This window comes from Nansenia antarctica, assembly GCF_963989245.1.
Source record: "Nansenia antarctica genome assembly, chromosome: 7".
Lineage (NCBI taxonomy): Eukaryota > Metazoa > Chordata > Actinopteri > Argentiniformes > Microstomatidae > Nansenia > Nansenia antarctica.
In genome coordinates this window covers 47,488,149-47,560,237 of record NC_137677.1, presented here as the reverse complement: position 1 = coordinate 47,560,237, position 72,089 = coordinate 47,488,149, and the positions used below count along the sequence as shown (strand labels likewise).

The 72,089-nt window shown below is 43.2% G+C and overlaps 4 protein-coding genes and 1 pseudogene across 5 annotated transcripts; 2 read left to right on the top strand and 3 right to left on the bottom strand.

Annotated features, from left to right (window-relative positions):
* Positions 1 to 3,890: 3,890 nt before the first annotated feature.
* On the bottom strand, positions 3,891 to 7,813 carry LOC308162688 (E3 ubiquitin-protein ligase TRIM39-like; annotated as a pseudogene). The gene is made up of 4 exons: positions 7,034 to 7,813; positions 6,427 to 6,430; positions 5,338 to 6,183; positions 3,891 to 4,689 (listed from the first exon to the last, which is right to left on the bottom strand). The product of its transcript is annotated as an E3 ubiquitin-protein ligase TRIM39-like (transcript).
* A 15,061-nt stretch (positions 7,814 to 22,874) lies between these two features.
* gtf2f2b (general transcription factor IIF, polypeptide 2b) lies at positions 22,875 to 48,128 on the top strand (the record flags this gene model as incomplete). The annotated part of the gene is made up of 8 exons (XM_080536830.1): positions 22,875 to 22,940; positions 23,163 to 23,236; positions 23,909 to 23,927; positions 24,479 to 24,623; positions 37,650 to 37,731; positions 38,151 to 38,250; positions 38,437 to 38,580; positions 47,994 to 48,128. 8 exons carry the CDS (start codon positions 22,875 to 22,877, stop codon positions 48,126 to 48,128), a joined length of 765 nt encoding a protein of 254 aa, XP_080392956.1.
* On the bottom strand, positions 31,709 to 32,488 carry kctd4 (potassium channel tetramerization domain containing 4; the record flags this gene model as incomplete). The annotated part of the gene is made up of 1 exon (XM_080535669.1): positions 31,709 to 32,488. Exon 1 carries the CDS (start codon positions 32,483 to 32,485, stop codon positions 31,709 to 31,711), a length of 777 nt encoding a protein of 258 aa, XP_080391795.1. The 5' UTR covers positions 32,486 to 32,488.
* A 2,385-nt stretch (positions 48,129 to 50,513) lies between the features above and the next one.
* Positions 50,514 to 53,333, bottom strand: LOC308162327 (translationally-controlled tumor protein homolog). Its single transcript, XM_080536484.1, has 6 exons — positions 53,218 to 53,333; positions 52,400 to 52,473; positions 51,950 to 52,134; positions 51,746 to 51,851; positions 51,394 to 51,510; positions 50,514 to 51,083 (listed from the first exon to the last, which is right to left on the bottom strand). Exons 1-6 carry the CDS (start codon positions 53,243 to 53,245, stop codon positions 51,081 to 51,083), a joined length of 513 nt encoding a protein of 170 aa, XP_080392610.1. The 5' UTR covers positions 53,246 to 53,333; the 3' UTR covers positions 50,514 to 51,080.
* On the top strand, positions 53,311 to 57,684 carry LOC308162686 (ADP-ribosylation factor-like protein 6; the record flags this gene model as incomplete). Its single annotated transcript, XM_080536829.1, has 7 exons — positions 53,311 to 53,406; positions 54,890 to 54,951; positions 55,127 to 55,195; positions 55,507 to 55,601; positions 55,878 to 56,007; positions 57,413 to 57,468; positions 57,668 to 57,684. 7 exons carry the CDS (start codon positions 53,311 to 53,313, stop codon positions 57,682 to 57,684), a joined length of 525 nt encoding a protein of 174 aa, XP_080392955.1.
* Between the last annotated feature and the right edge of the window lie 14,405 nt (positions 57,685 to 72,089).

Below are 72,089 nucleotides of genomic sequence, written 5' to 3'. Positions count from 1 at the left end.
TAGAGCTAGGCAGATATCTCAATTTGGCCAAAATATGACTTTTATTCTATGAGGCGATATGTTTCTTTACTTTATCTGCATACTGTATGTTTTATTCCCTTACCTATCAGTCTGATCAGACTCAGCGCTGCATTCCTTGTCTTATATCTGAAGCTTCAAGGCAGGGTCCAAGACTAGTGAATACCCATTTGTTATAAGTTATTTGTTCTGAGTGGAGCAGTCCCACTCATATTTTTCCATCAGTTGAGCCTAAGTTGTAAACTTCCTGGCCAAGTTTACAACATGTAAAACAGATGAAAATCTCAATGTGATTGTTCTGGTTTAATAAAGGATAATTAAATAAATAAAACAATGAATTACAGTTGTCAATTACTTTTGGTAATAGTTCCATGCTCTAAAAATACTTAAATTTTTCTGTTACTGTGTTCTAATTTTCCCCCACAAATTACAAAACGTAAAAGCCATTGGGCCAATTGTTGCCAACTTTGACTAGGGGGTTGGTCACAGGTTAAAGATCACACCTGAAAATCATCTCAATTGCTAAAAAGATTTCACCTGTTAAAGCTGACCAGCATGTGAGATCAATGTATTCCTGGCTTCTGCCAACATTTTACATGTAATATTCGCCCCCTAGTGGGACATTTGAGCAGAGTAAGCATTTGACAATGAATTTGAGTTAATTATTGAGTCCAATAATTCCTCTTTATACCTCCAGTATGTAGTTATTAGCTTTACAATAGTGCTAAATTGCCATGATAAATAATGGAATGAGATGATGATGATGAATAATGTTCATTGAAAAGTGCTGAATTAGTTATTTTCTCAAATCTGGTGTAGGACCCTGACCTTTCCATGCCTATTTCACATTTGGTTTGTTTACAAGAATATTCACACGTTTGGTGCTATTAGAAACATTGGGTGGCCAGCGGGGGCAGCAGCACACATCTTGTGGAATCAATGCCAGAAGTCTGTGCCTGAAAAAATGCCTGAAAATATTACACACACTCGCAACAGCAAGCCACCATTCTATGGGCATGTGGGGTTCTTTGACTTTAACATCAAATGAAATTGTGAGCATATTCTTCCATCGCTTTCCCCAAGCTCTATATTTAGAAGTAAGGCTACAACAAGACGTGTTCACCTAACCCCTCAAATTTGAATCATGAGCTTTTTTCAAAATGACAGGAAACGCTAACAAAACTCTGCAGTCAGTCACTCAAAACACAACATGGTCATTATTCCAAATGTTATGCTGGTGTCTTGTGAAATATGCAGTGATACTATACCATAGCTTAGACCCCGGGGCATTGATCTATCTGATATTATACCATAGCTTAGACTCTTAGCTTAGCTTAGCATTGATCTATCTTGTTGAGTAAAATTTTACGTGATAATTATTCACAGATAAAAAGATACTGTACTCTGTCTTATTACATTTTGTCAATATCCTTGATTGGGACAGATTTATTTTATTTGTTAAACCTTTATTTAACTAGGCAAACATGTAAGAACAAATTATTATTTGCAAATGCAGCCTGACCAAAAAGCAATGGCTCTTTGGGGGGGGGGGGGGGAGCTAGAAATAAAACAAGGTTAAGTAATTTACAACAATAAAACACTGGCAAACACAGATGCATTAAAATACTAACAGTCAGAGAGAGTGGAGAGAGACGGAGGAGGTAGGGGTGAGGAAGAGCGGAGGTGAGGGATAGCGGGGGTAGTGGAGCAGGGGTATTTAAAATGAGGCGGATGAAGTATTTAAAATGAGATGGCGGGGGGAGGGGCTCTTGATGCAGTCACCGGCTATGTGGACGTCCTGTGAATGAGAGAAAGACTCTGAAAGGGGGAGATGGGTAAAGTTAGTGCAAATAACAAAATAGTTATTGTAATGTAGTGTATAAGTGCTTAAAGGGGGCAATGCAGGGCAAGACATGTGAGTGTGAGTGAGTGAGTGTGTGTGCGTGTGCGTGTGTATATAAATGTGGGAGTGGTCCTTCAGTGAGACATGAGGTCCTGTAGGTGCTGTTCCAGGAGGCTGAAGAGCTCAGGGAGCAGGAACTCCTGACAGATGTACCAGTCCATGTCCTGGCCAAACATGTCATCAAAGAGCTGCATCAGGCCATCCTGGGACAAGAGATTCCAAATCACTTCTAGTAATGGATATCATAAAAATATACAAAGTCCAGGGTTCCCACACCTTCTGAAACATCAGATTCAAGCACCTTTTCAAGACTCAATTTATGGAGCTATTTTAGTGCCAGCAGAAATTGAATTGTATTTGACAGATTGAATTGAATATGAGCAGAAATTTAATTGTATTTGACAGATCTGAATTGTATTTGACAGATTGAATTGTATTCAATTCAGTTTTCATTATTTTAATTCAGTTTTCAAATTCAGTTTCTCAAAATACAATTCAGTTTTAGAGGCACTCATCCGGGGACTCTGGGCTAGGTAGAATAATAGAGCACCGATTCTAACTCCCATCCGAATTCATAAGAGCAACGCATCCGGGTACTTTGCTCTCCCGTCATGTCCTTTTGGGTGATAGAAGTGTAGAGGTTTGACGGTCAATGGAAATTTCTGGTCTTGCCCACATTGCCTATTTCATAACTTTTTTCATATAACGACGTCGATCATTGATCGGAAACCACACTATATAATAGTTTGCCTAACTGGCCATCGGATTTGGGCATCTAATATCTAAAAAGCACTACTGTTTTCTTATTTTATCGGATTAAAGTAGCAAAGACCAGAAATTCCCATTGACCGCCAGTCAAACTACACTTCTATCACCCAAAAAGGGGCATGATCATTCTGATGACAGGGAGATGACGCGCAATTGCTCTTAGAATCGGTGCTCTATTATTCTACCTAGCCCAGAGTCCCCGGATGAGTGCCTCTAAAACTGAATTGTATTTTGAGAAAAAACGAATTGTATTTAGAGAAACTGAATTTGAAAACTGAATTAAAATAATGAAAACTGAATTGAATACAATTCAATCTGTCAAATACAATTCAGATCTGTCAAATACAATTCAATTTGTGCTCATATTCAATTAAATCTTGTCAAATACAATTCAATTTCTGCTGGCACTAAAATAGCTCCATACTTTCAAGACTCAATTCCCTCAAATTCAAGGACCCAACACGGCCAGTAGGCTGAACCAGTCGACTGAACCAGTAGACAAACTTATAACATTAAGTACAGAAGATGTGTATCATATTACAATCACAGTCACCTTTATTAAACTGTTCAATCATATCCGATTCCCTTTGCAAGCCATTAAATCAATAACATGATTATCAAACGTACATTCTGTTAAATGTAATTACGTCACACACATGCAGAGACTGAAGGACAACTTATGTTTTTGTTTTAATAAGCCAGACAGACAGTCTGCTACCTCACCACCACCGTCCTAAAGCTCTGGGACCTGGACTAGACTGATTACGGTATTAATGTGATCAATGGATCTGATCGATCCAAGTGAATTTAATTGTCTGAACATCCTCAATGTCCCTCTGTACACACACCCAGTATTCATTACACTCAAAATCCTCCAAATACTTATACATACAACTAGCTAATAATGAAAATACAGTATGTTGAGAGCATCTGATTTATAATAATGTGAACACCCTGAGAAGTCAAACAGTCTCATGTACAGTATATAGTCATATTATCTTCTTATGAGGCTGGAGAGGCTGGGCTGTATCTGACATTGCTGCTGCATTTTCACATCTAGCAGACACACTGAGAGCACAAACGATATGATCACAAACCATAGCCAGATCAGAAATTGCTCTGTGTGGGGAAATATACCATAATCATTCCTAATGAGTGACAACAGATAAAGATGAATCTAAATGCTTATTTTACTGCTTGGTCAGTCAGCGTGATTGACAGGAGAGATGATTAGAGGGGCAGAAGTTTCACCACCCGTATTCAGGCCAGGGCAGAAGTATGGATAGAGTTTCTCAGTGAAGGTGCAGCCAGTGAAAGAGTAGATCAGAGACCTGGCCTCCACATCATAAAAGGAGACCTGGCCCTCCTCGTAATCCACAAACACCCCCACCTTCTGGGGCTTCTCTCTCAGGGACAGGGGGACCCAGGGGTCATCGAGTGCCTCACACTCATTTCCATTCCTCAACACTACAGTCCAGTATCCTTTCTTAGGGCTCAGTGTGATCTTCCCCTTCCTGTTGATGGACTCTCTGGCCACTCCTACATCCCACCTAGTCTTCTCCTTCACCTCCACTTCAAAGTAAAACCTCCCAGAGGAGAATCCCTCCTTTCCTAAAACACAGGCACACAGTGAAAACCTTTCTGCGTTATCAGGGACATTCTTACTTGTGTCTCCTAATCTAACTTGTTTCCTATCCTCAGACAGAATGAGATGTGCTGTATCAGGGTCCAGGGTTCAGAGTCACGTCCACTGCATACTGCTCAATCATCTTCAGCTCAACATCGCACAACTTCTCCACTTCACTCATAAGTGTCTCCTCCAGCTGAGACACAGCTCTCCTCACAGTCCCCACATAGAGATCACTGTGGACGCTGACCTCAGACCAGTCCTTGGTGTGTGGAGGGGTGGACAGGGAAAGGCAGCTCTGGAGGAGGTGGAGGTGGTCCTCAGTGTGTGAGAGCTGCTCCAGCTCAGTGCTTCTCCTCAGTAGCTCAGTGATTTCGTGAATACGTTGTACATGCTGAACTGTCTATAAACCAAACCACGTCAACGTAGTGATTTATACAATTTCAACTTGAGTCAATTTGACCGTGGAAACGATCGTAGCTCGACGTCGGGTACAAGGTGATCAAAGGCACGCTGGAACTGGGCCTAGTCCTAAAACACAGCAAAGAACAACAACAATGTTAGAACGATAGGCAAACAGTTTGACATGTTCTTTCACTCACAATTAAACTAACAAAGCTTACCTTGTTGTTAGCCTGCACCAGGCCAGCCAAGAGGACCTTCCCTGCCACATACAGGTAGTTTCTGCCACTGAGCAGGGCCTTAGAAGGGGGAAGTCAATTGATGAGACACCACCTTTCACTGGGGGCACAGAACAAGAAGAACATGGACAGGAATGATGATCCACTCACTGTGAATGCCTGTTGCAGGGATGCCAGCTTGAAGACAATGTCAGTGGGTGGCGGGGTAGCTAGTGGCTGTGGGAGGGAGAGGTAGGATGGTGTTAATGATGGGAGGGAGAGGTAGGATGGTGTTAATGATGGGAGTTTTTTCCAGACTGACCTGTGACCTCTACTCAGCAGTAAGAGCACCACGTGAAGAACTGGCTTGTAGTTGACAAACTCGGGCACTCTGGGCAGATTTCCTGCTCCAGCTCTTTAATCAGCCCTTCAGCCCGCCTCTCTGCTGCTTTCTGCTTCTCCTCGATCACGTCAAGGAGCTCAGCCTGGCTTCTCTTCATGGAGTCCACCAGAGCAGTGAAGACCTGTACGCTGTCTGCTTTCTCTCTCTCTGCAACTTTCTGACTAAGATCTACTGAGTGTTTGATCTCTGAAACCTTCTGCAGTCGCTCCTGGATCATCTGCTGAACATCTGCCTCTGTCTTCCCCAGCTGAGCCTTCCTCTCTCCATACTCCTCCTCTATGGGGACGGTGTCATGGGTCTTGTGGTCTGTCTCAGTGCAGAACTGACACGCACACGTCTGGTCACTCCTACAGAACAGCTCCAGGAGTCTGTCGTGCTTCTTACACATCCTGTCTTCCAGGTTCTCCACAGGGTCGATCAGCTTGTGTCTCTTTAAGGCTGCGACTCTCTGATGAGGCTCCAGGTGAGTCTCACAGTAAGAGGTCTGACACACCAGGCAGGACTTCAGAGCCTTGACCTTCGTCCCAGTGCAGATGTCACAGGACACTTCTCTAGGTTTGACAGGTGTGTCTGGGGCTGGGCTGCTGGCTGCCTTCACTTCAACTGACTTCCTAAACTGAGCGGCCATCTCAGAGATGAAAGTATTGACAAAGAGATCTGGTCTCTTATCAAATGGTTTTTTACACATTGGACACTGACACAGGTCATTGCTGTCCCAGTACTTTCTGATACAGGCCATGCAGAAGTTGTCCACATTGAATAGAGACTGGGTCAGTGAACACATCCAGACAGACAGAACACAGGAACTGCTCCTCAGACAGGAGACTGCTGGAGGAAGCCATATCTAGAGAGACCAGAGGTGACACCATAAAGCATTTCCTGGAATCAATCAGATCTCGATAGGGACTGTCTTAGAGATTATACAGGGATCAAGAATGATATAATTATAATATTTTGTATCACATAGAAAATAGTCCTTCAACCAAATCAATACGTTTTACATGCTGAACTGTCTATAAACCAAACTGGTAGAGAGAGTGAACACAATAGTTTATCTTGACTTGTCATTGTAAGTCTCTCAACTCACCTGTCTGTGAGAGTGGGGACGCTGTCTCTGTCCTTTATACTGTATGTGTGATAGATGCCTGTTTGAGGACGATATCTAACAAGTTTGAGAGAGTCTGCTCTCGTTCCCGACACACTTTACGTCTCTACACAGTTTAGTTTGATTTCAGCAAACTGACGTTGAGATTCTCCTCCCCTCCCAGTACAGCTCTCCTCCCTGGAACAGAGTTAACCCTTTACAGGCTGGTCTGTATCTAACATGTGGTTTTACAGACACGCTCTTCTTAACTATCATTTCCAATCATCATATTGTTTCCAGTCAGTATAAACTGTAATCAGAATAATATTTGTGATCAGGGGCCTCATTTATAGAAAGCACTTTGGATCAAATGTTTATCTTACCCATGTCGTACGTAGAAAACCACGTCAACGTAGTGATTTATACAATTTCAACTTGAGTCAATTTGACCGTGGAAACGATCGTAGCTCGACGTCGGGTACAAGGTGATCAAAGGCACGCTGGAACTGGGCCTAGTCCTAAAACACAGCAAAGAACAACAACAATGTTAGAACGATAGGCAAACAGTTTGACATGTTCTTTCACTCACAATTAAACTAACAAAGCTTACCTTGTTGTTAGCCTGCACCAGGCCAGCCAAGAGGACCTTCCCTGCCACATACAGGTAGTTTCTGCCACTGAGCAGGGCCTTAGAAGGAACTTTCTGACTAAGATCTACTGAGTGTTTGATCTCTGAAACCTTCTGCAGTCGCTCCTGGATCATCTGCTGAACATCTGCCTCCGTCTTCCCCAGTTGAGCCTTCCTCTCTCCATACTCCTCCTCTATGGGGACTGTGTCATGCGTCTTGTGGTCTGTCTCAGTGCAGAACTGACACACACACGTCTGGTCACTCCTACAGAACAGCTCCAGGAGTCTGTCGTGCTTCTTACACATCCTGTCTTCCAGGTTCTCCACAGGGTCGATCAGCTTGTGTCTCTTTAAGGCTGCGACTCTCTGATGAGGCTCCAGGTGAGTCTCACAGTAAGAGGTCTGACACACCAGGCAGGACTTCAGAGCCTTGACCTTCGTCCCAGTGCAGATGTCATAGGACACTTCTCTAGGTTTGACAGGTGTGTCTGGGGCTGGGCTGCTGGCTGCCTTCACTTCAACTGACTTCCTAAACTGAGCGGCCATCTCAGAGATGAAAGTATTGACAAAGAGATCTGGTCTCTTATCAAATGCTTTTTTACACATTGGACACTGGCACAGGTCATTGCTGTCCCAGTACTTTCTGATACAGGCCATGCAGAAGTTGTGTCCACATTGAATAGAGACTGGGTCAGTGAACACATCCAGACAGACAGAACACAGGAACTGCTCCTCAGACAGGAGACTGCTGGAGGAAGCCATATCTAGAGAGACCAGAGGTGACACCATAAAGCATTTCCTGGAATCAATCAGATCTCGATAGGGACTGTCTTAGAGATTATACAGGGATCAAGAATGATATAATTATAATATTTTGATCACATAGAAAATAGTTCTTCAACCAAATCAATACGTTTTACATGCTGAACTGTCTATAAACCAAACTGGTAGAGAGAGTGAACACAATAGTTTATCTTGACTTGTCATTGTAAGTCTCTCAACTCACCTGTCTGTGATTCTGTGAGTGGGGACGCTGTCTCTGTCCTTTATACTGTATGTGTGATAGATGCCTGTTTGAGGACGATATCTAACAAGTTTGAGAGAGTCTGCTCTCGTTCACGACACACTTTACGTCTCTACACAGTTTAGTTTGATTTCAGCAAAATGACGTTGAGATGCTCCTCCCCTCCCAGTACAGCTCTCCTTCCTGGAACAGAGTTAACCCTTTACAGGCTGGTCTGTATCTAACATGTGGTTTTACAGACACGCTCTTCTTAACTATCATTTCCAATCATCATATTGTTTCCAGTCAGTATAAACTGTAATCAGAATAATATTTGTGATCAGGGGCCTCATTTATAGAAAGTACTTTGGATCAAATGTTTATCTTAACCATGTCGTACGGAGAAAACCACGTCAACGTAGTGATTTATACAATTTCAACTTGAGTCAATTTGACCGTGGAAACGATCGTAGCTCGACGTCGGGTACAAGGTGATCAAAGGCACGCTGGAACTGGGCCTAGTCCTAAAACACAGCAAAGAACAACAACAATGTTAGAACGATAGGCAAACAGTTTGACATGTTCTTTCACTCACAATTAAACTAACAAAGCTTACCTTGTTGTTAGCCTGCACCAGGCCAGCCAAGAGGACCTTCCCTGCCACATACAGGTAGTTTCTGCCACTGAGCAGGGCCTTAGAAGGAACTTTCTGACTAAGATCTACTGAGTGTTTGATCTCTGAAACCTTCTGCAGTCGCTCCTGGATCATCTGCTGAACATCTGCCTCTGTCTTCCCCAGTTGAGCCTTCCTCTCTCCATACTCCTCTATGGGGACGGTGTCATGGGTCTTGTGGTCTGTCTCAGTGCAGAACTGACACACACACACGTCTGGTCACTCCTACAGAACAGCTCCAGGAGTCTGTCGTGCTTCTTACACATCCTGTCTTCCAGGTTCTCCACAGGGTCGATCAGCTTGTGTCTCTTTAAGGCTGCGACTCTCTGATGAGGCTCCAGGTGAGTCTCACAGTAAGAGGTCTGACACACCAGGCAGGACTTCAGAGCCTTGACCTTCGTCCCAGTGCAGATGTCACAGGACACTTCTCTAGGTTTGACAGGTGTGTCTGGGGCTGGGCTGCTGGCTGCCTTCACTTCAACTGACTTCCTAAACTGAGCGGCCATCTCAGAGATGAAAGTATTGACAAAGAGATCTGGTCTCTTATCAAATGCTTTTTTACACATTGGACACTGACACAGGTCATTGCTGTCCCAGTACTTTCTGATACAGGCCATGCAGAAGTTGTGTCCACATTGAATAGAGACTGGGTCAGTGAACACATCCAGACAGACAGAACACAGGAACTGCTCCTCAGACAGGAGACTGCTGGAGGAAGCCATATCTAGAGAGACCAGAGGTGACACCATAAAGCATTTTCTGGAATCAATCAGATCTCGATAGGGACTGTCTTAGAGATTATACAGGGATCAAGAATGATATAATTATAACATTTTGTATCACATAGAAAATAGTCCTTCAACCAAATCAATACGTTTTACATGCTGAACTGTCTATAAACCAAACTGGTAGAGAGAGTGAACACAATAGTTTATCTTGACTTGTCATTGTAAGTCTCTCAACTCACCTGTCTGTGATTCTGTGAGAGTGGGGACGCTGTCTCTGTCCTTTATACTGTATGTGTGATAGATGCCTGTTTGAGGACGATATCTAACAAGTTTGAGAGAGTCTGCTCTCGTTCACGACACACTTTACGTCTCTACACAGTTTAGTTTGATTTCAGCAAACTGACGTTGAGATGCTCCTCCCCTCCCAGTACAGCTCTCCTCCCTGGAACAGAGTTAACCCTTTACAGGCTGGTCTGTATCTAACATGTGGTTTTACAGACACGCTCTTCTTAACTATCATTTCCAATCATCATATTGTTTCCAGTCAGTATAAACTGTAATCAGAATAATATTTGTGATCAGGGGCCTCATTTATAGAAAGTACTTTGGATCAAATGTTTATCTTACCCATGTCGTACGTAGAAAACCACGTCAACGTAGTGATTTATACAATTTCAACTTGAGTCAATTTGACCGTGGAAACGATCGTAGCTCGACGTCGGGTACAAGGTGATCAAAGGCACGCTGGAACTGGGCCTAGTCCTAAAACACAGCAAAGAACAACAACAATGTTAGAACAATAGGCAAACAGTTTGACATGTTCTTTCACTCACAATTAAACTAACAAAGCTTACCTTGTTGTTAGCCTGCACCAGGCCAGCCAAGAGGACCTTCCCTGCCACATACAGGTAGTTTCTGCCACTGAGCAGGGCCTTAGAAGGGGGAAGTCAATTGATGAGACTGCCTACCCAGCCAATGACCTCACTGCACGTTACTGCCTTGCACACTGCTGTTCTTTTCTTTCTACTGTCATCCACAACATATATATAGAACATATATAATAGTCTTTGAATCCAAATGTAACAGTTCTTGGTGTCGCTCCCAGCCTCCCTTCATCATTGATAGTTTCGTCCGTTGGTCTCCCGCCTCTACTGGTTTGCTGCGCGCACGCAGGGTTGTAACACCATGGTTTGAGGCAATAGGGTGGTGGTTCACCAGCACTCCTAAAAGAGATGCAATACATAGCAGTCACATAGGCCTATCCTATAGAGCAGTGTTTCTCAACCCTCTCCTCGGGGCGCCCCAGCCGCTCCACATATTTGATCTGATCCACCACCAGCTCACCTGATTCAACTAATCAAGTACAAACCATAATTGCTTTGTACTTGATTAGTGGAATCAGGTGAGCTGGTGGTGGAACAGATCAAATATGTGGTGCGGCTGGGGCTCCCCGAGGAGAGGGTTGAGAAACACTGCTATAGAGGACAATACTGTAAAAAGATCATTGGCAAAGCTTACTAAACAATCATTGGCATGATAATATGTAAAGAATATTATGTTTGAAGTCTCAGACAGATTCCACTATATACGTAGTATATCCACATGACATGCCTGAAGTTGGCTTGGTCCAGATCCAAAAGAGAGTATTTTGGACATTTTCCACTCTGGTCACCCTCAAACAGCCTCCGTTCAATGCCTGCAACCATGTCTGTCAAAGCAAAGAATCAAGAATCAAAGAACCATTGACGGTAACTTCTACCTATTTTCAATTTGGTACACATATGGAATGTGTACCTGTGAGGAATTCCTTCCGGAGTGCCCCTGTATCGATGCCTGCCTCTCCTATGAGCCGGATCTTCAGCTGGTTGGTAGGGCCTGACTTCTTTTGGCGCTTCCATTGAATAAGACTGCGCTCCACCAACTCGAATCTTGACACCTTGATGAGAAATTCTTCCTCTTTGTTGACAGCAGCAGAGATGGTTTGAAGGACATCACCAACGCTGAAGGAGAAATTTTAATTAAAGGAAAACTGTGTACAGTATGTTGTGTGTTTATTAATGTCGGTAGTGTGTGTTATGTCTTGCTTCTAATAACTGTATTATTTCACATAATAGGTACAGTACACAAGAGTGACAAACACCAGCCTTTTAATAAAAACCACTTGAAAAACCTATTAAAATGTGTGGGACTACTTTTTTCATTTTTCTAAATAACAAATCACCCAAAAAAGTAAGAGAAGAAGACATACACACCTAGAAATGCTCATGCTGTCATTTGAAATTGGAGGACAAAAGTCTTCATTGCTGCAATGACAAAGCGAATATGAAATTGAGAGTAGTGTTAAAAGCCACTATACATCACATACAGCATCATACATGATGACATATAGCAGCCCGGACAAATAGCAGTCAGTATTTAGGATAACTCGGTCCATTTCAAAGTATTAAATCTAACTGATCAATATATTATTAATCCATTGGAGGGAAAACAGATGGTTTAAGTGAGATTGCAAACTCAGATGCTACAATGTCATACACTGTATGGCATACAGCATTTCTGAAATTGAGCTAAAAGATTCCATTACCTCTCTCCGCATATGCTTGCATGCATCTCTAGCTCATGCTGAGGAAACATCTGGCCACAGATTGGGCACACGGTCTGTAACTGGAAGCACAGAAATGTTTATTATTAATAATAATAATAATCATAATAATTTATTCTCATGTCTGAGTATCAACCATAACATACATGACTTTATGGAATCTGGCGGAAACCCACGCAAACACGGGGAGAACATGCAAACTCCACATAGAAAAGTCTTTGGGCAGTTGGGATTTGAACCCAGAACCTTCGTGCTGTGAGGCAGCAGTGCTAAAAGACATGACAGGTGGACACAATATTATCTTAAAATATACACAAAACATAACAAACCTCTGTGTCTGAAGACACGGCCACCACATCATCCTCTGTAAGCTGTCAAGAGGAAAAGGGAATGGAATGGGAGGAATAGGGGCAGTTTTAAAGACTAATGGTATTTAGATGTGATGCCGATGCAACAATGTTTCTGCAGAAACTGTTCAATTATAAATATAGTCTTCTATTGAAAACAGTTAAAATATCTGTAAAAAACATATTAAATCTGGCTCCATACAAGTTATGTCGAAATCTGTCTAATAATGAACAGCAACCTGTTCTCTATTTAACATTAAATATATATTTGTGATCTAACATTTTTAGAAGTTTTATGTCCCCCTAATAAGTACTCCAATATAGCTTGGGTATGCATACCCCAATTTAATAACTATTTGAGAATGTCCAAAGGATTGAATTGACATTTGTTTGCTTAAGCCTATGGAAAACATGATAATACACAAAAATGGTAACTGGCATTGCCTGACATGCTAGTAAAGGTACTACCTTTATCCTTTTCCGTCCGTCTCCCCCATCTGACTCAGGGTCACTGGAATACAGCTCGTTACTACTAATCTGATAAAGGAGAGTAGGACATTCTGTTACTACAGTATATGGAGGAGACAGTTTCCCAAGTAAGTATACAAGTGGCATTCATCATGTTGGACATGAAGAAGATTCAACTTCAACTTCAGCTTGGGCGATTTCATTATTTTCAACCTGAACTTCTTACCATACAAACCACATCTCGGTCTTGGCTCTCCTCCTCTTCGGCTACAGATGTGCTAATCTATAAGAGAAAGGTCAGTTCAACAATCATGAAACTAATTTAAACAGTGGACCTCCTCTTTTGTAGTTTGCACTAAATTGGTTTACTTACATTATTGTCACACCGACAATGTGATATATGAGATGGCAACAGCTGTAGTGGAACTAATACGCCACAGGTCATGCAGAAGTTCTTTGGCATGTTCTCGAACTCTGGTGCATCATAGGGTAAGGGGGCTGTGCCAATTGATTCTTGCAGGGGGACAATGTAGATGACATTTTAGCGTCAGAACCGGACAGGCTGGACCAGGTCTGTCCTGTTTGTCCTGTTGCGTTTCCCGTAGTTGTTCTTCCGGGTTCAGAGCACGCTGGCGTCCGCGATGTGACTGCCGCTTCTGTTCCCGGTCCTGTCTCCTGTCCTTTTGTATCCTGTCTTTTTGTATCCTGTCCTGTCTCCTTTTGTATCCTGTCTTTTTGTATCCTGTCTTATCCTTTTTGTATCCTGTCCCGCCGAACTCCGCTGCCTTCCCCCCCGCCATCTCCCGCCTCTCACCGCCTTCACTACCGGACTGCATTACTCACCGCCTTCACTACCGGACTGCAGTACTCACCGCCTCACCGTTCCTGTCCCCCGGCTCTGTGTTGCCGACCGACCCGCTGCGCGCCGCTCTCAGACATCGCTGGCCTGGCCGTGCTGTGCTATTACCCTCGTCCCGGGAGGTAGCCACCGCTCCCTCCCCGGTTCGGGGGTTGCCATCTCCGCAGGTGAGTGTCGGTCCTTCCCAGCCTTCACTCACTGCTGCGAGATTTGGTCGCTGGCATGGCACGGCTAGGCTGGCCGGCCGCGCGGGTTCGGTCCCAGGCAGGCAATACAGATGACAACGGCAACGGCTGCTGCTGCCACCAAGGCAGGCATTCTCCGCTGCCGCCGCCACATCCATCGAGGCTCCCAGCAACATCAACACCGGACTCTACACCACCCACCCCCCCTCCCCGTTCGCTGACTCTGTGTTCCATGTTACTTGTTGTTGTTGCTTGTTGTTTTTTGTGTCTCCCCATGAGTGTCCTATATTGTCAGCGTCTTTGAGCCTTGGAAAAGCGCTATATAAATTTAATTAATTATTATTAATTATTATTATTATTATTTTTGCCATTGTTTGAGGAGGCCTTCAGGAGTTTGGCATTGTAGCCTTGGGAAGCCTGCGGCAGCGGATTCAACTTTCTTTGCCCACTGCCCCCTTTTAAAGGACACATTAAATCAAACAATGAAAAGTCAATCTTCTTTCCAGAGTTATAAACTATGAAATATGTAAAATAGTAAAAGGTGTGGCTGAACAACCCTTTTGTCCTGTTTAGAGTGGATAATGTGTTTAGTGACATACCTGTGGCTTTTTGAAGTAGCCAACCACCATGCACATCGTTCAACTTGGGGAACTCCTGGAGGAGGACTGTGGTTATCTGAAGAGTCAAAGAAATAGCTTCAATCAAAACATGTAATGAGACCAGAGAAATGGCTAAAATTGATCTTCATGGCTGAAAACAAACAAATAATCTCAGGGCACTACAAAACAAATGTTGCGGTATCTTTTCTCAGTGTACAACAAACTTAAGCATCAGTTTTTGCACACTGGCGCACCTCTGTGTGATCAGCGTTGTCTGCCAGATTCACAGTTCTCCTTCCCAGGCCCGCTTGCAAAAGCAGTGTTTCGTCCCTGGGAGTCTTGGCAGCATGTTCTGACAGCAAACAGAACTGGAGTTCTAATAACCTTACAGGTTCAGGTGTTTTTCTTTTTAGTTTCCCCTTACTTCCACGGTACATTCCTGGAAAACTTCTGTAATTAAAAATGAAGAAAAAATAACTTTGAAATGGAAAATTAACAAAGCTGACTATATTTAATCTAGCCTAATCTAATTGTTGTGAAGGCCCACAGTTTAGAGTCAGTTTAGTTTCCCCAAACCAGCCCTATTTTGCCCCAGTTATTTACTTTGTTATTTTCTATACTATTCATATACGTTTCGTGAAGTGTATGTATTATTCTTGTAATGTTTATGCATATGTTTGATGACGTAGTATATCCGGGGTGTGTCCGTGACCCGGATGTTAGGTTCGGTGGTGTATATATAAGAGACGGAAGTAGTCCGCGAGTCAGTGTGTGATGAGAATCAGAACGAGAGAGACCAACGAGAGAGAGTAAAGAGAAGCCAATCTAAGATGGCGGATTCAGCAACACGCACCCCGTGCAGCAGCTGAAGACGCCAGGAAAGTGATTATTGAGTGTACCACTATAGCCCGTTTAGTTGTGTTCCCGTTGGACCGCCTTGCCAGCAGCCGGCTGTTCAACGTTGGACCAAGCGAGACGCCAACTGGACATAATCGTCGCCTCCACGAGCGGACTGCGACCGAACACTGACTCCATCGGAGCTTCGACGCGGACCACCGGACCTGGGCCCTTCACCTCGTTGTGGACCACGAAGACGGCCCTTTCCCTCCGCGTTGCTACGTCACCTCCCCCCCTTTCGTCTGCTACCTTCCTCGACGCACATGCCATCCAACCAGGCCTCAACGCGCACCACAGCCCTGGACTATAAGCCTGTTCAGGCCAGAGACTATGAGTGAGTGATTGAGTGTGTGTGTGGCCGGCGGGGAGGGAATGTATATACCTGGGGATGTATACATCAGTTCTGTAAATAAATGTGTTGTTCATATGTGATACCGTTACCGTGTGTTAGTTGTTTGTAGGCTAATGCTAATTCCATGCTAATGCTAATGCTAATTCCATGCTAATGCTAATTCCATGCTAATGCTAATTCCATGCTAATGCTAACGATAGTAACTGCTAGTCTAACGGTTTGCTGGCGCCCCCTGCCTGTATCCTCCTACACTGCCTATTTAGCTTTAGAGTTAGTTAGATAGCCAGCCCCTTCCTAAATTATACAGTCCTTTCAGCTACTCCCTGGCTACAATTGGTCCTTCGAGCCGGATAGGTAGTGTAGTGATAGCATGGCTGAGCGCAGCCAACCAGACCAGACAGTTACCCCCCCTTCTCCGCCCCCTGAGCCAGAGCCACGACCACAGAGAGTCCCGCGGTTGCCTCCGAGGTTACAGGAGTATGAGCTTGAGCTCGAAAGCTCACTGAGTGGTAGCGAGGAGCGCACTCCACGGGATACAGTGGTCGGAGAGGCCGAGGCGTCCGCCGGCGCGCGGGTGGCTAGCACTGAGACAGCCCTCAAAGAGCACCAGCCTGAGGATGAGATGGCAGAACCGCAGGGAAACGGAAGAGCAGGAAGGAGAGGCCCGGTCCGACAGCGCCTGCGGGCGGAAGAGGGAGGGCCTCAGCCTTAACGATCTGCCTCCCAGTACGGCGCGCTCGAGACCTAGCTCCTGCCGCTCAGTGGCTTCCTCCCGGTCCAGGGTTTCCGTGGGCAGTTCTGCCTCTGGGGCGGATAGCCTGCACTCCAGAGGGAGTAGTGCCGCGCTGTCCGAATGTATGCGCCAACAGGCCGAGGGGGCGTTAGAGCGAGAACGCCTCCAGTTCGAGCGTGAACGAGAGAGGGAACGCATCCATTTCGAGCGCGAGCGCCTCCAGATGGGGGCGGCGGAGAGACAGCGCCAGGAGGCGCTAGAACGTGAACGCCTCCAGATGGGGGCGGCGGAGAGACAGCGCCAGGAGGCGCTAGAACGTGAACGCTTCCAGATGGAGCGCGACCGCCTCCAGATGGAGGGGGCGGAACGCGCGGCGGAGAGGCAGATGGCGAGAGAGCAACTGCACGCGGAGAAGATGGAGGAAGTGATGCAGACCATGCGCGACGTGTGCATCAGCAGAGCTCCGTCGGCCCGTAGCTCCAGAGCATCATCCGCACGGCCCTCTCGAGTGCCATCTCCTGAACCCCCCGCCGATGGCTCCATGACCCCCGCCATGACTGTCCAACTACAGGCCCAGCTGACCACCTGGAAGGAAGAGGACCAGGGACCCGACCGCTACGCGGCCCAGAGGGAGCCAGCGTCGCTGCCCGGGAGGGGAGCCATCCCCCAAGAGCGTAGCACACTCCTAGGTCCTCCAGTGCACCAAAATGCATGCAGGCCGGACACCCAGACCGTCACTCCAGCCCCGATCATCCACTACAGGATGTTTCCCCAGGTGGAGGGACCCAAGTTCCCCTTCTTCAAGGACGAGGACAGGAGCCAGTATGTGGAGCTACGCATCTGCCTGGACACGCTCTTGGACGACTCCTGCTCAGAGTCCTACAAATATGCGATTCTCCTTCAGCATGTGAGGAACCCCAGAGCCCACAACATGGTTCTGGCCCATGCCTCCGCACCGACTCCTTACACCAGAGCGCTCGCCGACTTGGATGCCCGCTACGGTCGTCCCTGGAACCACGCCCTTGCTGAACTGCAAGCCCTCGAACAGCAGGCCCCCATCAAGGATGACCGGGCGCTGGATGACTTCGCGCTCCGCGTGCACACCTTGGTTGGAATGCTGAAGACGCAGGGCCCAGCTGGCGCCAGCGAGATCAACAGCACCTCCAACGTAGAGCGGCTGCTCCGCAAGATCCCACGCTTCCGGCAGGAGAGGTTCCGGCGACAGCAGCGCGTTCGTAACCCCGGGAAGTTGGGTCTGAGCATGGCTGCCTTCGCGGAGTTCCTACTGGAGGAAGTGCATGACACCAACGTAGACGCCATGGGTTACGCTGAGCCGAAGAAGGAGAGGGAGAAGGGAGACCGCTGGGACGGGCCGAGCTCGAACAGAGGACGCCCAGTAGGAGTGCTGCACACGGAGGAGGAGCCTCGGAGAGAGAGGACCACCCGACCTGAGGGAAAGGATTCCTCTCAACCCCCTCAAAAGGGACGGAGAGGTCCACCGCCATGTCCGTACTGCCCCAGCGAGCACTGGTTCAATGAGTGCAGTGACTTCAACAACCTGAGTACCGAGGCCAAGCAGAGGTGGCTCGAGGAGCACAAGAGGTGCTGGAACTGTGGGCGCGACCATCTGGCGAAGAACTGCACCTTGAGGAGGAAGTGCAACCGCTGTGAGGAGGTCCACCTCAACATCCTACACGAGGTCTCCCTCGCCAGGTCCACGGAGGGCAACAGAAGCCCTAGGTCCGGTCGCGCACCGGAAGAGGAAACCCCTGTCTACTACCTAGACTCGCCACAGAGCAGCGGCTCTAAGGTTCTACTGAAGGTGGTGAAGGTCCGACTTCACCACAACAACGCTGTGTACGACACGTACGCCGTTCTAGACGACGGGTCGGAACGGACCATCCTTCTCCAGGGGGCAGTGCGCCAGTTGGGGCTCCAAGGGACTGCGGAGAAGCTGACTCTGCGCACGATACGTCGCGACCTTAAAGAGGTCACCGGGGCGAGAATCAACTTCTCTATCTCCCCGGCGGGGCGGCCGTCGGATAGACATCGGCTTCAGAATGTCTTCACCGCCGACCAGCTAGCGCTCTCCCGCTACGACTACCCCCTGGAGAGGTTACGCGCAAGATATCCCCACCTACGGCGAGTAGACCTACATCCGATAGAAGGAGCGGAGCCAACCCTTCTCATCGGCTCGGACAACGCTGAACTGATCGTGTCGCTCCGTCCTCCGCTGAGAGGACCACGAGGCTGCCCGATGGCTGTTAAGACTGCGCTTGGGTGGGCCCTCCAAGGCGCTACCGAGGGGAGAGATAGAGACGGGAGAGCTACGTCATCCCTCCATGTCCGAACCGAAGAAGCAAACCCACCAACCGGACCGCCTGGAGTGGAATCTATTGCTGCCAGTGCACCTGGAACAGTTAGTACCACAAATGGTTCACCACAGGATGACCAACCAAAGAAGAAGTCTCTGTGGACAGAGCATAAGTCTCTGGATGGGAAGCCTTACTACTACAACTCCCAGACTAAGGAGTCCCGGTGGTGGCGCTACCGTGCCATGGCGGCAACAGCTGTTGCCGAGGAACACCTGCAGGTGGCCATGCACCCTCACGTGGCCGAGGTCAGCATTGACGCACCCGTCAACTCCGTCGAGTACACGTCAGCCATGGAAGTCTCAGCCAGTATTGTAGACGCCTCCAAGGAGGAAAGGCCGGAGTTGGCGAAGAAAACGTACAAGTGGAACCCAAAAGAGGAGGCCAAGCAGGCCTTCAAAGAGCTTCTGAAGGAGAATGGTGGTTCATCCAACGCGTCATGGGAGCAAACCATGAGAATGATCATCAACGACCCACGCTACAGCGCCCTGCCCAAGCTGAGTGAGAAGAAGCAAGCGTTTAAGGGCTACAAGGCTAAGAAGGAGAAGGAACAAGCCAAGCAGCTCAGGAAGAGGAACTGGGAGGCGCTGAAGAGCATTCTGGACAACATGGCCAACGTCACCTACCGCACCACCTGGTCCGAGGCCCAGCAGTACCTGCTGGACGACCCCACCTTCGCTGAGTACGAGGAGCTGCAGAACATGGACCAGGAAGACGCTCTGATCTGCTTCGAGGAGCACATCCGCGCCCTGGAGAAGGAGGAGAAGCAGAAGACTCTGCTGAGGGAGAGAGACCACTTGTCCGAAGGTGCCGTGGTACTGGTGATCGACCAGTCCCTTCCACGCGCCGCCTGGCAGACAGGCAGAGTGACCAAGGTCCTATCACCTCATACCTCACGCTGCTAGAGCAGCCTAGCCAGTGTGCCTTCTTTAGTTAACTGAAACCGAGGGTTTCATGGGGCGGCTGTTGTGAAGGCCCACAGTTTAGAGTCAGTTTAGTTTCCCCAAACCAGCCCTATTTTGCCCCAGTTATTTACTTTGTTATTTTCTATACTATTCATATACGTTTCGTGAAGTGTATGTATTATTCTTGTAATGTTTATGCATATGTTTGATGACGTAGTATATCCGGGGTGTGTCCGTGACCCGGATGTTAGGTTCGGTGGTGTATATATAAGAGACGGAAGTAGTCCGCGAGTCAGTGTGTGATGAGAATCAGAACGAGAGAGACCAACGAGAGAGAGTAAAGAGAAGCCAATCTAAGATGGCGGATTCAGCAACACGCACCCCGTGCAGCAGCTGAAGACGCCAGGAAAGTGATTATTGAGTGTACCACTATAGCCCGTTTAGTTGTGTTCCCGTTGGACCGCCTTGCCAGCAGCCGGCTGTTCAACGTTGGACCAAGCGAGACGCCAACTGGACATAATCGTCGCCTCCACGAGCGGACTGCGACCGAACACTGACTCCATCGGAGCTTCGACGCGGACCACCGGACCTGGGCCCTTCACCTCGTTGTGGACCACGAAGACGGCCCTTTCCCTCCGCGTTGCTACGTCACCTCCCCCCCTTTCGTCTGCTACCTTCCTCGACGCACATGCCATCCAACCAGGCCTCAACGCGCACCACAGCCCTGGACTATAAGCCTGTTCAGGCCAGAGACTATGAGTGAGTGATTGAGTGTGTGTGTGGCCGGCGGGGAGGGAATGTATATACCTGGGGATGTATACATCAGTTCTGTAAATAAATGTGTTGTTCATATGTGATACCGTTACCGTGTGTTAGTTGTTTGTAGGCTAATGCTAATTCCATGCTAATGCTAATGCTAATTCCATGCTAATGCTAATTCCATGCTAATGCTAATTCCATGCTAATGCTAACGATAGTAACTGCTAGTCTAACGGTTTGCTGGCGCCCCCTGCCTGTATCCTCCTACACTGCCTATTTAGCTTTAGAGTTAGTTAGATAGCCAGCCCCTTCCTAAATTATACAGTCCTTTCAGCTACTCCCTGGCTACACTAATGTTGATAGCAATATATTTCAACAATGTGTTTAAAGCTCTTCTTTAAGCACAGTAAAAACATACAACACTTGTTGTACAAGTGTTGTAATGTCAACAAATGAGTAGGTGGGTGCACCACAAAATTAGACACCTTTTTCATTCTATATTTGACTAACTGAGTCGGCCTACTTGATAAAAACAATAACACTACACAACATGCTAATATGGGTTATTCTATCTGCAGTATTTTCTGTTTTGTAAAAGTATTGTGTACATAGATTATTTTAATAGGAGTAAAATAGAACAATATGGCAATATTTACACAAATGTAATTAAAATGTAATTACACAAATGTAATTCACTATCCACTCACAAATACAGTATTATATAATGAATGAGAGTTTGAGTACACAATTACCTACCGTTGCATTTCTTGCTGCGTTGTGTTAGGTCTCCTAACAGGCTGGCCAACCCCAAGGGCACCACTTGCCCCAGCTAGTGTGCCCACGGGCTGGCGCATTGTGGGGTAGCTACGGCTGCTAGACTGTGGGCCTAGGCTGTGGGCCTGTCTAAGGCAGCTGAAAAGAGTTCTAACAGCATTTTCTACATCAGAATTTTCTCCCTGAAAAAAATAAAATGTAGCCAGTGTAAAATGTAGTTTTCTGAAATTGACATATCATTAGCTAACATAAGCATAAAAGTAAAATAGGTAAGTGAAAATAGATCAAATAAGTTTAAAAAAAGCTTATCGGGTTAAACAACAGTAGCTCTACGCTAGCTAACTTAGCGCAATCATAATCAACCCATGCTAGCTAGCTAGCTTACACGATGGTCATGAGTTAGCTAGCATAAACTACTTAAGTGACCATTCAGAGGGACTCTTCCACATGTATTTCGATTAAAGAAAACAAGTGAAGCATAATACTGATAAGGTTTAAGAGTTAACAAACTTTTTTTCTTCTAAATATAGCTATCTAGCTACACTTACCTGAGAGGTGTGCGCTTGCTGGTTATCCATCTTGGCTTGTAATGAGACCACGCTGAAATTCTCTCAAATGCTCTCTTGTCATTGGTCAATCAATCATTGCATGAGACCACTCCCCTCGTGCTGAAATTCTCTCAAATGTTCTGTGATTGGTCAATCACTGCAGTCAATCACTCAATGCCCGCTCGAAAATGCTCTCTTGTCATTGGTCTTTTGATTGATTGATTGAATACTTTATTAGAAGATTTGCAGAAGTAGGTACATGAAAGTACATATTACATACAAGGTCAACTAACAGGATAAAAACCCAAGAAAGCCACTGGCTTATTTCAATTGGGGTCAATCAATCATTGCATGCCCGCCCTTCCCTGCGCTCTCGCATTGCTTTACACAAGTCACAGTACGAGCAGCGAAAGTCGCGAATCTGCCAGTGCAATTTTCAAGATACAACTGCAAATATTTATTGTACAAGTTCTCAAATCGAATCTGCAAGTGCAACTTTCAAGATACAACTGCAAATATTTATTGTACAAGTTCTCAACTCGAATCTGCAAGTGCAAATGTTTATTTTACAAGTGCAACTTTCAAGATACAAGTTCTCAAATCAAATCTGCAAGTGCAACTTTCAAGATACAAGTGCAAATATTTATTTTACAAGTGCAAATCTCAAGATACAAGTGCACAAAACGAACCCACAACCTCACGATTAAAGTCCCACATCTACCGGCATAATACACCACCTTTCACTGGGGCACAGAACAAGAAGAACATGGACAGGAATGATGATCCACTCACTGTGAATGCCTGTTGCAGGGATGCCAGCTTGAAGACAAGGTCAGTGGGTGGCGAGGTAGCTAGTGGCTGTGGGAGGGAGAGGTAGGATGGTGTTAATGATGGGGGGGGGGTTTCCAGACTGACCTGTGACCTCTAAGCCGCAATTAGCAGTAAGAATTAAGTAAGTAATTAGCAGTAAGAGCACCACGTGAAGAACTGGCTTGTAGTTGACAAACTCATTAACAACAATGTCAGCAAAAACGGAGGTTGATTTAACGAGAGCAAAACAAAATACCGGCGTATGGCTAGTGAAGGTCTGTTGCTTTATGACTCCAATTAGCTACCTAAACATTTCTGAAATTACCAGCCTGCGGCAGCACGCAGTTTAGTCGCGGTCTGGCTGTCCCTTGCACAGAGCGGCACGGGCTCCTATCAATCACGATAACCGTTCTCCAATGCATTTTGCATTGTTGCAATTTAATGATAATCTGTCTCTCCCATCTGCCAGTTATTACAAAAACTTTTCCCCTGCCCAGGTTCCGAAGTACCTCTCTCAGCAATGGTCCAAGGCGTCAGGAAAGGGAGAAGTTGGCATGCTCACAATTGGAAAGTAGGTTCGCTGATTTCAATCACCTGTCTTAAATGCCACTTCCATCTATTACGAACCACAGAATATATAAGAACAGGATTTCATATATTATTTCTGTGTTACTAACTGTCTTTCTGCCATGTTCTACGTAGGCTATACTAAAATACTTTTCTGAAGATGCAGATAGTATCATAAGTGCATGAGAACAAATGATAGTGAAGGACTGCAGGAGGTGGTCAATAATGAAGATGGTGGGTAGTATAGATCAGATGTTTATTGGTCAAAAGTATACACAATTTCATTTCAGAGCATTTCCCTATGCATTTCTTTTTGCACTACTTGTACTTTAAACAGGTTGACAATGAGCATAACAAAATGGAGTACAAGTATGAATCATAATGGTTGTATGAGGGCATATATATTTACTGTATGTGATATTACAAAGATGTATTGCATTAGGCAGGTGAAAACACTGCATCAATCCATCGTGACAAATCATAGTGATCTGTTACTATTCATTGTCCATTGCAATGACTATTGAAATGTATTGTTATACACGTTATTACCAGCGTGCTTCTATGTCTAGGCCTTTATTTGCTTTTAATGGCTGATGATCTTTGACCCCTGACCCTTCAATAGTGTACATTGTTCTTTTGGAAAAGTTCATGTTTGTCTCTGTTCTGTTTTCAAAAGGAAACAAGGAAAACCAGAGGTAATATTTCAAGCACATCTTTACCACTTGATGTCACTGTAAACCCACTGTACAGACAATTCTACCTTTTCCTTTGCAAACAACACTGGGCCTGCATTGCCAGATGTATGTGACATGTTTCATTGTTGAAAGTCCACTACAGGATTTTGATGCAGAAGAGCACAGTTTTCATTGTTGAAAGTTCATATCATAAATGAGTCTGCCATTATTATGGCTATGAACTCCCTACTTGCTCAATTTGACTCTGGTCTTATTTGTCATTTACAACTATTGCCACTTGTCTTAATTGTCTTACTTATATAATTATTGCCACTTTATTTCTCTTGCCACTCCGCAATGTCGAGGAACTGAAGCCTAAGAGTTTTACTCTCTTATACTTGTATAAAGGTAATAATTAAAAATATATTATTATTATTATTATTATAATAAACTTAACTTGAAACTTAAAGCCATTCCAAGGGCCATGTTGGATGGTCAGTGCTCAACTGTCAGTGCTCATGCTCAATGTTAATAGAGATAATGATGTGTGTTTGCTGATGTTTATTCCCTAGGTGTCTTTCACACTGAATGAGGATCTGACCACTCTGACTTCCCTGGAGGACAATGCTACGTCTGTGTCTGTCCCTCGAGACCACCCCTTCACCATGCATACTGTCGGTGGGCAAACTCTGGCCGTCTTCACTGAGAGCTCCGCAGGTCAGTCCCTGACTGCTGTCATTGTATTTGAAATGCTTTTCGACCCAGATCTACTTTGCTATAACAAAGCCTCGGTGTGGTCATTATGTGTGTAGCATACGGTCTCTGTTAGCATGATAATGTCATGATAATTTCACTGTATTGTGTGTCTGGGCAGACATGTAGACTTGGGTCTGGGAGGAACTTCACTTCCTTGCCTACCACAGTACACCATTGTGGCTTCTTTTCCTTGCCTCCTTTCCTGTTATCTACTGATTTGAGAGCATTGGATAGTCAATCAATCAAATGTATTTGTATAGCACTTTTTACATAGCAAAGTGGTTCACAAGAAGAACAATACTGAACAATATAAACAATGAAAAGACCAGTAGAGGATTGGATGCACTGATTACTAGCAACAATGTCATAAAAAACAGAAGTTGATTTAACGAGAGCAAAACCAAACACTGGAGTGTCGCTAGTGAAGATCTGTTGCTTCCCAATTAGCTATCTAAACATTTCTGAAATTACTTTCAGGCTTTAGTCGACTTGAAAGCCTTCTCTCTCATGTACATCCACAGTGTCAACACATGCACACCCACATACATACAGTACATACAGTACAGTATATATGAATGACACCAATATACATGTTTAGTAACTCCCACATACAGTATATATATATATATTTTAATGAACTAAGGGATTAGAAGTGTCAAGGACAGGGCACGTCCATAGGCGAATATAACCACACACTATGATAATTGCATCTGCTAATGATTTAGACTAATGCATAATGTGGAATGTCAGGTCTAGCTGGCTTTTGTAATTTTATGCCGGTAAGTGTTTATTTTTTTCAGTGTTCTGCCCAGCTCTGGCAAGCCGCAAGTATTGATTAAGTGGTTGCCTAGCAACAAGCTCTGCCAAAGAAGCTGGTAGATGGTGAATAGAAGGCCAGCTGTAATGTACTGTACTGTTAAAAGCCCATTACTCTGTCTTTCTCTCTTTCTCTCTTTCTCTCACTCTCCTACAGGGTGGAGAGCCTTTCTCATGTTTAAGCAGTTCAAGGCTATTTCTACAATGTAAACACTTGATTCATTCTCACAAACACACACACACACACACACACACACACACAAACACTCACTCACTCACGCACGCACGCAGCACCTACACAGATTGCATGTGGTCCACACACAGGTCCGCTGCTGTTTACCATTTACATAAGTAATGTTGATTTGTCCTTGAACAATTGTAAATTACTTTATGCTGATGAAGAAGACCCATCTCCTCAGGCTACACCTTGACTGTCCCTCCCCTGTACAGTTTCTCTACTGTAAAAAATTATAAAAGAATATACATTAAAAAAAAAAAAAAAACTTGAGCAGGCTGTCGTGTCTCTCAGCAGAGAGAAAGAGGGAGAGATCATCTTCATTAACACACCGGTACTGTTATTACTACAGACCAGCAATCAGCTTTCTTTCTTTCTTTAGGAAATCATATTAAATTACAGTTGAAAGGTGCGCTTGAAAATAACTCCAGCCCACGTCTTGTTGAGTGATGGGTGACAGCCTTTGGATTTGACTCTCCTTGTGTCATCTCTTTATGCAAAGTTTGCGGTAGGGGTGGGCATCGACGATCGATAATTGATCGATAAGGATCTTGGTCGATCACAAAATAAAACATTTGGTCGATCACAAAATGCCCACCCCTAGTTTGCGGCTGTCATCTTCTTTATGGGTGTATTTGTGACAGGAGCTCTTAGCTTCGTGGGTTGATGTATGATGACTGTCTGAGTCAATTCTGCTGCTTTTATCTAAATGTCGTTTGTGAGTCATTGAGGGTTTTCGAGAGGAATAATATAGCAATAGTGAGTCATAGGATTGTCGGCTCTTGACCAGACATCCTCCGTGCAGTTTTCTAGGAATATCCCTAGCTCCATTCATCAGAGTTGTATGCACTATAAAAGTGACTTCCGGTTCACTAGCAACATCCAGTGTAACATGTCTTCTGGGAGCAAGCCAAACAGAATAGTGAAAATATCAGCTTTGATCAACACTGGTGCTATACTTGATCGTGTCTAAGGTGTCTAGTAGTATCATGCATGTCAACAGTATAGCTACTATAACACACATGCTGTTCAACTATTGCCAACTACAAAGTTAAATGATAGGCCAAGAAAGGCCAGTACACTTGTTTCTAGCTGTAGGCATTGCAGTCTGGTAATACCCGCAGCCTGTCAGACCTGCTTGCCTTACACGTTGGAGCTGTCTTCCCTGTCGTGCAGAGCTGTGCTGGTTTTCTCATCTGTCTGTAGACACACTGAAATGAGAAGCCAAGGCCAGAACCTCTGGGAGATGGAGTGCTTGTAACCTGCCATATCCACCTCCCGCTCTCTGCTAGCCCTTGCCCTCTTCCCTCAATTAGTGGAGCAGCCTGCTGTTCACCCTGATGTCAGATTAGAGTGGCAGAGTCGATTTTCACATTGGTGCGAAAGCAAACCACCAGGGTCCACAGTGACCAGTGAGTGAGGCAGCATGGCTTATTGTTCCAGAAAGAGAGAAAAAAAATCCTCTTTGCTTAGATTTCCATTTGGCTCCTGAAATAGACAGTGCTCGCCCTCTGCGTTCACACAAAGGAGGCACGTGACTCCTGGAATAATCAGTGTGAATCTGCAGATTTCTCTCTTGCCATCCCTTTCATCATAGCCTGGCTGGAATGTACAGAGATTCTTAACATCTACAACAATGGGGCTCTTTAGATTCCTGACAAAAAGATTCGATTTGAGTGAAGGAGATATTGGCATGCATTACGCCTCAGCTAAACTTCAATGTGCTATTTGATTAGATCGAATCGCCGAAGAGATTAAAGTTGTCTTAGGTCTTTTCAAGCCACAGGTGTGTACTGTGATTTTTAGCCTTCAGTGTTGGAAAGTAATGTCAAATGCTTTGATGGATGTTGGTATACAGAATGGATTTAGAAGTGAAGGCCAATTAATTTAACTGGTGTACTAGACAAGACAGTTCCCTGGGTATACAATGCTGGGGCCAGGAAATGTACTCGAGAGCGCCTTGGTTTTTAACTGGAACCATATCTCAAGGATGTTATTCACTGAGTTTTCCCTCCTCATTGATCCATCATCTGACTGAATTGTGTCTTTGACTCCTTGGTCTCAATGGTCTGCCTCATTGTTATTACTGCTAGTGCTTCTGATTCCTTTTATTCTTTGTAGCTATTCACAAGCGATCTAATCTTCATTCACCCTAACTCTATGTAGCCTATTACCTAATGTTCACATGTAGAGGCAGTAAGATGACACATTTGATTGGTCTTTCGATTGATATTTGCATAAAACCTTGAAGAGACCTGTCTCCTGTAGCCACAGACTAATGGCTCATATAGATGTGCATGAATGTTCTCTTGTTGAACAGAGTGGCACTTGCTCCTGCTCTTAGCTGTACCAGCGGAGGTGAAAAGAGGCTGGTTCTGTACAGCTCCCTCTTTAAACTTTCTGCCTTCAATATGACTCTCCTCCCCTTTTTCTCCCGTTCCCTCTAATTGTCTCTCAGCTCTCTCTCTCTCTCTCTCTCTCTCTCTCTCTCTCTCTCTCTCTGCCTCTCTCTCTCTACCCCTTTCTCTCTCTCTCTCTCTCTCTACCCCTTTCTCTCTCTCTCTCCTCTCTCTGTCCCTCTCTCTTTCTCTCTACCCCTTTCTCTCACTCTCTGTCTCTATCCCCCCCCTCTCTCTCTCTTTCTCTCTACCTCTCTGCCTCTCCCTCTCTCTGCTTCTCTCTCTGCTTCTCTCTCTCTGTGCCTCTCTCTCTGCTTCTCTCTCTCTCTGCTTCTCTCCTGATTGTCTCTCAGCTCTCCTCACTCTCTCTCTCTCTCTCTACCCCTTTCTCTCTCTCTCTCTCTCTCTGTCTCTTTCCTCTCTCCTCTCTCTCTCTCTCTCTCTCTCTCTGCCTCTCTCTCTCTCTCTCTCTCCTCACTCTCTCTCTCTACCCTTTTCTCTCTCTCTCTGCCTCTCCCCTGATTGTCTCTCAGCTCTCCTACAGTAATGTTAGTTAACATCTAACCACACAGGGCCATGGAAACAGTAGCAGCATTTTAATTTGCCCGGCAACAGGTGAGAGAATTAGACTAATCGGTGAATGAATATGAATCAGTTAATGGGTTTCTTTCTATTTTTAATAGATTAAACTCTCCATCCCCTTTTCTCTCTCCCTTTTTCCGCTCCTACCATTGCTCCCCTCCCTCTCCCTCTTTCTCTTCCTGTCTGCCACCTGTGGGTGAGATATGCATCAGTCAGAGCCTACGGCTTATAAGCACTGCGGTCTCTCATCAAAAATGGATGGGCATGATCTGCAATTAAAAAGCTCTCAGGTTTGATGTGCCCTACAGCAGAGTTTTGGCTTAGGGAGTGTCCTGTTCGCCCCAGTGTTGTGTGGGTGCGGGTGTGTGTGTGTGTATAGTGGCAGAATTTCCATTTTGCCCCAATCTTCTTAAGTTTACCATTCCCCGGGAAAGAAAATGGATGTGAGCTCTGTGGAATGTCTTGAGGTGTCAAAAGCTGTGATGTCATCAGTTTGGATGTAATAAGATCGATTGTGGTAGAGGTCAGGGAAAAGCTCTTTCTCCTTTCCTGTGTCCTGTTGTGAGGTTATCGTCATGTTGTGAGTAGAATTGAATTTGAACATGTTTGAATGTTTTGAATGACTGGTGGTCATCTCTCTATCTCTCTCTATGAAGTATTCGCCTTGTAGCCAAAAGTCTTTGCCAAATCTTCATGTGGAAACAGATATTAATATAAATCCGTCTACATGTGTGTGTTTGTGATTCCTGAGGAGGGGTGTGCTTGACCGTCTGTCAGAAGTGTGTGTGTGAGTCATGAGGGGGGGCTGAGGGTCTGTTGACAGAGAATCCTCTAGCAGATGGTTTCTGAAGTGGAGAGATGCAGCTCTAGCCCAGGTGGGCGTCTCCATATGTGGTTCTTAAGTTAAAACCCCAGAATTAACATATTTGGATATTTGTGTTTACTTATGTTCCTAATTTAACGTCTCACCCATCTGTTCCCTCGCCTCATTTTAACACGGTAACTTCAATGGTAACTTTTTAAGGCTGCAGCAAAGCAATTTGCAGTGATATCGAAGGGGGAATACCAAGTCTATCTTAATCTTTTGCCCAAACTCTGTAGCAACAGTATCATATTGTACCACTGCTACAGTATGTTCAAATGTGATAACCAAACATTCTAATGATGTTTTTGTAGTTACGTTTTGTTGTAGTCCTGTACACTGTGGATTTAATTGATGACACAAATACAAAAGCATTTAGACACCCATTTGAAAAGAGGTCCACCTTAAGGGAAGAGCAGTGTTTATTGAACTGATTGGCCCATTTCTTAAAATATCAACTGTCTCAAAGCACTGGGGAGATGAGTGGAGTAGGGCTCCCAGAGGATGCCTCTAGATTCTTGACGTCATTACAGAGGCATCATTCTAGAGTCTAAAATGATGACACCAACAGTCATTCTCTCACTCCCCCAACCAGTGCTCACATACTGTGTGTGAAGGTTAAGAAGAAATGGGAAAGGAGAGAAATGAGAAAGTTATGATTCATTTTGTTGACTTGAGGTTACTGTCTGATGGGAAATATTTTTTATAGCTGTTTGTGATATGTGGCATTTGTGGCGGTTTTGTTTGCCAGTATTAAATAGTATTGTAAGTTGTATTTTATTTATTTTTGTATAATTGGCTCAGCGCCACCGCCCTCACCACCACCGCCCTCATCGGAGGGCCTACGTACTTTGCTGTATTTGTTTATACAGTTTTTACATATAAATTGCATTTTTCAGTCCCTTATGGTATATTTGGTATTATTTCTGGTGTCCATTGCTAAGTTTCTTAATGCCACCATGATAATCAAACATCATAATATGACATGGAACTACCCACATTTTGGTGTCATTTATACATACTGTATGTTCCTAAACCATTTTTGCAGATACAGTATTGCCACTGTATGTTAAAAATATAACATAAAACATAGAATGATCGCCAATATGAATGACTTTTATTTTGTGTAAAACATTCACAAATTCAAAAGAACAGTTACATCACATTTGCTCACTGTACTAGCAATCACAAAGATAATGTCTGACTTGATAATCATTGCTGCATATACATCATGGTAGATTATAACGCTTTGATCTTAAAGTGTAGTGCATTTCTGCTGCACTCACATTGACCTCTCATCTGACATGGCTTTCATTGAGAACTTTCTGGAAAAGAATGATACATGTTTGTTCATTTGCCAGCAGTCTGTCAGCCCGTCGGTACCTTGTTACACATGTTGCACAGCTCCTTTTAGGTTCCAGAGAAAAGCTTGGTCACGGAACTCAAACTAAACACAACAACTACAACAGAACACCCATACTGCACACTCACATATTGCACATATCTCACTTGTACTGTGCACACCAAGGCTGATTTTGAAGGGGTAGCAGCCAGAATGGAAAAAAGCAGAAAAGTTGAGTGCCTTGTCCAGAAGCGTTGACGGTGGTCCTGAATGTGGACGGTCTCTCTCTTCTTGGCCTGGTCAAAAATCACCCCTAGCCTTTACCCCCAAGCATGAATGGATTGGCTAAATATAAGCAAAATGGCAATAATTGCACTCAACCTATTGTTGTTTTAAATGTAGATATTATAATATTGCATATAAGTATTACATAGTTTCACAGCTATACAAGAACATACAGTATTAATGCACATTGCTTGCATGCAAAGGTACTCTTTTATTTTTGAATGCCAAAGTGTTATTCTATTGATCTTTCTTAGAGCGTAAGCTAACACATTAAAAACATGAAACTTTGAAAACCATGAAAATCAAAATTAAGAAGAGGACTTTTGCAATCAAGCAGTGCGTGGAAATCTTCTTTTCAATCAAGGGGTATATTCTACTCACCTGCAAGAGTTTCCAAACAGAATAGCAACTTTTTCAAAATCTACAAATGTTGGCATGGGGAGGGGAGGGGAGGGGGAGGGGAAGGGGGGGGGGGGTGAAGGCCAATGGTCTAATAAGTGGGCACTTCTCTCCCCTCTTTCTCTCCTACTTCACGAAGTGCAGGGCTTCTGCAGCCACCACTGATCCCTTACTGCTGTCCAGGCTGGTGATGAGTTTGTACCCTCCTTTGAGGGCCATCATCACCGTCTCCAGCTTCAGACTGTCCAGCGAACACAGGAACGTGCTGTCCTCCTTCAGCACCAGTCGTGAGCCTGGTTCCGACTTGATGAAGTAACGGAACTGGATCACGTTGGACGACACCTCAAACTCCTCTGGAAACCCATCCAGCCGGCTCTTGGAGATCTGCACCAGACGACATTTGACCTTCTCGATGAAGGCTGGATCGCTGCAGTACACTTTAAGGCCATGTGACCTGTCATGGCTGTCGGTCACCTCCAAGAAGGCCGCCTCTCGCTGTGCAGCTCTTGACTCCTCCCACTCTGCCACGGCTTTCACCAATCCGCTGAGCCGGTAAAACTCTGCTTCCTGCCTCAGTAGTCCCACCTCCCGGAAGTCCTCGGGCAGCTGCAGCTCTCCGGTACGGAGGAAGTTGAGGACGTGTCTGAAGATGGGGCCGTCGCGGTCGATGAATGGGTTGCCCATTGAGTCTGTCTGCTGGATGGGCTTCTTGCCATTGACTATCTCCTCCAGGAGCGAACCCAGCTGCCGGTTCAGGGTGGTCCGGTGGGCTGCATAGAGAAAGCCACCTACATTCAGGGTGATGGTGCCAGTGGAGGGCTTTTTGAAGCTCTTGCTGGCCTGCAGCAAATCCGGGTTGATCTCCCTCAGTTCACTCTCCATCCTTCTGAGGTTCCATTCCATGCCGTTCCTACTCACCCAGCTTCCCGAGTCTCTGTGTGTGTACAGTATTCGGAGAGGTTTGTGTCTGGTGTACCGTAGCTGAGCAAGTGTGTGTGTTTATGTGTGTGTGTGTGTGTGTATATGGTACCTGTTGCACAGAAGTGGTGCTGGCTTGGAGCGTGCAGAGCGCACTGGCAGTCGGGAGAGAGTCTGCCTTTCCCTCTGTTCCTCTGTCTGTCTCTCTCTCTCTCTCTCCCTCTCTGCAGCTCCTCTGGAGGGGGGAGGGGGGGGGGCAAACTCCGTCACAGTGTGGGAGGAGAGAGTGATGGTAGTGTGAATGAGAGCGAAAGGTAGAGAGTAGAGACTGAGCAACAGGAGGAGGAGAAAGGGGGAGGAGAGAAAGTAGAAGGGCTGGCAGCAGGTGCAGGTCTCCCTCCTTTCTTTTGCTCTCTTTCATTCCAATCTTTTTCTAGATAATTAGTGTTCTCTCTGATTAAAAGGCTCCTCAGCTGTGCCTCTTCACGTGAGGCCACAGGAGGGCCCCATCCCTCTCTCTCTCTTTCTCTCTCTCTCTCTCTCTCTCTCTCTCTCTCTCACCCTTACACTCACACTCTCACACACACACACACACACACACACACACACACACAAATACACGTGCACACATTTTCTTTAACACAGGCAATGCAGATAGCAAACCTCTTCCCATGAACACACATCCCCAATCAACAGGTGGAAGGGGGGATGTGACCGTGTTATCTTGGGGATGTGAAAGTGTCTTGGCACTAGAAGTAAACTGGATGTAGGAACATGTTTTTCTTGGCTATAGAAGACCTTGCATTCAGACCTGTTTTTGGGCCATTCACTGGCAGCTTGGTCTGTAAACTAGAGACACCAGGAGAAGTGGGCAGATAATGTTTATTTATGCAAATGGTTGATCAGATTATTCTCTCTAAGATAACATGCTGTTGAATCTCTGTCATAAACCAACAAGAAGATGTGTGTGTGTGTGTGTATACGTGTGTGTATACGTGTGTATGTGTACTCTTGCTTTGATCAGCTTTCTTTCGGATCCAGTGAAGGAAACAAGCCAATTATTGCTGCTTGTTAGGAAGTAACTGCTTTAATTTGTTCAGATTCTCCTATATTCACCCCACGGGATTTAAGCTGGCCGGTAATTGGGCTCAGGCTTCTGGCCAGCCAATGGATATCTCTGTTTCTGCTGCTACTGCTGCTATAAAAAGAACCAAGCCAAGGCTTTCTTCTCCAAAAGCATTTACACTCTTTGTCACAGGGTAAGCTGTGTGTGTGTGTGTGTGTGTGTGTGTGTGTGCGTGCGCGTGCGCGTGTGCGTGTGCGCGTGTGTGCGTGCGTGCCCCCATCATTCTATACAATGACGTGTATAGTGCTATAATTAACGGTTATTATTAATATTATTATTATTATCATTCAGACATTGATGGCCCCTCACTTTCTCTTTCTTACACACACACACACTATAGCTCCAGTGTCCTAACTGATGTGGCTTGGGCAGTTGATTGTCAATGTCAGTCACACACACACACACACACACATAATTTCCCCCGGGAGTAGAACTGTCATTAAAGTAAACACTGCAGTCGATGTGTCATCAACAGAGAATAGTAGGTTGGCTTCCCTTTTAGTAACCCCAGAAACCAGGCTTAACCAATTGCGCAAATGTGTATCCATCGGATAGATCTGCTGTTCGAAGTGTGTCCATCAGATAGATCTGCTATTAGAAGTGTGTCCATCAGATAGATATGCTATTAGAAGTGTGTCCATCAGATATATCTGCTGTTAGAAGTGTGTCCATCAGATAGATATGCTATTAGAAGTGTGTCCATCAGATAGATATGCTATTAGAAGTGTGTCCATCAGATAGATATGCTATTAGAAGTGTGTCCATCAGATAGATATGCTATTACTGTGTCCATCAGATAGATATGCTATTAGAAGTGTGTCCATCAGATATATCTGCTGTTAGAAGTGTGTCCATCAGATAGATATGCTATTAGAAGTGTGTCCATCAGATATATCTGCTGTTAGAAGTGTGTCCATCAGATAGATCTGCTATTAGAAGTGTGAAACAAGTGTTGAGAGAAAATGTTATGAATAATGTGATACAGAGTTCGGGGTCAGTAGCCTTACCACAAATGAAAGTACTGTTTTATATCCAGGTGCAGTTATGGCATTGTTAACTACAGTTGGTTGTTGTGTGTGCCTGTGCGTGTGCGTGTGTGTGTGTGTGTGTGTGTGTGTGTGTGTGTGTGTGTGTGCTTGATGTTAAGTCTTTTGAGGTTGTGTGTGGGTGTTTGCCAGCTCATCGCAATGATGTGAGTGACAAACAACGAGGTGTCTCTCAACCTTGAGTTGTAATCATAATGTGATTAGCAGAATCATTTTTGCCATTAGAATTGCAAACGAGGCTGTGGTAGAAGAGGAGATGGTGGGCGGATGACCTGCTTTCACTCTCAACTATGCTAAGATCATCAGGGGAAGTATTTGTGCAACTTTTGATGTCCAAATCTGATACATTTCCTCTTTATTTACTCAGAATGTGCCAAGTTACTTCATCGTATATATTAAGGACGCCTCTTTTCATTAAACATGTCTTTATTGACTGAGGTTCTACAGCTCTCCTAAGACTATTCTGTACAGCAATGATGAATCACAAACTGCTCGAAGCTGGCATGGCAACCAACATGAAACAGTACCATGTATGAGACCTAGTTGGTCTGCTTCTGTATCAAACACCCTCCGCCCTTACATCTACAGTAGATAAACCTGTCGATTGAGAGTGTGAGTGAGATAGTGACTAGCTTGCAGGTGGGCTTGATGCAGTGAATGTAAGTAGATGAGGATAATAAAGCTGTCTTTTCCCTTATTTAAAAGCCTCCCCAACCTTGCACAGAGAAGATTAGCAGTTACAATATTGCATTTCATGATCGTATCAGTGAACATGCCAAACTGCCACTCCTCATATCATTTATAGATCACAGGAGATTGCTTTGGGCATTCTGTCAGAGCTCATCTTCTCAGCTAGTGGAGAGATTCAGGAACCCTAAGAATAGGGATTCTTCTCCAAGGCTGTGTGGTGGGACTGGGAGAGAGGGACTGGACGACAGCGCAGGTTCGGCACACACATTGTGTACCCGATCAAACGATTGGTTGCCTCTCTCTGTGTGAGGCTTTGTGCCTGTTCTCTTCCCTCAAGGTTGTGCGCTGAAATCCTCAGCTTAATAGCTTCTGCCTGGAGATGTGTTTCTGTCCATGAGAGTTTCTTTTTTTTTCTTTTGGTGTGCATACTGTTGGTGAGGTTTCGAAGGTGGAATGATGAGCACTGAGCAGAGGCATTGATAAATCCAAAAAGCGCTCAGAGAGTTATTCTTTGTTTAAATGTGGAGAGAGGCGGGTCTCTAGGGACATGTAGTAGTAGTGGGAGGGGGGTACAGGAGGGAGTGGGAGTACAGCATGGAGGTACGCTTTACCTGTGCTCTGGTTATCGTGACTTTAAGAGTGTTGGAGCTTCAAGACAAGGGTCTTTGGAGCAGATGGAGATTAGTGTTGGTGGGGGGGGATGAGGGGGCGGTGGAGTGATCTCCCCACCCTAACAGCATCTCTCTTTCTCTCTCTACTCTCGTTGCTCTCTCACTCAGCTTAGCAGCCTTGAGCTACAAGTGCTATGGTCACTCCACCTCCCACTCTGCCCTCCTCCTCCTCCTCCTCCTCTCTCACTGTCCCCTCTCCTCCTCTCTCTGCCCTGTTCCCCCCTTTCTTTCTGCTCTACACCTCCCTCTCTGCGTGTGCAGGCTGTTCTCTCCTACGTACCACAGTCCCTCTGGACTCCAGGTTTTAATTCAGATGTTTGCTGTCTTACATAACCCTGTAGGAGGAGTTTTGACATAAGAGACTTGATGATGGAGGACTGAAGATGGACTGGTAAAGATAGAGAGATGGAAAGGGAGAGGAGGGAGATCTACATATAGTGTTTGCTACCTTCTGACCCTGAGGCCATTTGACCCTATTGTGTGGCTGCTGGCTAGATAGTGAGGGAGTGGGTGTGTGGAACAGTGCCCAGAAGTGTTCCAGCACTCATCGCCCAGTAATTGCACTGAATTGCATCCATTTGTGAAAAACAACAGGGTTTAAAGTGAGTAAGATCTATAATGTTGTGCTGTTAAGTGATTTTTCTTCTTACTTTTTTTTTTCTCCTCGTGTGTGTCTCGATGTGTGTCTCTTCGTCTGATCTGTTGTGGCTTATAGCACTGCTTCATCTCCAATGGTCTGCCACAAAGGTTTACAGAAAGCTGTCTCCAGTCCACACAGCTCAAACTGTCAACAACAACATTCTCCTATTGTCTGTACCACAATCAATTATATTGTTAGTCATTGTCTACCCTCAATTTAGTTTCTACAGTATGGAAATGAGTGGAGATCAATGTGGTTTTCTATGTGGAGACTTTTGTATCTGAATTTGAGTGACCAGACATGGTCAACAGTGGAGACAGAGAGATGCCCAGATTAAAGTAAATTGGAACGAAAGCTTTGCCAACAAACGCCAACGCACACCAACTGGACATGGCAATGCTTTGCATTTGCTGAACAAAAGTCTGGACAGTGGGAATGCGTATTTGTCTCTAATCTCCAACCTCCAACCCTCCTGGTCGACCAGACAGCCAGAAGCTCTGAATCCAAAAATCACTTCATGACAAAACAATCGCAAAACAAAGTGAATAGCTGTCCAGTTGTGAGTGGAGTTTGGAGTGCCGACTGTGGAGGTGTTTTTTGGTTTCTCGAGTTTCAAGTGGTGTATTTACATGAAATAATATACAAATAACATGAAAGTGGTGTATTTACATGAAATACACATGTATTTACATGTGAGTGGAGTTTGGAGTGCCGACTGTGGAGGTGTTTTTTGGTTTCTCGAGTTTCAAGTGGTGTATTTACATGAGTTTCAAGTGTGTTTAACATGAACTTTCATTTATTAAAACCAATTTAACTCAAGGTGATTAAGTAACATTCTCTCTGTCCTGCCCCCACATTCTCAGCTGGTATTAAAATTAATCATCCATTCTGATTAGTCACACCAGCATAAGACACTCTCTCTTCTGGTGAGTGTGTGTCTGTGTTCAGATAAGTAAAGAAACCGTCTTTGTTTCAGACAAGATCTCTCTGGAGGGGATGGTAGTGCAGAGGGCAGAATGCAGACCGGCCGTCAATGCAAACTACATGAAACTGAAAAAGTGAGTGTGGGAGTTAACCCTCAGAAGTTAGCCTGGATGCCAGTTTGTATCAAGGCAGCAATGTAGTGTTGTTAAATACAGAAACAGACTGTCACTCAGCACATTAAACATGCCAAATAGTACCCGTTGTTTTGATTTCGAATGGTCACTGTTTAATTGTTGTTTAGCCTAGAGACAAATCCCTAATGTCCTCTGTTGTCAGTGAGCTTACCATAGACACACAGTAGCTCCAGGACTCATATTGTCATCGCAGTTCCTATACTGTTTTATGATGTCCAGTTGACTGGTATTGCTATAACAACTGCACATACCAATCCTGGTATTTTTTGCTCTAGTGTCATTCAGTATTTTTACCTATCACTAAGCACTCTCACTCTACCACACTGTCCACTTGACTGTGCCTCCGCTTCTCTCAACAGGCTGCAGATTGAGGAGCAGTCTAAACCTGTGCGCCTCTCTCAGCAACTGGACAAGGCCGTCACCAATAACTTCAAACCAGTGTCTAATCACGTAGCCAACGTAAGAGCACTACTGGCCTTTCAGAACATGTGTGCTGAAAGACACATCCATTGTGAGAAAAATCTCTTATCGTATTATACAGTAGCAACAGGAGCTTTTGTGTGCGTGTGTGTGGATGTGCGTGTGTGTGTGTGTGTGTGTGTGCGCGTGTGTGCCCGTGTGCCCGTGTGTATGCTCGAGGTGTAGCTGGAGTTTGAGAAGAAGAAGAAGACTGAGGGGAGGATGGTGAGGGCTGAGAGACAGCAGGTGATGGACATGCTCTTCTCTGCTTTTGAGAAACACCAATACTACAACATCAAAGATTTGGTCGACATCACCAAGCAACCTGTGGTAAGTCTCAACTGACACACATACACACACACACACACACACACACACACACACACACACACACACACACTCATAGTTGTATGACAAATTGCTGTGGTCAGAGAACAGATACTGTACGTAGGTGTTAATTAGACCACTGCACACTTCCTCTAGTGATGCTTAACTCTGAGTTTGAACTGTGGTAACCTGAATACTGATTATATATGATTAACTAGAAAAATAAGTTCCAGACGAAACTTTGTGGGTTTGCTAACTCTTTTTGGTAGTGGAAAAGGTTAGATGGTTGAACTAATGGATTAAAGATGGCCAGAGGGTAGCATAGGTAGGTAGATGAGATAAGGTAGATAGAGAGATAGATAGATAGATAGAGGTTGGAGGTTGTTGAGTCTCATGGAGTATTAGCATAAATTACAGTTAGCCAGGTTCTGACTAAGGTTCATACGGAATTATCAGGCATGTTATGTGGACTTTCCAATCATTCACTAATAGGGAACACACAGTGACAGCTCTCTGCAAATCACCCATTGTGTGCCCTGTGCCTGACGAGCATTATCCCGCTGTCCTTAATGACTGTCGCATTATCGTCGCATTTTCGTCACATTTTATTGTCATAAAAGTGTTTTGAGTATTTAGTAATAAATAAATTGTAGATTAATACTGAAGACATCAAAACTATGAAAGAACACATGTGGAATTATGTAGTAAACAAAAAAGTGTTAAACAAACCAGAATATGTTTTATATTTTAGATTCTTCAAAGTAGTCACCTTTAGCTTTGATGACAGCTTTGGCATTCTCTCAGTCAGCTTGGTGTGTGTGTGTGTGTGTGTCAGCGGAAGAGGAAACTGTGAACACCGCCCAGCATTCTCTTCTCTAGAATACGTGGGGAAAAAACACTAAAAAGGCAAAAGGTGGCTACTAATATAGATTAATCTACAATGTAGAAGAATATATAAATAAAGAAAAACCATTGAATGAGAAGGTGTGTCCAAACTTTTGACCGGTACTGTACTTCAGTTACATCATCAATTAAGATGAGTACATTTACATTTACATTTTTGGCTTTTAGCCAAACGCTTTTATCCAATGCGACTTACAACAAATACATTTGACTAAGTATGTGAATCATCTATCCACCAGCCATAGTAGAAAAAAGTCAATTTATGGAAAAATAGTAATTTATGCTCAGGCCTGGGGGCATTGGCAGTTGTTGTGCTAGGAGAAGGAAGATTGTTTTGGATTATTATGACACTGGGGAAACAGTACAGGGGCCTAGTAGATTTCTCATCTTTCTTCACAGATGAGGTGGTATTAGGGATGGGAATTGATGAGATGAGTTGGTGAGTTATTGATACCGATGCCATTATCGATTCTGCGTATTGATTCGATTCCCTTATCGATTCCTGATCAATTTTCTGTGTGACAGAAAAGTAGGCCTACACAGGTTTTCAGCGTCAACGCAGCTGTTTTATTATCTGATTTTTTTTTGATTGAGAATGTTTATTTTGGTCCCCTATACAATTCACAATACAGATATAAGAAAATGTACATAGTCACAATTTATAACATCAGGACCAAAAAGGTGTAGGCTGAAGCCGTGGCTTATTGCGCCTACCCTTGTTACATGTATGCATGTCCCCCCATGAATGCATAATCAAAACATTGAAACTTTTATAAACAAAATGTCACTTACGCATGTCAACAAAAAGTTCAAAAAAATACCAAACAAAAACTATATTTAAACCTCTGTTTTATACTTGTTAATCATCTTATTTTTAAATAATTTTTAAAATCCTTTTAATGTACTACACATTTTCATTTCCTTTTCAAAAGTATTCCATAAATTAACTCCTTTAACTGTTATACATCTTTGTTTTGCATTTGTTCTAATCTTTGTTTTCATAAACATACATATTCCTCTGAGTTCATAATTACTCTGGAAGCATCTTATTTTTTACTTTATACATTACTTGTGCCATTTTGAAGTCCACCAATTCTTTAAATTTGAGATCATAGGTGTTTATGAATAATTTGTTAGTTGGTTCTTGATAGGCAGCTCTGTTTATAATTCGTATAGCTCTTTTCTGTAGTAAATAAATTGGATTTGTGATTGTTTTGTATGTGTTTCCCCACACTTCCACACAGTAGGTTATGTATGTAACTATTAGAGAACGGTACAATATGTGTAATGAATTTGGATTAAGTATATCTTTCGTTTTATGCAGTATTGCAATAGACTTTGATATTTTGGTCTTTAAGTAGTTTATGTGTGTTTTCCAACATAGTTTGTGGTCTATAACAACTCCCCAAAATTTGTTTTCATAAACTCTTTCAATTTCAACATTATCTATCTTGATTTGTACTTGACTATTTATTTTTCGATTTCCAAATATCATAAGTTTAGTTTTTCTCTTGAGTCGCAGTGTAGAATATCTGCCTAATAACATTTGAACATGTTAAAATGATTTACAATGATCCTTTTCTCAAAAGGATGTAACTTGGAAAACTAATTTAAAACTGATAAAATAAACAATTCTTCTTTAGAAAAATAGGCATGGAACATGCCTAATAACATTTGAATAAATTACAATACTCCTTTTCAAAAGGGAATAAGCTTGAACCAAATATAACATTTAACTGGTGCATAAAATAAACAGTTCTTCTTTAGAATTTACAAAGTGTGGCTAAAACAAGATCATGTGAAGCCTGATATCTGTCCTATTTAGAAAAGAGGCTACTGTGCAGCCAGCAGTATCATTCTGCTATACATACTGATAATATTAAACTATGCATTTTACTTATTTTTAATTTAATAGATTTTTCTATTTTACTACAAATATATGTTCAGTTGTCTCATTAATTGGAAGAGTAACTTCATAATATAATTACCAAATTACCATATAATAAATCAATGGAACATTTCCATAAAACCTTAAGTTACTATACTATAGAACAAGATATGAATAACATATATACACGATTCCTTGAAGTATCAATGGGCGCGTTATTCAGTGGCAGTGACGTGCAGGTCGTCTATCATTTAGAATCCACTAGGTTGCATTTCGTTTGACTTTGTCACATTTCAAATAGATAACATGCTACTTTGTCATCTTTCTCAAACAAAGTTTGCGGACATAGGGCCTATACCAGGCGTTGTGGCATAGCCTGAGCTCTTGAATACTGTCCTTGTTGCGACTAAATAAAACGTTACACTCCGGATACCATAGATATATTAGATGCATTCAGTAGATGCCTCGTTCGAGACGATGACAGTCAGACACATGGTGGCTACATACACTGCTGTGTATGCCAATGAGGTATCTACGTTTCTATAACTATGCCGGATACTACACTGCAGAGCACAACGCACAACTTTCAGAAAAACATACCGGCATCAATAAAAGGAATAGATAACCACGATTCCGATTCCAATTTGTTACCGGTTCTCAACTGGAACCAGTTCTCAATTCCCATCCCTAGGTGGTATGCTGCAAATCTTACAGCAGATCCTTTTTTCTCCAAACATTAATCTCATTCAATCTCATTCATCTCGCTACCCACAATACCTTTTTACAGACCTATGCAGGCTTTTTAGGTACTTAATATCTGAATAGGCTGGTGACATGTTCTGTGGAGACATTCACGCTCGACAGTGTTCCTGATCTGTGGGACAGTTGTTTTGGGGATTTTCTAAATTAGAAAATTAGATTTTCTAAATGATGGTGAGCATTCTTCAGTCTTCATGTAGAAGTCTTCCATGGCCTACCAGCCCATCTGTGATTGCTGAGCTCATTTTATTATTATTATTATTAAATTGTTTTGGTTTCAAATTGTTCATTTTGTTTCTGATAAAACTTTCTGATAAAAAATCTGAAATGTCAGCCTAATCATGGCTTCCTTGACTTTCATTGACACCTTTGGTCCTCATCTAAACTCCAAAGGCAACGTGCAGCCTAGAATAAATACTAGTTGCATAATACGGTGCAAGAAAAGCTAGGAAGCAAACCTGGCTGCCGTGGGCCTTTTGAACCTAAACCCCAAGTGCGTTGTTGTGTAATCATTCTAAGGTGTGTTGTTGTGTAATCATTCTGCATGTGTTCTGTTGGTATCCTGGTGTTTTCATTTAAGAATTCTGAAGCTCACAGAATGTTGACTTTAATCAATATCCCACCATGTCAATGGATAGGGGTTTTTGAGGTACAAAAAGCTGAATAGTATAGAAAGTTTATGGTATCCAAACCATACTGTAAACACCCCAAGTTTGACCTATCTGCACATTTAAACGTTGGATTGGTGTGGATAAATTCAATGTTGTAGTAAACCTTCATATATTGGCATCTAGAGACACCTAGTGGCAGAAGATAGAACATAATAGTTGGAGAATAGGCTAGGTGCACGATCTCCACTACTTCCTGAAAGGCACCTTGCATGAACATATCCTGTCTCACTCTATTGGTTTAATTGATTAATCAGCTGTGCGGTAAACTGTTGGAACACACAGTGCACAGCTGATTAATCAATTAAACCAATAGAGTGAGACAGGATATGTTCATGCAAGGTGCCTTTCAGGAAGTAGTGGAGATCGTGCACCTAGCCTATTCATTCTCAGTGCAGTCTTTACTGTCAGTTATTGATTGATTGATTGATTGAAAACTTTATTAGAAGATTTGCAGAAGTAGGTACATGAAAGTACATATTACATACAAGGTCAACTAACAGGATAAAAACCCAAGAAAGCCACTGGCTTATTTCAATTGGGGTCCTTGATTCTCAATTCATCGTTACATGTAAGACCGACAAAACAAACTAGTACTATCTACAAGATAATACAGACAAATAACTATTACTATCTACAAGATAAAAATACATCCATCATGGGAAGAACAATACAACAAAACATCAGGTATGTACAGTGGGTAGGACAGGTGGGGACATACACCACAGGTGGGGGCGGGGGACAAAACACAAAGTATGTACAGTGGGTAGTTCGGGTCTTTTAATCTGATTTTTGATTTAGAGGGTCCAGTTACGGATTGCAGCCTCCTGTAAATGTTTTTTGAGAGTGGTTTTGAAGGTGGGCAGTGTTTTGCACTCCTTTAAGATTATAGGAAGGGCGTTCCACATTTTTACTGCATAGTTTGCAAACGAGTTTAACCCCTTGTTTGTGGTGCAACGCGGTTGAACGTGGTTCGTGGAGCTTCCTCTGGTGTTGTATGTGTGGACGTTGTTCACTTTTTGGAAGTATGTTGACAGGTACTTGGGTGTCTTTGTGGTGTAGCGAATCTTGAAGACCAGGCCCAGTGCAAGCTGCTGTACTCTGTCAACTACTCGTAGCCAATCAAGGCTCAAAAAATGAGCAGCGGTTAGATGTGTCCTAGGGTTGAGGCCTAGCAGAAGCCTAACCAGTTTATTTTGGGCTGTCTGGAGTCTTGTTTTATGGGCCTTTGTGGTTCTATAGTACCATGATGTTACGGCATAGTCGAAGTGACATTGAATGAGAGCTCCTGATAGGGTCCTCAGTGTGTTTTTACTGACAAGTGAGGATATCCTGTACAAGAATCTAGTTCTATGGTTCACTTTTTTGATTACTTTTGCTGCCATTTTATCTCCGGAAAGATTTGCCTCTAAGATGGAGCCCAGGTATGTAATATCCTCTTTTCTTGTGATATTAATGTTACCCACTTTTATTTTAAAATGTTCAGCCTTTCTGAGTTTAGATGGGGATCCGTATAGGATGGTTTCAGTTTTACCTAGGTGTATTGATAGTTTATTGTCAGCTAGCCAGATGCAGATTCTACTCAGTTCAGTGCTTAGCGCTTTTTCCACCTGCAATATGTCCCTGTCAGAGACCAGCAGAGCCGAGTCATCCGCGAACAGGAACAAATTGCAATCACATGCTGATGACATGTCATTCACATATATTAGGAACAGTAAGGGTCCCAATCAGGGTTTCCGTTAGAAAAATTTGCCGTCGGACATCGTGTCCGGGAAGAATTCGATTTACCGGACAAACGTGATATATTCCGGTCATCATATTAAAATATAAATTTTTTTTTTTTTTTGCAAAATCATATTTTTTTTTTCTCCAAATCTAATATAGCTGTTTGTCGCGGTGATTACTGTTGTGTAGCGGCCTATATATGCCGTTTAATGTCTATTTCTCATCCGATACGATTAGATGCGAGCTATATAGTATATAATAATATAACATGATTTGACGCATGCGCGCTATGCCATGCGTCAAATCCAGCGCTGAACGGGTCCAGCGCTGAAAGGGCGCCTCACTGGGAACTGAACAGACAGCATCGATCAATGAACGGACTCCACATTACGTTAACTGAAGTTTGTTAAATTGTTTGGGATTAATGTGAGTTTTCTATTTTCTCTTTCCAGTTTTACCCTTTTTTTTAAATCAATAAAACAACGTCATTTCTATAACCAGGTCTCGCTGGTTGGGAAGGCATTTCGTTTAGCTCGGGAGTATGACAATGGGGAGAACATAACTGTTTATTGAGAAACAATTGATAGGCAGTCTGGGATACGTATATAAAGAAATACCACAATGTCTAGATGTATAACATTTTATTGAACAGTAACAGTGCAAGCATGTAGGCTTCTGGCGTGACACGGCTAGCCTAATTTCCGTTCATATGCCTTTTATCAGATCAAATAAAATAGAATAAAACTCTTTGAAAATAAATAGGCTTTAAATTAACTTGCAATGCGTATGTATAGGCTAATTTCCGTTCGATGTTACAGCCTAGGCCTATCGCCTATGCCTTTTCTCAGATAGATAGGGGATAGCCTTAAATAAAATAGCCTAGAGTAAAAACTCTGAAAATAACAATGGCTGCTCATATAATTCAGCTACTTATTAGGCCTACGTCGCTTTTTGGCAGCATTGAAGCGTGCAGCTGCGGACTTGAAATCAAAGCTGCAAAGTGTCTCTCCGCAACTTGCAATGCGCATTAGCCGTGTGACCTTGCCCTCCCCAAGGCGACTTCGGTCCGCAGTTTTAATTCGGTTCTGCAGAACACTGGAGACGGGAATCAAGCAGGCTATCTTGGCCAGTGTAACCCACTCTGGGTAAATTTCGCTGAAGTCTCGGATGAGGACTTCGCAGGCTGTTGAGAAACGCAAGCCCCCATAACCACGAAGCGCTGTCATGACACCGACGTTTGCGTATTACTATGGTGGACGGGTTGGCAGGGTTGCCAGATAGGCATGGGTTACCGCCGAATGGGCTACTGTGTTTAAGCGGTAATAGACTGGTTAAACTGTAATCCCATCTGGCATCAATCCCATGTGGCACCTGTGCGCTGTTTCGCATAGGCCGGCCTACACATTAGGAGTCATCATCATGCCGGTGTCAAATCATATCATAATAAAAGAAATACATAGCCTATATATTCGTCTTTTTTAAAATAGAAGGAATCAGAATGTTAACTTTAGCGAATTGTATTCAAAGGGAATTATTTTCACCGGACAATATGTCCGACGACTTTTCAATTTGTCGGACTTCAACAACTTTTACCGGACAAAGACCGGTAATTATCGGTTAACGGAAACCCAGGTCCCAATATGCTTCCTTGTGGAACGCCGCAGGTCACTGGGAGGGGGGGGGACAGTGTTCCGTTCACACTAACCACCTGTTCCCTCCCCTCTAAGTAGGATTGCATCCAGCTCACCGATGTTCTATCGAACCCAATTGCTTTCAGTTTATCTAACAATATGTGGTGATCTACTGTGTCGAAGGCCTTCTGGAGGTCCAGCATGACCATGCCGCAGTACTTGCCCGAGTCCACCTCATGGTTGATGTGGTCGTTCAAATAGAGGTCAGTGGAATGGGATGTTCTGAATCCTGATTGAAATTCATACATCAGATTTTTTTCGGTAAGGTACCTATCAACCTGTTCATAAACAATTTTTTCCATAAGTTTCGAGATGGAATTAAGAATAGAAACAGGTCGGTAGTTGCCTGGGTCTAATTTGCTTCCTTTTTTATACAGTGGGGTTACCCTTGCTATTTTAAAGTCAAGGGGGACGTGTCCCTGTTTGATGGAGAGGTTTATTATGTGGGTGATGATTGGGGTAATGGAGGCAGCTGAGTCTTTTAGAAATCTGGCTGGAATATTGTCATGGCCCGTGGCCTTTTCTGAGTGTAGAGCGCCCAGCTTTTTAAACACCTCATCGTTTGACACCATGGAGAGTTTAAAATCATCTTTGCGTACACCCAGTTTATTGTAGAACGCACGGATGTGCTCTACACCATAACGCCCTGAGTGGGGTGGTAGATTGTTAACTAATTTAGTGGCTATGGTTGTAAAGAAAGTGTTTAAGCACTTAGCCACATCCAGCTTGTCTGTAAGGAGAGAATCTCCAGATTTTATGCTGATGTTTGTAGACCTGGTTTTGAGTTTTTGGCTGCAACCTAGTTGGCTATTAAGTAGCTTCCAAAGGTCACGTGGTTTGTTTAAGTTTTCTTCGATTTTGTTATCGAGGTATTCTTTCTTAGCAGATTTGGTCATGGTAATTACCTGATTGCATAGTTTGTTGCATTGTTTTTTAATTTTCTCAAAGTGGGTTTTGTGATCTTCGTTTAAGTGTTTCATTAATTTTGATTTGCATTTTTGAACTTCAGAGCATTTTAGGTCTCTGACTTTCATAGCATTTAGAATGTCCGAATTCATCCATGGTTCCGATCGGGCTTTAACCCTGGTGGTTCTCATGGGGGCTATACTGTCAATAATATTTAGGAATTTGGTTTTGAAACCTAGCCATGCCTCTTCAACCTGTGTGCATTTTAGTTCATCTAACCAGTCTTGATTCTCCAGTTTATGGTTTAAGGCCTCACTAGAGTAGGATTTAAGTTACAGCCAGTTACAGCCAAAACACACATCTTGCATCAACCTCACGTGAACCTCAGCGGCGCGTGTGAGTTTAATTTAGTTAACAGGTTAAACAAATTACGTGACTGCTTTCTGCTTATAACCGTTTAACTTTTCGAAGCGCTTATTAAGGAATAATGACAACAGAGACGGAACCCAGAACATATTTATAATTAAAATTGAAAATGTTATTATTGACAGCCATTATCAAAGGCAAATTTGGCTGTAGCAGCTCTGCAGTCGAACCGTAACAGAAACGCTTCCAGTAGGGAAGACATGACAGAAAGTCCAGCAGAAGTTCCGCCACGCACACGGGCCGCTGAGGTAACGCTGGATATATATTTTGGCCGTTATGCACAATACAGAAACTTTTTTTGTAATGTTATGTTGTTAATGTTACTTCTGAAATAGAATGACATGCTCTTTGGGTATATCAGAATAAAATATTTCAGAAAAGGGAAATGTGTGTACAGGGAGTTGTCAAAAATGTTTACTACACACACATATTAACCTGCCTCTCCTGTAGACTTATCTGAAGGAGATCCTGAGAGGGATTGGTGTTTACAATGCGAAGGGAACCCACAAGAGCACCTGGGAGTTGAAGCCGGAGTACCGCCACTACCAGGACCAGGAGGTGGAGGAGGAGATGAAGAGTGACTAGCCCACGACAGGCCACTCAACCTGGGGCACACTGATCTCCGGGCCCACTAACATGACTAGAGGAGAGGTGGCAGGACAGTATGTTCTTTCTTCCTTTATTTGATAGTGAAATTCCGACCCAAAAATCACATGATCACAAGGTTTTTGTCAGTTTGGAACCCATCGGTTGGGGGATGGTAGTGTATGGCAATCCAGCTGTAGTAACTATACTGTTGGGCGATATCTTTAGAGAGATAGAAGACTGATAATGTGTTCATTTCTGTGAATGATTATGTGCAGCTTGTTGACTTCCTTTTGTTCCTGAGAAACATCCAATGGACAGAGGCCAAGTATGTTGTTTTTTACTTTCCATGGCTGCTGTACATTACAACTGTCTAATTTATAAATAATTCATATAATTTTTTTGCTGATCTGTAGACATTTCCTTTTTCTAAAATGAAATTTTTTTTATGGGGAAAACAAGGTTCACTATAACAGTCTGATGTAGTGTATGTACAGTAACTGCAATAAATGCCATGATTGTTGATTTTTTTTCATGTGTAGTAATACACACACAACTGTACAAGTGGATTGTATTGTGTGTTCATTTTATGTCACAACCTCTCTGCACATTTAAACTTTGGATAGCTTCAATGTTGTAGGAGAAAGAAAACTAATATGAATTAGTATGACGGATAACTATGAGTGCTGAAGCAAGCCCACTAATTAGTCTTACATCTGCTTGAAGTAGACCTTCATATATTGGCCTCTAGAGACACCTAGTGGCAGAAGTTGGAACATAATAGTTGGAGAATACATTCTCAGTGAGGTCTTAAGCACAATACTGAAATTATTTTATTGTTCTCTAAAAATGTTATGTTTTTGTCTTACTTCTGAAATAGGATGATATGCTCTTAAGGTAGATCAGAATAAGATGAAAAATATATACTGTATATATTTCAGAAAAGGGAAATGTGTGTAGAGGCAGGAGTTGGGTAGAAAAAGATACTACACACACACACACACACACATTAACCTGCCTCTCCTGTAGACTTATCTGAAGGAGATCCTGAGAGAGATTGGTGTTTACCTTGTGAAGGGAACCCACAAGAGCACCTGGGAGCTGAGGCCAGAGTACCACCACTACCAGGAGGTGGAGATGAAGAGTGACTAGAGAGACCAAGAGAGACTCAGGAAGTACAGGATCCTCACTCCTGTACCAGCAGGCTGCAAAGCAGCTTCTTCCAGAGAGCTATCACTTTGATAAACAATCCCCCTTCCATACACCCCCCTGAACACACACTTGACTATGACTCAGTATCCCCCCCCACCCACCTTGGGATACTATGGCTAGGACAATGAAAATAACAATACTTTGAAGGCTGGTTAATGTGATAACCTTTTCACTACTGATATTTACAGTACTACCTTTGCTCATACTGTATATTGTACATTATACCACAGTTAGTTCTGACCAAGTAATTTGATTGGACAAGAGGCATTCCATGAGTGCTGATATACAGTATAACAGCACTGGGACCTTTAACTATAGGTATCACTCCGCCGCACAGATGTTCTACTAAATGACCGTTAATTAGACTACATGTTTGTACTACAGTCCATTTGAAGTTCAGTTGCGGAACTATTTTTTGTTTATTTTTATGATTAAATAAACAAACAAATCATAATCTGTTGTCGCTTATTACTGTTAACTAATAAATCGTGCTGTAGAACTGTTGTATAAAAGCAATATCACACTCGAGGCCGTGCTGTTATACTGAATATCAGCACGGCTGTGATTGTCTGCGGCCTCGTACCTACGACCGAATCACAGCCGTGCTGATGTTCAGTATAACACTCCCTCTCGTGTGATATTGCTTAATTGCACATGTCTCCTGAGAGTTTATTTCATACTTCTACACATTAGATACTGTACATAAACTGACTCACTCCACTAGCTACCTAACTGTACATACCTCTATGTTTACAACGCTCCCTCTGCACACTGTATATTGCAGTGTCATTGCAGTTCTTTTGTTTCTGAGACATCCAATGGACAGGCCCAGTATGCAGTTTTTTTTTACTTTCCATGGCTGCTGTACATTACAACTTATGTATAAATATTTCATATTATTTTTATTCATATCTGTAGACATTCTTTTTTCTTATGGAGATAAAATGGTGAATTTTCTTTATGGAAAAGATAAGTTTCACTATAATAGTCTGATGTAAACACCAGGGAGCCACCCCTCCTAAATTTCGTTGTTTGGTACCTGTACTGTAGCAATGACAATAAAGACCATTCATTCATAATACTAGTATGTACAGTAACTGCAATAAATGATATGGTTGTAGAATCTCAAATGTTTTCATGTATAGTATAGTAATAGCCACACAACTAAAAGTAGACTGTGTTGCTTATCCAGTGTTAGTTTTATTTCACAACTCAAATCTGGAATTCGATAAGCAATCCTTTAGGTAGGGGGTGTCAATTCAACCATAAACCAAGCAAATGGGAGGCCTGAGAGAGTTAACCAATCATGAATAAATAATCAATCAATCAATCAATCAATGGGCTAGAACGTTGTTGTTAGAGGAAAATATTAAAACCTATTAATCAGCCTAGAACATTGCAGATAGAAAGTAGAGAGCTGACATGATTCCTTACTCTGGATGACAGAATAAGTTCTGTTCTATCTGAACATTCTTAAACATAGGTTTAACACTGCAAAGTTGTCAAACACTGGAATTAATTTGATCGACTACAGAATAAATACTGTAATACAGTCAATCAGCACTTCTTTCAGTATTTGATGTGATTGAAAGACAAATCAATTAATCTGATATCATACTTTTTCTTTTAAAAAAATGGTTCCATTCCAAACATAATGCAGATGAGTCGTGTGGTCGGTCCGTGTCGTCGGGTCCGTGGAGAAGCAGCAGCCAATAAAAATGAAGCTTTCCCTCCAGGATGTTACTGTTCCAGAGGAGAGAGGGAATACAGGGTTATATTTCTGGTTGTACAGTACATGTATAGACAAGCTACGTTTATAGTCTACAGTGAACTTCGTTCCATTCGCATTGCGACATGGCAGTCAAACAGTGTGTCATGGAGGAGACAACACCCGACAGTATAATGCTGAGCGACCTCCACAGAAGCTGTCGTGGAAGACTGACTTGGACCACCATTCCTTTGGGATTGTGTCTGTCTGCTCACCCCATATATATCTGACTGATTTAATGTCTGGTCATCACAAACTAGCAGACAGCTAAAAGCAGCCACTCACGCATTTCTCTAACTCCAGGCCGTCTTTGAAGAAGGTCATGAAGGGAGTGATGCCATCTTCACGGAAGTCCAGCAGACCCACCATACCATCTGGATTCATAGACTCCCCCGTGAAAAACTGATGGACAGAGAGAGAGAGAGAGAGGTCAGAGGATTTCCCCACTCGCCCCGGTCTTTTCCCCGATTGTTTCATAGGCTAGATCTCAAAATTAAAATGAAAGTTAAGTGAGATTGGGCTAGAGCATGGTACTGGCAACACTAGGAGTTTAAGTATGATACTTATACATGTTATGATATGTAGGTAATATTGGTTGAGATGAGAGCATGCTCAGAACTAACAGCTGCAGTGTTACCTGGAAGTTCTTCATGTTGCCCATGATCTTCTTGATCTCCTCCTGAGCTCCGGTCATGAAGGGCTTCACTCTGTCTGGATGCTCCGCTTCCAGCTTGCCCTTGATCCTGAACACACAGAGACATCTGTATGCAGTCCTGAACACACACACCATGTCCCACACAAAATAACACACACACACACACACACACACACACACACTCACGCCTTCATGTAGTCTTTGATGTAGCTCTTGTAAGAGTCCTTAGTGAAGGAGGTCTCCTGCAGTTTGCTGTTGATGACAATGTCCACTCCGCTGATTGTGCTGCTCTCACAGCCTTCATCCGCAACCTCCGCAGAGGCGTTGGCCCCCATCAGACTCTCATCGATGACCTCTGTCCTGCTGATCATCTGAGGGACGAGAGGAAAGAGTGAGCCCAGTGTCACTGACTTGTGTGCAAATACACACAAAATGTCGCTTCCTTGTATGTTTCTCTTCACGACCTGATGAATGTAATCAAAGTGACCTATGTACATCATATTTAAACGTGTCAGGGGGCAGTGCAAACTATTATTTTTGGGGGGGGAAAACCGGATACCTCCCAATCCTGATACACCGCTCATACCCCCACACCACGGAGAGCTGCAACACTGAGAGATACCTGCATTGACGCACCTTTCCTTCAACCTCGATTAACATCCCGTTCGGTGATTCCTTAATCCGGAAGATGTCGGAGAACATTTCATCCCCTGCAATAAAAACAGTCAATAGGGAGGGAAGACATGATATATTAGTAACTCATATCAGGCTAGTTCCCCCGTTGCGGGCTACATGTCTGGTTGTTTCGGCCTGGCTGACTTCATACAAGACTGACAGGACAGGTGGCTTTATTACCAACAATGTGATCAAACCTAATATGTTCTCAGTCTCAGTCACTGGGCCTGTCCCATCAGGTCCCATCGCAATATGTGAACTGGTGATGCCAAGGCTAACGTTAGTTTGCCGACTATTGCCTATTTATCCTTTAAAATTCAACTCCGGTTTATGCAAGAGAATACAATTGTCATCAGAGCATTTGTATGCCACTGATCCTTTAACGGGAAAGAAGTGCGGGCAAGTCACACGAGCTATACTTAGCTGGATGTACCAGGCTATGACACATGTAGTTAGCCCCTAGCGTCGCCCTGAGTCACATCAATGACTGGGGACAATTTTAGCATTATTTATAAAGCATACAATTTTACATCATATATTTCACGTTATTAAATAGCCTAGCTAACAATGCTAACATGTTGCCAGGGCGCCTTGACAACTGTGTATAATATCTCCTAATGTGACACAAAGGAGCTAACAGGCTAACGCGATGCTAACCAGCCCCCAGGCCCTGTCAGGCCTCGGTCGCTTCAGATAACGGTTTCTAATCATACTGTACAACATAAAAGTCGCAAAATTGCAATGAATGACATCGAGGGGTGTATTGAGCTCCCCCCTACCAGTAATGATGTCCTTGTAGATGATCATTGTGTCAGATTGGTGTTGGGCAGAGAGCCTTCCGTATCAAGTGATCCAGCCCAACCCGTGGCTCGATGAAAAAAGAGCGAGAGTTTTTCACGGGGGAGTCTATGAATCTGCTGGATGTCTACGTCACTCATATTGGGCTCCAACAAATTTTTCGAAGCAAAGTGCGCCCTCTAGTGGATAAAAAGAACCCTGAATCACCCAGTAGGATTATTGTATCCACAGGATTCACAACACTGAATTGTTGAACTAACTAATGATATGATTGTATTATTATGATATATGTGACTCACTGTATCATTATACTCTCTTACAGTAAAAGTCTCATATGTATGTGTTTTGTTAATTTTCACACAATATAACACACATTTTTTCATTATACAAATGTTTCAAAAATGTATAATATTATATATATCCATAATATTTCCATATTACATTTACATTTTTGGAATTTAGCAGACGACCTTCATCCAACGCGACTTGCAAGAAATACATTTGACTAAGTAAGTGAATCGTCTATCCCACCAGTCATACCAGGAAAAAGTAATTTACTGGGCCAGGGGCCATTGGCAGTCCTGGTGCTATTTTTAAGAGAGAAAGTTTACAGAGGGGGTAGAGGGGAAGTAGATGTCTCAGGAGGGACAGTTAAAGTGTAGTATGAAGAGGTGAGTCTTCAGTCTATGGTGGAAGATAGGGAGTGATTCTGCAGTCCTGACAGCCGTGGGATAATACCGTATATGAATTCAACACGCTTTAGAGAGAATTTCAGCTCTGTAATTTTTTCCTAGTGCTCTAACAGCAATTAATAGATTACCATCCAGTAATAAACCATGAATAACACTTGCGAAATACAGAAGCACAAAGCTAGGGTTTAACTCTCACTACCTTTTACTATTACATCAATCTCTAGTGCATATACTAGGGCATTGAGTTTCACACTGTTTCTAGACAGGCTGTAGTAAATGTGTGTGTGACCATGAGAGTCCTCACACAGTATATTTCTCTGAAGGAGCTTGGCTGGAAAAGTGACATGTTCTGTTGAGCATATCACACATATCATGCAAAACATAAAAGTTCTTTCACAACAGATTTGTTTTTTTCACTCTGCAGCCAGGGTAAGTCTAGCAGTAAGGGCCATCAGGTGACCGCTGTGTAGGTTATATCACAGCACACACAGTGCAGTGACAAAGTACCTGGGGGCTGAAATTTGGTGGATGATGTGGGCAACACAATGGGGTGAAATGATGTGAAAAATCCATCACGGGGTCACCATTCAGAAACAAGTGTTTTCAACAGAGACAGAAGTCTCTTCTCATGACGAGTCGTTTGGTGTTGTAATTCTGTATTTTGTAATTCTGTATTTTTATCGTAGCAGTAGAGCTTTGCCCTGTGACTGAACACCACCTGCTCATTCTCCTCTCCAGTTGAGATATCGACCAGGTCTGGGAGGGGAACAACAGGCTCAAAGTACTGACCGTCCCGCTCCTCCTCCTGGGTCACATCCTGCTCATCCTCAGTTCCCACAGATACTCCGCTCTGGTTCAGCTTGGTAGGTGTGTGTGTGTGTGTGTGTGTGTGTGTGTGTGTGTGTGTGTGTGTGTGTGATAAAGGAGTGTGCTAAATGCCAAAAATGTATGTGTGTTGCAGACCCAGACTCAAGACATTGTTCCAACAATTGGCTTCAACATTGAAAAGTTCAAGAGTTCAAGGTAGTAATTTACTTGCTTGATTATTAAACTATCATTTTCATATTTGCACATATCAGCCTACTTCAAAATTATACCAGAGTATACCGTATACAAGATTGTATACAAGTATACAAGATTGCAGGATTGTTTCAAACACGTCTTCTGATTTGAATGTGTCTTTTCTACCTCTACAAAGTCTGTCCTTCACAGTGTTCGACATGTCTGGTCAGAGCAGATACAGGAATCTATGGGAACATTATTACAAGTAAGACTGCATCAAAATGTTTATGTATAGAACTGTAGTCGGGGCATACCAAAGGTGCTTTAACTAACTTATGCACTTAGATAAGTGCATAATATATCATAATTGTGTAATAATATGATTATTCTTATATAATGAAAAGTGTTCTATAATTGTAATTAATAATAATAACAATAATCATAATCATAATAATATTACCCATTATTGTAAAGTAGTTTTACCTAGCCTACATACTGTAATATGGCTGCCTACATATTTGTGATGCAGATAATCATACTGTGTTGTTTATCTTCATATCTCTGTCTTGTCCACAGAGAGAGTCACGCCATCATATTTGTCGTTGACAGTGGAGACAAGTTGAGAATGGTTGTTGTAAAGGAGGAGCTTGACACTCTTCTTAACCACCAAGGTGAGAGAGACCAGTCAAGATAATAACGGAAACCAGTTGATGAAGATACTGTTGTACTTTTCATGATATTGTATTGAACCTGCTCTTGGTTAGCAGTAAGCATACCACAAACCTACAAAACCGCTACCTCCCTAATTTTGCAAACTGTGCCAATGTCCAAACCAAATCTAAATAATTTGGATTCATCCTGCTTTAACTATTGGCCAACACTGGCTGTAATTCTGTAAACCAACACGTTTCTTCATTGGTGTTGTCCTGTGTTCCTCCCTGGTCCAGACATCCGGAGCAGGAGGATGCCTGTGTTGTTCTTTGCTAATAAGATGGACCTGCGAGACGCTGTGTCCTCAGTCAAGGTCTCCCAGCAGCTCTGTCTGGAGAACATCAAAGACAAGCCCTGGCACATCTGGTAGGTGATCTATGCCCTGGCACATCTGGTAGGTCTATGCATTGCGTTTTTGGGCAGTGAGAGAACTAGATTGATTTGATTTATTGAGATGTTTATTTCAAATGTGTGCAGAACAGCAACAATAATGAATATAACGGAAAACAAACAAACAAAACTAATAGAAAAAAACATAAAGCAAAATATATTATAGCACATTTAACTTACGGTACTTTCTTTCTCTTTTTTTCACATATTTGAAAAGGAGTGAGAAGAAGTACAAACATTAAATCCCACCCCTTCTCCATAAGTCATAAAGATGCTTCCTGTTCAAATGCACAAATGAATACAATGTCATAATATATACAAATACTGCGTACCCAAATATCATATTTACATACTTAATTACATTATAAAAAAAGAAAATAAAGAATAAATATTTACGAACCCAAATGATAAATGATAATAAATAAACAATAACCCCTGTAAACACCCTGTGATTATCAACCCCCCCCCCCCATCATCCCTGTACATTATGAAGACCATGTTTTTATACGTTATTTTAAATTGGATTATGTTTGGACATTGCTTTAACTCCACATTCAAACTGTTCCATAGCTTCACTCCACAGATTGATATACAAAACCCTTTCCTGGTGGTACGAATACTGTGTGTTTTGAAATTAAAAATGCCCCTTAAATTGTAACCCCCCTCTCGATCACTGAACAATTTTTGAATAGTTCCTGGTAGTAGATTATTTTTAGCTTTAAACATTAATTGTGCTGTTTGGTATGTAACAATATCTGTACATTTTAGTAATTTTGACTGTAAGAATAATGGGGTTAGTGTGTTCCAGATATCCGACATTGTGAATTATCCGTATTGTTCTTTTTTGGAGAATAGATAGTGAATATATTGAACTTTTGTAGTTATTGTCCCAGTTGTATACAGAGGTATGACTTAAGCTATTTTCATTTGATCTGGAAATAAACCGGTTTGGAATGATAAGTTACAGATGTATGTTAGTGGTTTAGAAATTCCATCAATAACGTTTTTCACTACTGTAATATCAATGTCATTAAAGTCAGTAGACTTTTTGTTCTTACATTGTTTTACAATATCCATATTTCTTTCTCATCCACTGCTGTGAGAAACATTGAGTTGGGATTTCTCTCTACTAATTTATATAGATTTTCTCCAGCTGTCTCAGGATCATAGATTTTTTCCTGCTAGGTCAGGTCAAACATGGTACATGGTACAATCATGGTACATGATTGGATATACTGCACGTAAATACAATCAGCTATAGATCTGGGGTCAATTCCATTTCAAGGACAATGTTTACCATAACTGCAGTGTGCATCCATCTTTCTATCCTTCTATCTATCCATCTGTCTGTCCTTTGATAAACCCTGTCCCTCTGATTCAGTGCCAGTGATGCTGTGAAAGGAGAGGGACTACAGGAGGGGGTGGAGTGGCTACAAGGTACAACACTGTGTGTGTGTGTGTGTGTGTGTGTGTGTGTGTGTGTGTGTGTGTGTGTGTGTGTGTGTGTGTGTGTGTGTGTGTGTGTGTGAGGGTGGGTGGGTGGATGAGTGTGCGAAAGGTTAGTTAAAATTGTATTTGTTTTTGGATTAATTCTGCCACCACTATTGAAGCATTGTGTTTTTCACTTTACCCCTAGAACAAATTGCACAGTAAGTATCACAGTAAATAGAACTGTGTAGTGTTGTCCAGTAGTACTAACTAGAGAATGATGTTGTGGATGGGTTAAGAATAGGGGAGGGAAATATTACTTTACTCTAAAACCATGGATCGGATCTGTGTAATTGACATTGACACATGGGTAGTAAGGATGGTAGACAAAAACAACTCTCATATTCTTAATCTATACCTGTCATGATGTTTGGTTGAGTAGTTGCATGGTCAGATCCTACTATGATAGGTAAAACAAAGTGATGTAGAAGGTAGTGTGAGCTGCTAAACTAATTGAGTTCAGGATGATCTTTCTTCTCTTCGCTTTAATCTCCCAGATCATTTCAAAACAATGAAGCTATGACATCTTAGGATGGAAGATAGTCATGGAGAAAGGGACCATGGCAATTGCAGTATCGCTCGCCTGACTGTGCTTGTTCTGGAGGAATGGCAGCCAGACTTCACATTACATAGGCCTTATACCAGTTACAGGTAGCCTCTTGGACATCCAATAACTACATACAGTATCTAGCAAGTATATACAATAAGGTAGTACATAGGGTACCACTGGTGTTCATTCTGTGTTTTTTGAGAGGGGAAGTGTTCATTGGTGTTGTATTTACAGTACATATCTGGTGCATGGTAGTTAAGTTGTTCCCTTCTACGCCAATTCCCCAGGTGTGATGTCAAGTTCTGCTGAGCAACTTACTGTGAACATGGACCATTGTGAACATGGTCACAGCATTGAATTCATTGGTAAAATCACTTAAGTGTGCTTTCAAATGTGGGCATGGCCTGTATATACTGTATGTATTCTGTTGAAAACAGTTCTACCTTCTCAAACATTTTCTCAATTGTATTTGTCACTGCTTGTTTTTTATGCCATGAAATATGCTGTGATATTTATTCATATTAAATCAGTCAGCTTCAGCAAATGTGTTAAAATGGCATTTACTCAAGTCAATTTGCATTGTTTCTATTGCATTGTTTCTATTGTATCACCAAAAGGACTGACCACTTACGTAGCCTCAGAGACTTGCTTTAAACTTCTAATAAATGTTATATTGGTCTGTCTATTAACATAATTGACAATTCAGAATAAACTCTTTATACTGCAAATGTGTTTTTATATTTCATACAGAAACAACAGTATAATCAATACATAACCATAATACAATACAAGTTGAACACCTCTATCCAGAAGAGTAGTTTACACAGACGTATACTGTAAATATATAGATATAGATATAGATAGATAGATAGATATAGATAAATATATAAAAGACATAACAAAAAAAAACGATGATTCTCAAAGATTACAATCAAAGACAGAACATCCGGTTTGTTGTGAAAGAAAGTAATACTACAGAATGTTATGTTATTTCATTGAGGGAAAACCCATGGTCCCAAAATAATGCCCTTTATCACTCTATATAATAATATAATATATATTAATATATAACAATAATAATAATAATATATAATATACACTACTCCTCTCCTCGATCTCACTCTTTTGTGAGGAACATGTAGACTAGAAAATCAAACTCTGGAGCTGAGCACTGGCGTAGAGGAGGCTGGAGATCTGTCTCTGTCTCTGTCTCTGTCTCTGGAAGACTTCCAAGTCTTCTTGATCGTTATCTGTAACAAGATCGTTGACAGTTAGAAATCCGCATATGTCTACTTATTTTAACAGTTTTTCTATTAATGTGTTCCCAAATAATATGCCCTTAACTTTAAGATTATTTTATTGCTACAAAGCTTGAAGGAATCTGGACCCTGATCTGATACGATAGTCTAAGTGCCTATAACAACTCACCAGCCGCCATAATCTCGGATATCTCCATGGCAACGACTGAGAACAAGTTTTCCACGGCCTGGATGAAGGACCACTTGTCAGCAGAGGAGGAGAACACATCACACACCTGCTGCACCATGTTGACGGACCAGTCCATGCAGTACCCGTCAATCTCACACACCTGAGAGGGGGAACCAGAAATGTCAGTAGCTCAGGCCGGTTCAGGCAGTACCTTCCGTTAAGTGGGCACAAAATGGGGGAAATGTGTCTCTTAGGTTAAAAGATACCGGAACCCTAGAGCAGATAATAAAGTTATTTAGCAGCAGTGACTGACCAGTGTGAGGTACACAATGAGTCGTGAGATCTCAAACAGGCGTCCATTGAGGGCCTTGCTGGCCAGCACGCTGTAGCACACGCTGTTCCCACACAGGAACAACAGACGAGCCACATTCTCCATGTGCCATGCCTGGGGAAGGACTGGAGGCCAACAGAACCAGCACAAAACAAAACAACTGTCATTCATAGACACAGCATTCACACTTTACATTAACATTTTTGACATTTAGCAGACGCCTTTATCCAAAGCGACTTACAAGCGCAGTACATTTATCGCAGCCCGGTACACACATAAAGATAATCTGGCCGATTTTGGCCCAATTTCCCCCCTTCCGACCAAGGACAGCAAACGCCCGATTATCAGATGGCTCTAAAGATTATCCTACAAGATTATCCTGTGGTGTGAGGTGTGTTATGAGTCAATTTCTCCCGACAATCTGCTCGGAAAATGGTCGGGGCCGACGATCGTAAATATTAGACGTGTTCAATATTTACGATCAAAAGTCTTCTTGTCTGTGGTCAAAACTGACAACTCCCAAGTCCGATTGTGACGTGGAATGGAATGTAGCCAATCAAGAAGCCAGCTGACTGAAGCGTCTTCTTCTTTTCGTTCTTCTGCACTTTATTTTCCCTGTAGCACATGGCTGCCTCTACAGGTCAGTCAGGGTACTACTACCCTGTTCACGCGAGACTCCAGACTGTCGGAGGACAGATCTTTATGCATGTGGTTGTATATTGGAGCACACCACACACAATACGATCAAGACTGTTCAATCCATGATTTTTTATCTTCATGTGTGGGGTCTCTCTCAGATAATCAGAAAATCATTATATGTGTACCAGGCTTAAGGTAAGTGAATCATCTATACATCAGTCATCATCGCACATGATGGTGCACTCACCATTTGCTTAGAGAAATCTATAATCCTATGGTAATGGTACATACTGTACGTGTGGACTGACCAGACATACAGTATATACAGTATACAGACAAAAGAGTGTAAAAGGTTTGTCTACCATTCCTGGGTGTGTAAAATATAATCATTCAAAGTTGCCAAGTCCTCTGGGCTGCTGCAGTTACCTATGAGCTCCTCCAGGATGGCCATTATGGTGTCGCTGGTCCAATCTTTGGCTTCCAGGTCGCTGTGTAGCAGGATGAGAGCCTTGGCCAGGTCGGACTGGGCCACCCCATGCTCCTGCCAGTCTAGCGAACCTGGAAAGAACATTCCCTTACACTACACATACACTTTGCCTTGCAACTCTGGCCAACCAAAAAACAAGCATTTCATTTGTTATTATTAACATTAGAATTTCACCATGTAATTACTAACAAGTGATTTATATACTGTACAAAAGTGCAACCAGTTTTTTTAAGGTAGAAACCGAGAAGGCCCATGTTGTCCCTCTCACCGTCTGGTAGCAGTGGTCCGTAGAGGATGAACAGCAGCCGGGCTTGGCTGACAATGGGCCAGGGTTTCAGGATGCGGGTCAGCCAGAACAGAGTGTCCTTGCTGTTCTTCCAGGGGTCCAACAGAACCTGTCTGCAGAACAGACGGATCTGTTGCTCCAACAGCTGACATGAACCTGAGGGAGAAAAAAGACATACGGATCACTCACGTCTCTCACACTCTTTCAATTAGCCTTTTTGTTTGTTTCTCTCTCTCTCTCTCTCTCTCTTATAGGGACAGACACTCACCTGGCTTTCCTGTGACCACTAGGGGTGCAACGGTTCAGTTGGCCCACGGTTCGGTACGGTTCGGTATTTTGGGTCACGGTTTTCGGTACGGTTCGGTTCAGAAACAAACGTTCCAGACCAACTCGACCTCTGACCAAAGGCCGCGTTCGAGGCATTCACGTGGACGCTCCGGCGCTCTCAGAGCTAATTTACGAACGCGGCCAAATTGATCTTCTCGCCATAAAGCTTAAGCGTACAGTGGGCTTCCTGTATAGATTTAAATCTTGCTTTTCCTTGGCTTCCAGAAAACGTCTTGTCTCCGCCCTTTTCCTTTCACAATTGGATTATGGTGATACAGTATATAGGTTTGCTTCTCTGTCCACTTTATCCAAGCTAGACCCCCTGTATCATTCGGTTCTAAGATACATCACCAATAGTGCCTTCAGGACCCATCACTGTACACTGTATAGTCTGGTTGGATGGCCATCTCTTTCTGTCAGAAGGCTCCAACACTGGTACACTCTTGTGTTTAAAATCATCTCTGGCTTCTTACCGAATTATCTGGGCCTGAAGTTCATCCCTATACCGAGTGGCTCGGGTCTCAGGTCTCGTAGATGGCTACAATACAAGGTGCCACTTATCATGAACAATGTTGGAAGGGCAAGCTTGTCTTATTATGGCCCTTGGTCTTGGAATGACCTACAGACTACTTTTAAATTAGAGGCCCTTATTTCCATAAGTATCTTCAAGCGTAGATTAAAGGATGTGGTCACCGCTCGCTGTACCTGCTTTGGTTAGACTTCTCAATGTTTTAATCACCTTGTAAATACCCCTATCATTGTTTGTCTATTGTATTGTTGCCACTGTCTTATGTCCTGTCTTGTTATCTGAACAGTTTTTTTAAGCTACTATTTTGACCCTGTCTTGGCCAGGTCTCTCTTGTAAAAGAGGTTTTAATCTCAATGTGACTTCCTGGTAAAATAAAGGTAAAAAAAAAAAAAAAAAAAAAAAAACGAAAACCGAAAACCGTCACGGTTCACTAGTGAATTGAGCCGTGGAACGCAAACCGTACCGTCCGTAAAAAAACCGAGAACCGTTGCACCCCTAGTGACCACTGACATGATTTTCTGGGGTAGATTTGTGAAGTCGCACAGGAAGTTGAAAACTCTGTGACACTCCAGCTCCTCCCAGTTGGCTATCAATGTCTGTCAGTCAAACATTAACCATCTCAATACAGGATTCAGCCTTTGATATTAAATTGTCTGATGTTCTTTGTAACTAGGCTCTCACCTGTAGAAACGCTCCATAGCGTTTGGAGAAGCCTTGGCATTGCACTGATTTAATGCACTCTTCCATCATGAAGCAAGGAACCTGAGTGGGAGGTAACAACTGTGTTAGTCTAAGTAAGGTTAACTAGAAAATAACAATATATTCAATGTTGTCAACTGTTTGGTTTGTTTAGAAATGTGAGAATGTTTGTAGAGCACACACAGCTAAACATTGCCTCATCTGTCCTCCCTCACCTCTCTGTCTTACCTGTGAAAACTTGCTATATATGAACGTTAGCCTATCCTTTGTTGGCAGCAAGAGGGTACATCTCTTGAACAATAAACCTGAAACGATGAGCAAAAACAACAAGAATGTAACATAGTGACTATATTTGCCAACCAGGACCACTTGCTTTCCTCACCGGACCCCCTATGAAAGGAGATAGAAATAATACTTTGGTCTATCTACCTGATAAAGAATTACAGCAGAAATAATGTGGCTCTGAATATTTGTTTATTATAAACATGTGTGTTCTTGGCCAACCAACTAAGTAAAATAAAGGTAAATTAATCAAATAAAGCTGTTGAGGAGCCTCTCACCCAGCGATGTGTAGTGTTCTAGTGAGGACACCTCGGTGGAGTGATGACACCCCTGTACGATGTTCCTCTTCCTCCAGGTCTGAGTGGAGACATAGCCCATGATGCGGCGACTGATGGCCTTGGACACCATGCTCAACACACTGATCTGCAACACTTTACCACAACAAACAATGAGGCAGGGAGAAACATCTCATTAATTCAGATGCACGTCATTGGAGCTATACATATTTAAGACCATTTAGTACCCTGCCCATGGTAACGGCTTCAATCAGAATAGTTCAGCCTCATAGATATGTCTCATCTAAATAATCATAATTCACCCATCCTGAAAAATGTCCAAAGCAAACAGAACCCACCAGAGAGTCTGTCCAGGATCATCTCAAAGACCTCGGGGGCCAGCCGCTCAAAGAAACAGTCACTGGCCCGAACCTGACGACTCTGACTGCGGGTGGTCATGGTCCTGACAGGATACGGCCGGCGTCTGCGGTGATACTTGTGGGTCACCGTGAATTTCCTTGTCACTAAATAGCTAGTTAGTTAAACTTGGTGGTTAGCCACAAACTGAAAAGTTGCTAGCTAGAGTAAGTACACCGTAAGCCTTACCCAGCTGAGGAGAATGGCACTTGTCAATAAACCTTTGAAATTGTTGCCTTACTGAGCTTTAAATGCTCCTTCACATGCTGTTATGTGTTCTGGTAAATATTGACACCACTGACATGAGACAATATAATATATATACTGTAATATTAATATATCTAAACTAAAGTCACAAACAGTTTTACCTCAGCCGGCGAGCCGCTATTGAGCTTGTGTGCTGCACAGTTCCTGCTTCCTCGCGAGGACACTCGCTGAACAACAAGGGGTGCGTTCGTAAATACGCTCTGGAAATCTGATCAGCACTCATGGAATGCCTGTTGTCCAATCAAATTACTTGGTCCCTTTATGACGTTGAGCCCAGTGTGCGTTCCGGCGCTCTCAGAGCAGATTTACGAACGCATCCAAGGAGCTCTACCGCGAAATACGATCAGCTCGCGCCGTCATCTCGCGCCAAAAGTAAACATCACTAATAATAATAATATTCGACTCTTTATTTGCTGTTGAATCTCATTCACAACTGAAGTCATTTCGTCAACTTCTGACAATAGTTTAATGTAAATTAATGCTGTAGCCTTAAGGTGAGAGAGTGTGACTTGTATGAAATAATATAGATGTCGATCTATTGTATATCTAGGCAATTAGACTACTATAGATCGATATGTAGGTTTACAGCCTAATTTACCCAGGCTATCCATCTGTCTTCAGGAGATAATTCATTGTTAACATTTGTGATCGGCTAATTGATGATAATGCAAATGTGTTTTTATATTTCATACAGAAACAACAGTATAATCAATACATAACCATAATACAATACAAGTTGAACACCTCTATCCAGAAGAGTAGTTTACACAGACATATACTGTAAATATAGATAGATATAGATATATAGATATATATAGATATATAGATAGATATAGATAAACGACAAGTGTTTGTTTGCTATTGTAGTTCGACAGCTCTAGAATCTTAAAAAATGCTATCTATACCGAGCTCTATTGAGAAAGCATTTTTTGTAAATTAATAGCTTTCCTATCCTATATAACATCGGGACCTCGTTCCTCCGAATTCGACGCTGGGAGGCTGAGTCGGGATTACCAGCGTTATTAGCTAGCTACCGCAGCTAACCAGCTAGCCACCTTTACACTTTTTAAACGGGCGTTTTTCTATCGGGATACCTCCCCGAACTAATAACAACCTTATATACTCTTATATCACATATCTCTGTAATACTCCTAGCTCACCATAATCATATTGTTTTTCCATAATCAAATTGTTTTTCTCTCTCTCTGCAAATAACACCACTTTTCTCTTTCATGGCCTGCCAGCGCAGCCTGGAGCTTAGCCACCAGGTTGAGGAGATGAAGGGACGAATCTCGACTCTCCACCAGATCAGACAAGGGGAGTCGTTTCTTGGTTCATTTTTTGACTCATTCCAGTGGCGGCTGGTGCTAAAATCTTTGGGTGGGGCACAGGTTATGGGGGCATGCTCCACAGCGAAGAATATCAACTTTAAAATCTGGATTTACAGTCGGTTTTAGCATGAGAATAACAGTGTTTCCCCAAGGTTTGCTGCCTTGGGGGGGTGGCATGGACCGTGGCATGGACTCCCCCCCCAGGGGGTAAGACCCTGCGACATACCAGCGTCATGTCCAGGGGGTGTACTAACTTGTACATTAAGCCGCCTCATGCTACGGAAACAGGAGATAGGCTCCTTCCCTATGGGCCATTAGGCTCGAGAACCATCGGTTCTCAAGGCTACTTACTTTATGTGGTCTTGACTACCTGTCCACTTTCTCACCTGGTTCTTGCTCTCTCTCTCTCTGGTGTGCCGACACCATCCTGCTCTCTCTCCTTCTCTCCCTCCCTATCCTCCTCTCTCCCTTTTGCTGTCAACCAAAAGGCAAACATAACAACCAGAGTATTTATAATCTAATAAGAGGTATAAATTGATCCATATCAATTGTTATTCATATATACATACATATCATATATTCGTCATAGTCAGGGACTCCAATTAAATGTCACGTAGCCTATAGGCATCTCCATCAATCCAGGATTCATTACATTGTCTACTGTCACATTGCCCATATAGTGGGCTGTTGTTCAGGTATTGATGTTAGCCATTGATGTAGTCAGGATTATAGAGTTGGTTTACAGTTTTTTACGATTGCTAACTCACCATGTTCAATACTGAAACCACAGTTTCACAACTCTTCATACAGTCTGCATTCGTAACACTCATGTTGGCCAATGACTTCATTCATGTCTCAAAAGAAGCTCGTTCAACCACACACTGGCAACAATGTTCACTCAGAAGCATACACTGTCATTCATAACATTCTGACTTACAAAATACTAACAACAGGGAGCATTACATAGTTTGAATGATTTTCACAAGAATGAATATTTCATTATAAAAATTGTTTGATTTATAGTAATCATAGACATAATAGTTGACTGTACAACTGTAAAGTATTAGGCAACAAGAATGAATCAGAAATGCCACAATTTGCTTCTATCCTTTAGTTTACAGTATTCTATCTTTTGCTTCTATCCTTTATGTTTTATCCTTTTTTTTCAGTATCTTTGCAGAAAGTAAGTTACGGTACATTTACTTCAAAGTACACTACATTTACTTGTGTAAAATGAAAAGTGAAAAATAAAGTGGAATATGCAAAATACTGTAAAAAAGAAAAACAGAAATTCCAGGGCTACAATACAATAGCAATCACACCAAAGATGTCTCACTCCTGAGGGTTTTGGTCCACCCTCTGGTCTGCATCTGGTCACATCTAATGTCTTCCCTGGCAATGCATCTAGTCTATTTCATTTCATTGTATATATTCTGCTACGTAATATTTTCTAGACATTTCAATATGATTACTGCAAATAGTGAAAATACCACCGCTCATCCGTTATCAGACTTTGCTGAGGTTCTGGAACTGAAGAGTATCAATAGAGTGCAAAATAACAGCATCTGCACACTCAAACACTGTGCAAAAAAACTGTTTATTGCGAGCTTTCGGTCATATATGATAGGAATATGATTACTGCAAAATTGCACCAAATAATTCAGTTTTGAACGTGTTCTTCAGAGTTTTGAACACAGTATGTTAGCAATGAAAAAATGTGTTGCAAATACATAGTATTTTGCAAGTGGGGGAGTTTGAATGTGTTATGGCATTTGGAGAACGTAGTCATTGAATGCATTCTGTAAGAAAGCAATGCACAAATCACAGAGAAAGAGTCACAGTTTTGTTCACATGGGTTTCTGCTCTGCTGACTGTATGAAGAGTTGTGAAACTGTGGTTTCAGTATTGAACATGGTGAGTTAGCAATCGTAAAAAACTGTAATTACCTGGATGTAGTGTGCCATGGCCTCTCTGTGGTCCGTGAAGGAGGCAGTGTTGTTAGCAAATGTGACAATCAGCTTGCGTGGAAATAACAGCCCATACCTCACGTTAGCCTCCCGCGGGGTTGAGGTCCAGGCTAGTCGGCACCAAACACGTCGCATAACAGGGAATTCATAAAAGCAGTGGGATTGCCTTTCTCACTGTCTTCAGGCAGTCCCAACACTCGAATATTAAAACTGCGGTTACGTGCTTCAATCTGTTCAATTTTCTGTTTCAGTGACATATTATCCGACTGTGATTGAGAAAGTTTTTGTTCGATATCAGTTAGACGGCGTTCCGTCTCGTTAGCGGCTGTTTCCAGGTCCTTTACCTTGGTCGTATTGGAAATCATATCTGTCATGGTTTCTTAGGTTTTCATTTTAGAGACATCTAGTGGACATTTTATGACATTACATTTGTTACTGCCTTTATTCAGTTTCGGTTTTGATTAGTCACATGACGAACATTAGTCACATGACGTGAGCACACTGTTCAGACGTGCAACAGCTAGTTGAGAGAAAAAGCTCCGGAGAATCTCTTTGTTTACATTCTTGCCCTGGAAAAGGCTTTGCTTGTAAGTTGCCTTTTCTTTTCTTGTTTAACTACAATGTATAATGTATATGTTTATAAATACATAGCTTATATTATTTAAGTATAACTATTTGTATTGCTATATTGATATTATATGTTGGCTACATACTGTTGATGTTGAAAGTGTAACAGTATAGTTTTGAGCATTACAGTAATTGTACTCTTATGTTTATTTACAGTTTTACAAAATAACCAAACGACCACTCATGTTTCTGAGGGTTGAGTAAAGAACTAAACTTTACTCCAGCGTCTGAGGATTCATTTGTGTGTCAGTGTGTGTTCGCTATCTGTGGAAGTTGCGCCCTGGTTACGCGCAGTGGGAACAGAATAGTAAAAAAGCAACCACTCAGCGGGCGGATAGACTCAAAGAGACAGATCTTCAGCGCAAGCACTGCTCCCCATCATCCTTGCTCACGCCAAGCACACAGCAATATTCATGATGGAAGAGTTGAGCAATGCTGAGACAAGGTCAGTGGCCTCTAGCACATCTAGGTCTTTTAAATCAACAGCCAGTAGGGCAGCTGTCAATGCACGTGTCAAAGTGGAAGTAGCACGCACACGTGCTGGCTATGCAAAAATGGAATCAGAGATTATGATCGAAAAAGCCCAAATGGAAGCAAAATTAAAGAACTTGCTGCATGAGAAAGAAGTGGCAGAAGCCATCGCTGAAGCTAATGTTCTTGAAGCAGCAGCGGAGGAAGAAAACAACGGTATCGAAACTGTCATTCATGCCACTGTTGACCGCACACGCCAGTACGTAGAACAACAGCAACAGCTACCACTATCTGCCGAAGATGTTAAGGACTCTATAGCCAATCTGGAACCGATAGTCCATAGGCTGAGATCCTCCTCACCACCCAGACAGCGTCTGACTGTTTCATACGAGAGACAGCACTCCTCCACCAGGTAGCATGAGCACAGCTCTCCATCACTGCGACCTAGTAGGCCAAAGACATCAGGGCAGCCCACATCAGAGCAGCCCACACCCAGCAGGCCCAAGGGTTCACCATACAAACCAACAGGAAGCGGTGACACAACCGACATCAGTGATGTGGCTCGGTACCTAGCACGCAGAGACCTCGTAACCTCCGGTCTCACCAAGTTCGATGATCACCCAGAAAATTACTGGGCATGGAAGTCGTCCTTCAAGAACACCATTGACGGACTACTACTCAGTGCTAATGAAGAGATGGACCTCATGATTAAGTGGTTAGGGAGTGAATCTGCAAAGCACGTGAAACGAATAAGAGCAGTACATGTAAGTCATTCATCTCAAGGTCTATGCAAAGCTTGGGAACGCTTAGAAGAGTGCTTCGGGTCTCCAGAGGTAATTGAAAAGTCCCTCTTCGACAGGCTGGAGGACTTCCCAAAGATCAGCAATAAAGATCCTGTGAAGCTGAGAGAGCTAAGTGACCTTCTCCAAGAGTTGGAAGCAGCCATGTTCGAAGGTTACCTGCCTGGTTTGAGCTATCTGGACACTTCACGCGGCATTTTGCCCATCGTAGACAAGTTGCCCTACAACATCCAAGAGAAATGGATATCACAGGGTTCCAGATACAAAGCCGAGCGACAGGTAGTTTTTCCCCCATTCACATTCTTCTGCGAGTTCATCACCAAAGAGGCACGAGCTCGCAATGACCCAAGCTTCAGGCTATCGATGAGTAACACAGCCCAGATGAAGTCAGAGCAGCCATTCAAGAGACAAAGTAAGAGCATGGTCTCTGCACATAAGACAGACGTCTCTCACGAGAAAGACACACAACACGGTTCAGGCCGAACAGCAGTGGACATAAAAAAACTATGCCCTCTCCATAAGAAGCCACACCCCCTAACACGCTGCAGAGGTTTCAGAAGCAAGCCCCTCGAGGAGCGCAAGGCCTTCCTCAAAGACAACGGTGTCTGCTTCAGATGTTGTTCCACAACTACTCATCTAGCCAAGAACTGCACCACAGCCATCAAGTGCATGGAATGTGAGAGTAACAGCCACACCACGGCTCTTCATCCAGGACCTCCGCCTTCAGCCCCATCTGAGGATGGCGGGGAGGGAGAAGGAGGATCAGACCAATCTGCAGTCACCTCAAATTGCACAGAAGTCTGTGGAGAGGGTCAAAGCGGCAGATCTTGCTCGAAGATTTGCCTGGTGAATATATTCCCAGAAGCACACCCAGAGAGAGCAACCAGAGCATACGTTGTGCTGGATGACCAAAGCAACAGGTCGCTTGCACGGTCTGAATTCTTTGATATGTTCCACATCAAGGGGTCAGATTCAGCATTCACACTTCGTACATGTGCAGGTACAACTCAGATGACAGGAAGGAGAGCCACAGGCTTTGTGGTGGAATCTGTGGATGGAGCTACAACAGTGACACTACCTACACTAATAGAGTGTAACAACATTCCCACCGAAAGAGCTGAGATACCTACGCCAGAAGCAGCGTTGCATCATTCCCACCTCAAGCCCATAGCATATGGTATACCACCTTTGGATTCTAAAGCACAGATCCTTCTCTTGCTAGGCCGAGACATCCTTAGAGTTCATAAAGTGCGGGAGCAACGGAACGGTCCACATGACGCCCCCTACGCACAACGACTCGACCTGGGATGGGTCATCATAGGAGAAGTCTGCCTAGAGGCAGCCCACAAGCCTTCAGACATCCAAAGCTACCGCACCAATGTGCTTGAGAACCAACGCCCTTCATTCTTCAGCCCATGTCCGAACAGGATCCAGGTGAAGGAGCAATATGTTCCGAAGCCAGCACATCAAATTGCCCCAGCGCAAGGCACCCACAGTATCCGGGAATGCAACTTAGGGAGCACCATCTTCAACACGTCCGGGGATGACAACAAGATTGGACTCTCTATTGAAGACAGACTGTTCTTAAAGGTCATGGACAAAGAAATGTATATGGATGACTGCAACAGCTGGGTGGCACCATTGCCATTCAGAACACCCCGTCAGCAACTCCCTCACAGCCGAGGCCAGGCCCTCACACGACTTACCTCTCTTCAAAACACACTGGAGAAAAGGCCCGAGATGAAGAGGCACTTCATCGCGTTCATGCAGAACATCTTCGACCGTGATCATGCTGAGCTGGCTCCTACATTGGAGAACGGACAAGAATGTTGGTACTTACCTATCTTCGGGGTTTATCACCCTCAGAAGCCAGGCCAGATTCGAGTCGTCTTCGATTCCAGTGCAAAATGGAAAGGCGTGTCACTGAACGATGTTCTCCTTTCTGGTCCGGACTTAAATAACAGCCTCTTAGGAGTACTGGTGCGATTCAGACGAGAACCGATCGCTGTCACTGTGGACATAGAACAAATGTTTCACAGCTTCGTTGTGAAAGAAGACCACAGGAACTTTCTCCGCTTTCTGTGGTACGAGGACAACGATCCTAGGAACGACATATGTGAGTACCGCATGAAGGTTCACGTATTCGGGAACAGTCCCTCTCCTGCGGTGGCAATCTATGGTCTCAGACGTGCTGCAGCTCATGGTGAAGAAGAATTTGGGTCTGACGCCAAACAGTTCATCGAAAGAGAGTTCTACGTTGACGACGGACTCCTGTCAAGGCCCACAGCACGTGAAGCCATCGACCTACTGAAGCGGACACAGGAGATGCTTGCTGTGTCGAACCTGCGACTTCACAAAGTTGCTTCCAACAGCCAGGAGGTTATGGAAGCATTCTCTGCTGAGGACCGAGCAAAGGGACTCAAAGACCTAAACTTGGATGTCGATCCCACTCCTATTCAACGGAGCCTTGGAGTGAGTTGGGATCTGAAGAAAGATGTCTTCACGTTTCAAGTAGCAGAATCCACAAAGCCTTTCACACGTAGGGGTGTTCTAGCTACTGTCAACGGCCTCTTCGATCCACTTGGATTCGTTGCACCAGTTACGATACAGGGAAAGATCCTGTTACGAGAGCTCACAAACGAAGCCTCCGACTGGGACTCTCCTCTTCCTCCAGAAAGGGAAGATGAGTGGAACGCTTGGAGAAGCTCTCTTCAAGACCTCAGGCAGTTGGAGATCCCAAGAACCTATTCTGCTTCTACAATCTCAACAGCCATAAGAAAGGAGCTACACGTGTTCTCAGACGCTTCAGTGAGGGCTATTGCAGCAGTCGCCTATCTCCAAGTAATTGATGTTGAGC

Bases quoted from the DNA above. Each gene is read 5' to 3' on its own strand.
- LOC308162327 (XM_080536484.1), bottom strand. From the start codon at position 53,245: ATGATCATCTACAAGGACATCATTACTG. The intron at 52,135-52,399 runs GTGCGTCAATGC...CTCGTCCCTCAG, and splicing joins TAATCGAGGTTGAAGGAAAG to ATGATCAGCAGGACAGAGGT. The intron at 51,511-51,745 runs GTAACACTGCAG...TCTGTCCATCAG, and splicing joins GCAACATGAAGAACTTCCAG to TTTTTCACGGGGGAGTCTAT.